The 67306-nt window shown below is 47.0% G+C and overlaps 1 protein-coding gene across 2 annotated transcripts; it reads right to left on the reverse strand.

Moving 5' to 3' along the window:
• Positions 1 to 14538: 14538 nt before the first annotated feature.
• OAT (ornithine aminotransferase) lies at positions 14539 to 53090 on the reverse strand. 2 transcript variants are annotated; one of them, XM_063962146.1, is made up of 10 exons: positions 53014 to 53090; positions 36866 to 37093; positions 34830 to 35054; positions 33060 to 33155; positions 29603 to 29730; positions 21232 to 21354; positions 21024 to 21152; positions 20559 to 20672; positions 20320 to 20464; positions 14539 to 15627 (listed from the first exon to the last, which is right to left on the reverse strand). In XM_063962146.1, exons 2-10 carry the CDS (start codon positions 37062 to 37064, stop codon positions 15467 to 15469), a joined length of 1320 nt encoding a protein of 439 aa, XP_063818216.1. In that variant the 5' UTR covers positions 37065 to 37093; positions 53014 to 53090; the 3' UTR covers positions 14539 to 15466. The 2 variants fall into 2 exon arrangements, with proteins under 2 accessions (XP_063818216.1, XP_063818215.1); XM_063962145.1 differs by lacking the exon at positions 53014 to 53090 and adding an exon at positions 52254 to 52352.
• Positions 53091 to 67306: the final 14216 nt, after the last annotated feature.

The following is a 67306-nucleotide window of genomic DNA, read 5'->3' on the forward strand; positions in this document are numbered from 1 at the left end:
CACCAGTAGCAGCATCTCGCAAACGCCAACTCTTTCCTAGGCAGGCTACGCTTTGTATCACCGGTTTCCAGAATACGCACACAGCTGAAAACCTCTTACGGCAACTGAGGAAGATCATCGCGGAATGGCTTACCCCAATTGGACTCTCCTGTGGATTTGTGGCATCGGACAACGCCAGCAATATTGTGTGTGCATTAAATATGGGCAAATTCCAGCACGTCCCATGTTTTGCACATACCTTGAATTTGGTGGTGCAGAATTTTTTAAAAAACGAGAGGGGCGTGCAAGAGATGCTGTCGGTGGCCAGAAGAATTGCGGGACACTTTCGGCGTACAGGCACCACGTACAGAAGACTGGAGCAACACCAAAAACGCCTGAACCTGCCCTGCCATCATCTGAAGCAAGAAGTGGTAACGAGGTGGAATTCAACCCTATATATGCTTCAGAGGTTGGAGGAGCAGCAAAAGGCCATTCAAGCCTATACAATTCAGCACGATATAGGAGGTGGAATGCACCTGTCTCAAGCGCAGTGGAGAATGATTTCAACATTGTGCAAGGTTCTGCTGCCCTTTGAACTTGCCACACGTGAAGTCAGTTCAGACACTGCCAGCCTGAGTCAGGTCATTCCCCTCATCAGGCTTTTGCAGAAGAAGCTGGAGACATTGAAGGAGGAGCTAACACGGAGCGATTCCGCTAGGCATGTGGGACTTGTGGATGGAGCCCTTAATTCGCTTAACAAGGATTCACGGGTGGTCAATCTGTTGAAATCAGAGCACTACATTTTGGCCACCGTGCTCGATCCTAGATTTAAAACCTACCTTGGATCTCTCTTTCCGGCAGACACAAGTCTGCTGGGGTTCAAAGACCTGCTGGTGAGAAAATTGTCAAGTCAAGCGGAACGCGACCTGTCAACATCTCCTCCTTCACATTCTCCCGCAACTGGGGGTGCGAGGAAAAGGCTCAGAATTCCGAGCCCACCCGCTGGCGGTGATGCAGGGCAGTCTGGAGCGACTACTGATGCTGACATCTGGTCCGGACTGAAGGACCTGACAACGATTACGGACATGTCGTCTACTGTCACTGCATATGATTCTCTCCCCATTGAAAGAATGGTGGAGGATTATATGAGTGACCGCATCCAAGTAGGCACGTCACACAGTCCGTACTTATACTGGCAGGAAAAAGAGGCAATTTGGAGGCCCTTGCACAAACTGGCTTTATTCTACCTAAGTTGCCCTCCCACAAGTGTGTACTCCGAAAGAGTGTTTAGTGCCGCCGCTCACCTTGTCAGCAATCGGCGTACGAGGTTACTTCCAGAAAATGTGGAGAAGATGATGTTCATTAAAATGAATTATAATCAATTCCTCCGTGGAGACATTGACCAGCAGCAATTGCCTCCACAAAGTACACAGGGAGCTGAGATGGTGGATTCCAGTGGGGACGAATTGATAATCTGTGAGGAGGGGGATGTACACGGTGATATATCGGAGGATGATGATGAGGTGGACATCTTGCCTCTGTAGAGCCAGTTTGTGCAAGGAGAGATTAATTGCTTCTTTTTTGGTGGGGGTCCAAACCAACCCGTCATTTCAGTCACAGTCGTGTGGCAGACCCTGTCACTGAAATGATGGGTTGGTTAAAGTGTGCATGTCCTGTTTATACAACATAAGGGTGGGTGGGAGGGCCCAAGGACAATTCCATCTTGCACCTCTTTTTTCTTTAATTTTTCTTTGCGTCATGTGCTGTTTGGGGAGTGTTTTTTGGAAGGGCCATCCTGCGTGACACTGCAGTGCCACTCCTAGATGGGCCCGGTGTTTGTGTCGGCCACTAGGGTCGCTTATCTTACTCACACAGCTACCTCATTGCGCCTCTTTTTTTCTTTGCGTCATGTGCTGTTTGGGGAGTGTTTTTAGGAAGGGCCATCCTGCGTGACACTGCAGTGCCACTCCTAGATGGGCCCGGTGTTTGTGTCGGCCACTAGGGTCGCTTATCTTACTCACACAGCTACCTCATTGCGCCTCTTTTTTTCTTTGCGTCATGTGCTATTTGGGGAGGGTTTTTTGGAAGGGACATCCTGCGTGACACTGCAGTGCCACTCCTAGATGGGCCCGGTGTTTGTGTCGGCCACTAGGGTCGCTTATCTTACTCACACAGCTACCTCATTGCGCCTCTTTTTTTCTTTGCGTCATGTGCTGTTTGGGGAGTGTTTTTTGGAAGGGCCATCCTGCGTGACACTGCAGTGCCACTCCTAGATGGGCCCGGTGTTTGTGTCGGCCACTAGGGTCGCTTATCTTACTCACACAGCTACCTCATTGCGCCTCTTTTTTTCTTTGCGTCATGTGCTGTTTGGGGAGTGTTTTTTGGAAGGGCCATCCTGCGTGACACTACAGTGCCACTCCTAGATGGGCCAGGTGTTTGTGTCGGCCACTAGGGTCGCTTATCTTACTCACACAGCTACCTCATTGCGCCTCTTTTTTTCTTTGCGTCATGTGCTGTTTGGGGAGTGTTTTTTGGAAGGGCCATCCTGCGTGACACTGCAGTGACACTCCTAGATGGGCCCGGTGTTTGTGTCAGCCACTAGGGTCGCTTATCTTACTCACACAGCTACCTCATTGCGCCTCTTTTTTTCTTTGCGTCATGTGCTGTTTGGGGAGTGTTTTTTGGAAGGGCCATCCTGCGTGACACTGCAGTGACACTCCTAGATGGGCCCGGTGTTTGTGTCGGCCACTAGGGTCGCTTAGCTTAGTCATCCAGCGACCTCAGTGGAAATTTTAGGACTAAAAATAATATTGTGAGGTGTGAGGTATTCAGAATAGACTGAAAATGAGTGGAAATTATGGTTTTTGAGGTTAATAATACTTTGGGATCAAAATGACCCCCAAATTCTATGATTTAAGCTGTTTTTTAGTGTTTTTTGAAAAAAACACCCGAATCCAAAACACACCCGAATCCGACAAAAAAAAAAAAACGCGGTCGAACCCAAAACACGGCCGCGGAACCGAACCCAAAACCAAAACCCGAAAAATTTCAAGTGCACATCTCTAGTTTTGATCCCTAAAGGGGGTTTACCGCGGACATTTTCACTGGGTCCTCTTACTCTTGCTGAATCCCCAGCATAAGAATTGGAGTCACTAGTAGTTGCTTCATCCCTGTTGGATCTCTGGAAGGGTCTACGTGCCCTATAGGGTTTGTTCCTTTGACTCTTAGTACCAGACAACCACGGATATACATTGTATTCCGTATAGTCTCTGTTAACTTTCTCAAATTTATTTTTCTTGAAAGTAACCAACTCAGACTTAAATTTGATGACTTGTTGTTCCAATTTCTCCAGCCAATTAGAGGTGACATCCTTCCGAAGATTTTCTATGTGTAGACGTTCAAAGTCACCAATTTTTTCTCTAATGACTTTAAGTTCTCTTGCTGATTCCTCAATGACCAGCGTCATGAGATCAAATGAACAATTATTTAAAACAGCGACCCATCTTCTGCAAAATTCATGATTAAATCTGCCTATCGTCGGCATGTTCTTCACGCGGAATCCTCTTGGAATTTTTTTCTCTCTATAATACTCAGAGAGTGTTACACCATGCATAAGAAATTCTATTTCTTTTTTCTTCATTTTAAATAAAGTATCATATATATCCTCCAACGTTGGAGCTCCCCCCGACTCGACCAATCTCTCTGAGAAAAGGACTGCCATGCTCTCATCTTCAGAGAAGTGTAATCTTTCTCCTGGAGGAATCATTAATCGTCCAAATGGCATGTCATCAGGTAAGCTTCTGGTTTGATCCATTGTAAGCTTTCCGGCGTGATGCAAGTGTTTAATAAAACCATCAGCTGTCTCACCTTATGTCCCCTGCAATTGGGGTATAGAGGCAGCGGTAACAACTTAATTGTATGTAGCCTTGAGAGCGGTATAGAGAGAGATGAATATTATGCAGGGGGGTGCTCACGTCCAACTGATATCCCGGAATCACTCCAAAATACAGTGTATGTACAAGCAAAAGACAGGCACTCCACTTTCCCAAAGTCAACTGCCGCGGGTGCTCTACTCCAGAGAGGATATAGAGAACGAGATGAGAGGCACTCAGCGGTCTTGTATAAACGAAGAAGCAGACACCACAAGTGGTAATGCAACGTTTCGGATTTTACTCCTTTTTCAAGCGACAAACATACAACAAGATATACACAGTGTTCTTACCTAAATACCCTCTGAAGAATCATCTCCACACGTGCATCTGCCGTTCCTGGATCTGGGCCGCCCGCACTTCCGGTGAACGTCACTTCCGGCCAGCGTCTCCGCAAGCGTTTCAGTGACGTCACGCAACGTCCTTCCACTATCCGGCGGCATGTAACTTAGCAACAAAACACCAAACAATGATGGGGCATGTCGCCGCCTACCTTTTCCGGAAAGTGTTGTCCGCTGCTTGTCAGGGCATTGACATGGTAACCAGAACGCACAGGAAGTAGGATGCACTATAGGTGATGAAAAAACAAACTACATATAAGTGTTATATAAAAAACATATAATTGCAGCACAAACCGGAGTCATAAGAAAAAAAGTTAAAAAAATTTAATCTGACTAATACTTCATGGTTATTCAATTTAACTTTCGTTCAGATGACAAATGGAGCTATATGGTATAATAATCTACAGGAAAGAACTGAATGTTAAATGTTCATTAAGACCACTAGGTTTGACAGTGTCCAGTTTAAATATCCACTGTGCTTCAAGACACAACAAGAACTTAAAGTCATTAGAGAAAAAATTGGTGACTTTGAACATCTACACATAGAAAATCTTCGGAAGGATGTCACCTCTAATTGGCTGGAGAAATTGGAACAACAAGTCATCAAATTTAAGTCTGAGTTGGTTACTTTCAAGAAAAATAAATTTGAGAAAGTTAACAGAGACTATACGGAATACAATGTATATCCGTGGTTGTCTGGTACTAAGAGTCAAAGGAACAAACCCTATAGGGCACGTAGACCCTTCCAGAGATCCAACAGGGATGAAGCAACTACTAGTGACTCCAATTCTTCTGCTGGGGATTCAGCAAGAGTAAGAGGACCCAGTGAAAATGTCCGCGGTAAACCCCCTTTAGGGATCAAAACCCGCGCGGGTCGCGGAAAAAGCACAGACCGATCAGAAGGGGTGGACAGTGCTACAGAAAAAGAAAAGAAGAGCCGTGGACGTCCCAAGAAAACAACCTAGTATTCAATCTGACAGAAAAAGTTCTCACAACTTTAGAACTAAAAGTGCTAAATAGGGGTTTGTCATTTGTTCCGACAAATAAATTCAGGGGATTCGAATGGAAACTGGATCAAGCCTATCTCAATAGACAACTCAAACTGAGGGAATTCTTCAAAAATGAACCTAGAAGATTTTCGTTAGAGGATCAAGCAACCAGTAAATTTAAAAATAAATCTAAGTTTGAACCCTTTTCAAATAACATCTCCATCTCTAGCTTCATGAAAGTTCTTGACACCCAAGTCATGAGAGATTCTGAAAAAAATAACATGATTTTCCCAAATTTAGGAAAAGATGAATATACAGCCTTAGAATCTTTGAGAAAGGATGATAACATCATGATCTTGCCGGCTGATAAGGGAGGTGGCATTGTGGTGTGGGGTATTGAAGACTATAAAAAGGAAGTATACACACAACTTTCTAATGAAACGGTATACAAAAAATTATTGCAAGACCCGACTCTTACATATAAAAAAGAACTGGAGTTGGTCATCAAAAAAGCTGTAGACGATAACATCATGACACAGGAGACGGCAGAATTTCTGATTATTCCACAACCACGTGTACCGCTCCTGTATTGTCTCCCCAAGATCCATAAAAATATGGTAAATCCTCCGGGGAGACCGATTATTTCGGCAAAAGAATCCCTATACAGCAATGTATCCAAATACTTGGACTACTATCTGCAGCCTTGTGTAAAAGCGGAGCAATCATATCTACAAGATACGACATCTCTACTCATCAAACTTAGGGACCTGGGAGAAATTCCTTCTAATACATGGCTCTGTTCATTGGACATTTCAAGTCTATATACAAGCATCCCGCATCAAGACGGAATACAGGCCACGATAGATCTGATTCAAGATAATGTCAACTACTCAGGTCCTCCTTTTGAATTATTTGGCAAATTATTGGAACTTACATTAATCAGAAATTTCTTTATCTTTAATGGACGGTTCTATGTACAACTAACGGGTTGTGCTATGGCCCCGGCGTTCGCCAATTCATACATGTTTGCAGTGGAAAGAAAAATGTTTCTGACATCAACTATGGCCTCGAAAATCTCGTTTTATACGAGATATATAGACGACGTGCTCCTGTTTTGGACAGGTGAACAGGAAGAATTCTCTAATTTCATGGAGAATATCAATCTTCAAGACAGCCCTATTAAATTTACGTATGAGATGAGTCAAACATCTATTCACTATCTAGATGTATTAATTTCAGTGCAGAACAACAAATTATCTACTGCTATTTACACGAAACCTACGGACCGCAACACACTTTTGGCCGCCCAGAGTCACCATCCTCCGTCTCTGAAGAGAGGTTTACCCTTTTCACAATTCTTGAGGGTAAAAAGAATCACTAGTGATCCCATAGAATGTGCATTAAAAATGGATCAAATGGAGAAAAAATGTATAGCTAGAGGTTATTCCTCTAATATACTAGCCAAAGCAAGGGATCGTGTAAACACACTAAGTCGAGAAGAAACATTTAGTAGAAAATTTCCAATCAAAAAATAAGATAGACTACACTGGGTTCATACATACTATACGGCTGACAAAAGCATCAAACAAACTTCCAAGTCATTATGGCCTATAATTCAACAAGACAAGGAATTGAAAGTGTTGAAACACACAAGCATCATGTCATGTTACAAAAGAGGTCGTAACATTCGGGATTGGTTAGTACGTACTTACATATCTAAAAGAACCGCCCCTAATGTACAAACAAGACCTAATGGTTGTTATAGATGTGTGGGATGTACAACTTGCAGTTTTATGATTGCTTCCAAATATATTACACATCCACACAATGGACGTAAATTTCTAATCCATCACCCTCTCACATGCCTTAGTACCTATGTCATCTATGTCATAAAATGTCCCTGCGGCCTGTATTACATAGGCAAGACTATTAGAACATTCAGAGAGAGAATTGCCCAGCACCGATCTGCTATCAGGGCCGCTATTTCTGGAAAAGATAATGACCAACCGGTAGCAAGACACTTTGCTCAAGAAAAACACAACTTATCGACATTAAGATATGTGATCATCGATCACGTTCCGGACGATCTCCGTGGTGGAGATAGAGGGAAACGCTTGTTGTGTCTTGAAGCACAGTGGATATTTAAACTGGACACTGTCAAATCTAGTGGTCTTAATGAACATTTAACATTCAGTTCTTTCCTGTAGATTATTATACCATATAGCTCCATTTGTCATCTGAACGAAAGTTAAATTGAATAACCATGAAGTATTAGTCAGATTACATATTTTTTTAACTTGTTTTTTTCTTATGACTCCGGTTTGTGCTGCAATTATATGTTTTTTATATAACACTTATATGTAGTTTGTTTTTTCATCACCTATAGTGCATCCTACTTCCTGTGCGTTCTGGTTACCATGTCAACGCCCTGACAAGCAGCGGACAACACTTTCCGGAAAAGGTAGGCGGCGACATGCCCCATCATTGTTTGGTGTTTTGTTGCTAAGTTACATGCCGCCGGATAGTGGAAGGACGTTGCGTGACGTCACTGAAACGCTTGCGAAGACGCTGGCCGGAAGTGACGTTCACCGGAAGTGCGGGCGGCCCAGATCCAGGAACGGGAGACGCACGTGTGGAGATGATTCTTCAGAGGGTATTTAGGTAAGAATACTGTGTATATCTTGTTGTATGTTTGTCGCTTGAAAAAGGAGTAAAATCCGAAACGTTGCATTACCACTTGTGGTGTCTGCTTCTTCGTTTATACAAGACCGCTGAGTGCCTCTCATCTCGTTCTCTATATCCTCTCTGGAGTAGAGCACCCGCGGCAGTTGACTTTGGGAAAGTGGAGTGCCTGTCTTTTGCTTGTATATATATATATACATATATATATATATATATATATATATAGCCTTAATTCCCACTCACTGCGTCTCCAAAGTGCCCCCCTCCTCTTTTTTACAGCCTGTGAAGCTCAGCAGGGGAGAGATCAGGGAGCCAGCTTTTCCTCATGCAGTTTCTGTGGAGAAAATGGCGCTGGTTAGTGCTGAGGATCAGTGCCGTTTCTAGCGGCGGGCGAGCCATGCAACCGCACGGGGCGCCCGCCGCGGCACTTTGTTACCCGTTATCGCCTCTCCCCAAGCGCTCCTGCTCGGGGGGCGGAGTTTCGCGGAATGTCGCGTTGCGTCGTGACGTCACGACGCAAACGCGTCATTCCGCGAAGCTCCGCCCCCCGAGCAGGAGCACTCGGGGAGAGGCGATAAGGAGAATGCATGGAAGGAGGAGGCGGCCGGCGGCGCGAGGGACGTGAGCCGGCGGGACCGAAGAGTGGGAAGATGTAAGTATTCTCTCTCTCTCCCCCCCTCTCCCCCCCCACTTGAAACCTGCCTGCCGCACTGTGTAAAATGGGGACACCTGCCTATGGGGATACCTGCCTGCCGCACTGTGTAAAATGGGGGGACACCTGCCTATGGGGATACCTGCCTGCCGCACTGTGTAAAATGGGGGCACCTGCCTATGGGGATACCTGCCTGCCGCACTGTGTAAAATGGGAATACCTGCCTGCCGCACTTTGTAAAATGGGGGCACCTGCCTATGGGGATACCTGCCTGCCGCACTGTGTAAAATGGGGGCACCTGCCTATGGGGATACCTGCCTGCCGCACTGTGTAAAATGGGGGCACCTGCCTATGGGGATACCTGCCTGCCGCACTGTGTAAAATGGGAATACCTGCCTGCCGCACTTTGTAAAATGGGGGCACCTGCCTATGGGGATACCTGCCTGCCGCACTGTGTAAAATGGGGGCACCTGCCTATGGGGATACCTGCCTGCCGCACTGTGTTAAATGGGAATACCTGCCTGCCGCACTTTGTAAAATGGGGGCACCTGCCTGCGTACTGTGTAAAATGGGGATATTTGCCTACCGTACTGTGTAAAATGGGGATACCTGCCTGCCGCACTGTGTAAAATGGGGGCACGTGCCTGCCGCGCTGTGTAAAATGGGGATACCTGCCTGACGCACTTTGTAAAATGGGGGCACCTGCCTGCCGCACTGTGTAAAATGGGGACACCTGCCTACCGCACTGTGTAAAATGGGGACACCTGCCTACCGTACATTGTAAAATGGGGATACCTGCCTGCCGCGCTGTGTAAAATGGGGATACCTGCCTGCCGCGCTGTGTAAAATGGGGACACCTGCCTGCCGCGCTGTGTAAAATGGGGACACCTGCCTGCCGCGCTGTGTAAAATGGGGACACCTGCCTGCCGCGCTGTGTAAAATGGGGACACCTGCCTGCCGCGCTGTGTAAAATGGGGACACCTGCCTGCCGCGCTGTGTAAAATGGGGACACCTGCCTGCCGCGCTGTGTAAAATGGGGACACCTGCCTGCCGCGCGGTGTAAAATGGGGACACCTGCCTGCCGCGCGGTGTAAAAAGGGGACTTTATTTTTTTTTCCCCTGTGGTGGGTGTGACGATATCAGACGAGGCCACACCCACTTTAATGAGACCACGCCCTTTTTAATCAGGCCTTACACCCTTGTCGGGGGCGCGCGCATGCTTTTTCTTTTTATGGCTATATGGGGAGGGGGGGGCACGCATTTTTTTTTTTCCAGAGCAATTTGGGGGGGGCGCATTTTGAAATCTCGCACTGGGAGCCAAATTGTCTAGAAACTGCCCTGCTGAGGATCAAGCCCCGCCCACCCAACAGCAGGCTTCAGTCCCAGTAAACTTATATAAAAAATGGCAGGGGATTTGTGGATTTACTGTGCCACAGCCTAATCCTGCTTATATTGCCACAAAATGAGGAATATTGCTGCCCAGGGCGCCCACCAAAGCTTATAATGCAAGTTACTACCACTAGGTGGAGCTATGAAATGCATTTTATTCAAAACAGGTTCTTCCAGCAACCTGATGTAGGAAATTAGCTACAGATGTGTCCCTATACATCTAGAGTCAATACACAATATAGAGCAAGACAACCAGTAGGACCGAGCTGCTCCAAGAGGTGTAGCATACCGTATTTTTCTTTACAGTTTGCATCCTATTCGCATCACAGACACAGCATAACATCACTCAAAGTGTACCAGAGACTCCGGCCTGTGACTTTAACTGCGCAGGAATTAGGGGGAGATATATCAAAGCTTATAGAGAGAGATAAAGTCTAACCAGTCAGCTTCTGTTATTTTACAGACTGTGCTCTCCATTTTTTTTTTATAAATCTGTACCCCAGTTTTAAATGTGTACAAAGTTGTGGATGAAGCGCAGCAGAACTTGGCGTGAGAAAAAACTGCGGCTGCTGCATTGTAGCACGCCGTATACAAATTCAGGCTCAGTCACAGATATATACAAATGTCGCAATAAATTAATCAGTGTAATCTAGCAAAGTAGTTTTGTCGCTCCCAGTTCTATTTATGTGAATAAGATGCACATTTTGAGTGACAAAGTTGCTCTGCGCAGCAGAGTCACCCAGCGCCTGGTACGCTGTGAGGAGCTGTTTTGTGTGACCAGGGCAGCCATCAGGTGGGGGACTGGTGTTCTGGCCCTTACAGATAGGGGGGCCCACCCTTGGCTCCCACCGCAAATACCTGTAGAGCTGCACCAGTCTGTGAAGTTTATTTGACCCTACTTCATTAAGAGCCCCTGCTCCTGGACTTTCTTGCAATTTGTAGTGCCACTCGATCAGATGCTTCTAGTCTGTCCTGTTACCTCTTCAAGATATTTCTCCCTCTTGCTAATACCCAAACCTTACCCCAACATCTTGTAATCTCTGTCTTAGTCTATATCTGCAATCCAACACTGGCCCCTCTTCGTGGAGAATCTATAATGGGTGCAGTGCCACACTGAGGCATGAAGGCAGAGCCGGCCCTAGGCATAGGCAAACTAGGCAAATGCCTAGGGCATTTGGCATGCCTAGGGGCACAAGCAGCTTCTGCTGATTAAAATGATACGCAGCATGCCTATATTCCGTGTGTGACTGTGGCTGTTTCTGCATACAAAATGTTACATTACAGATTGTTCCTGGAAATTACTGTAACGTAGCATTTCCTATGCAGATACAGCCTCAATGTGCGTTTATAAGGACATTAATAATGTATGTCATACTGTATGTGTAAGGGGCATGACTGTGTGGGATTATGTGTATAAATTCATTACTAATGTGTTTCATTATGTCTGTAAGGTGCTCTACTATGTGGCGTAACGTATAGAAAGGGCACTACTGTGTGGTCTAATGTGAATAAAGAGCAATATGGTGTGGTGTTATGTGAATAAAGAGCAATACTGTGTGAAATAATGTGAATAAGGGGCACTACTGTAAGGAGTAACGTATATAAGGTAAAGTTGTACTACTGTGTGATGTAACGTGAATAAGGTACATTATCGCATGATAAAATATGAGTAAAGTTGCACTATTGTGTGGCGTCATTTGAATTGGGGGTACTATTGTGTAGCCATGCCCCTTCCCAGCAAGAACAAGCCCCTTTTTGGGCTGTGCGCCAAATGTGCGCACTGTTCCTATTTAAAATATAGGGGATAGGAGCACCAAAATGAGGACTGCTGTGGATGAGTGGTGATTATGCTGGGAAAGGGTGCAGGGTCAGAGGCAGAACTAGCGGCGGTGCTAGGGGGCATCAGCCAAAATCTTGCCTAGGGCATCATATTGGTTAAGGCCGGCTCTGCATGAAGGGCTCACCAGGGGAATGCAGTTATAGGGGCCCATGTGTAAGGGTGTGGCCAGCCACTACAGAGGTTTGACTAACCATTAAGAGTACATGGTCTGGGCCCCTTCATAAATATACTTCGTAATCATTGCTAGTGCATACATGGTAATGTACCAGATTAATAACAGGAATGCACTGTAGAAAATACACCATAGACTTCTAATATTTTAACATATGTACAGTGGTGCAAGTGGGCAGGTACGGGTGGGTACGGCGTACCCGTAAGAATTTAGCCGTGGGTACGCCGTACCCACACCGACGGGCCGCCGCTCCTCTTCCTTCCCTCCCTCCCCTGCTCCACGCCGCACCGCCGCTGATGTGAGGGCAGGAGAGTGCAGCCTGCGCCTCTCGTTCCCCTCAGTCTCCGGCGGGTGTCTCAGTTTAATTCAGCGCCGATCCGTGAGCCAATCAGAGCTCGCGGGTGCGAGCTCTGATTGTTTACTTCAGCGCCGATCCGTGAGCCAATCAGAGCTCGCACCCGCGAGCTCTGATTGGCTCACGGATCGGCGCTGAATTAAACTGAGACACCCGCCGGAGACTGAGGGGAACGAGAGGCGCAGGCTGCACTCTCCTTCCCTCACATGACAGACAGGACAGCGACGGCAGCGGTGAGTAGGGGAGGGGGGCATGTTTACTTGGCACTGGGGGGGGGGGGGGGGGGCATGTTATACTTGGCACTGGGGGGGCATGTTATACCTGGCACTGGGGGATACCTGGCACTGGGGGCATATCTGGCACAGGGGGGCATGTATACCTGGCACTGGGGGCATATCTGGCACAGGGGGGCATGTTATACCTGGCACTGGGGGGCATGTTATACCTGGCACTGGGGGATATCTGGCACTGTAGGGGCAATGTGCATCTGGCACTGTGGGGCAATGTGCATCTGGCACTGTGGGGCAATGTGCATCTGGCACTGTGGGGCAATGTGCGTATCTGGCACTGTGGGGCAATGTGCGTATCTGGCACTGTGGGGCAATGTGCGTATCTGGCACTGTGGGGCAATGTGCGTATCTGGCACTGTGAGGCAATGTGCGTATCTGGCACTCTGGGGACATTTGTGTATCTGGCACTGTGGGGCAATGTATATCTGGCACTGTGGGGCAATGTATATCTGGCACTGTGGGGCAATGTATATCTGGCACTGTGGGGCAATGTATATCTGGCACTGTGGGGCAATGTATATCTAGCACTGTGGGGCAACGTATATCTAGCACTGTGGGGCAACGTATATCTAGCACTGTGGGGCAACGTATATCTGACACTATTGGGGTCATACGTGTATCTGCCCCTCCCCCATATGTGTATCACACCCCCATTTTCTTTGGCCACGCCCCATGTGGCTTTTGGCCACACCCATTTTTTGCGCGCGCGCACACAGTACCCGTAAGACATTTTTTCTACTTGCACCACTGCATATGTATAATGTATAATGTATAATTCAAGTGCATAGTCTGGAACCTAATCCCTAAAGTAGGAGGTGGGCCCTCATGCAGTGGGGCCTACCGGAGGTGTCCCTAGTACCGCTGTGGGCCAGTCAAACTCTGAATGGGTGCCTGTGCATGGTGCACACTGAACCTTGGTGTAGAGGCCTAGCACTATATAACCGTGCACCCAGAATAGACACCACTTTGTCTCACCCATGTAATCTGCTGTCTACGCCATCTTTTGGGAGAAATATTTGGCAAGATTATGTGGCACACGATAGCAAAGACTCTGGCACTGCTACAGAGCCCTTGTTAAGGGCCATCTTCTCGACACATCTCATCCATATGTCTCTCTCCATCCCACTAGCTCCCCATGTGCGAACATGACCCCTTCCCTCTGGATTTTAGCAGCAGAACACCCTTGTCTCATGTTTCTTACCTCAACCAATTGGCTTCTACGTATGTTTAACCTGAAATTGGTGGCTCACACAAAATGGCTGCCTAAACATCTTGTAAACATCATGGGCCAAATGTAATAGAGTGAGTTTCAGAAAGATTTGGTAAGGGTTTGCAGGGTCTTTTTTTTTTAAAGTGGCAATCATTTACACAGCAAGATCAACCTGGTTTTGCAGTGTAAATGATTGCCACTTTAAAAAAAAAAAACCCTGAAAAACCTTACCAAATCTCTCACTTTCTGAAACTCTCACCATTACATTTGGCCCCAAATGTTTATATGCTGTAAATATATAGTGATCTGTGTTCCAGAAAAGCACTATAAAAAATTTGCTCCTGTTACCTTATACCAGGCATGTCCAAACTGCTGCCCTCCAGCTGTTGTGAAACTACATATCCCAGCATGCCCTAACAGTTTTGCTGTCAGTGAATGCTAAAGCTGTGTCAGGGCATGCTGGGATGTGTAGTTTCTCAACAGTTGGGAGGGCCGCAGTTTGGACATGCCTGCCCTAATCCCTCCATAGTGCCTAACCAAAACCCCCTCTAGTCCCCACCCCCCTAACATAACCGCATTTTGAGAATGCAGACATTCTGAAGAGGACATGGTGCCAATCAATATGTTGAATCAGGTCAACATTATGGGAGGTAGATCCAAGTACTGGGGCAGCCAGCATACGGCGGTGTGAAAGATGAGGACACTCCCAATGTGTTGGAATCCATATATTTGTAACGACAGACAGTTGAAAGGAGACTAGAAGTTGTAATGACTTTCAGAACATGGTTGAATGTTGTTGCAATAAAATAATGCAAAATACACAAAGGAATGTGCAACAGACCATGTTGGATGACACGGTGTAACAGTTTGTGCAGACATTTCTACTTGCTGGACCAGATTTTCAAGGCAAACACAACTGCACAGTAAGATACACAAAAGGACAGTAATTTCAAAATAAATGTCAACACGCATGCAGAATGCGGAATAGATTGTGCACCAACATTACTGCTAATTTACAAGAATGCATAGTAGATTGTGCACCAACATGAATTACTGCTCTGTATAGGCTACTTGCAGGACTATAATAAACCACAGCAAGCTGTACCTTGTTATTTGAGTGTAGAATCAGTCATCATGGGGTAAACACATCAATGAACGAAACAGGGACATATTACTTCAATCACATGTGGAGTGTATGGGTGGCATAGCTATGCCGGAAAATATCCATGAGTTTCATTCCTTCTTGCCAAATGCTGAATACACTACTAACATTCTAAATGGACAGTAACGAACAAGCTATTTTACACACATCTTTATAGGAAGCAGAACGTCTCTAGAAATAGATTATTAAATAATATCTACCACAATACATACAGCACATTATACTGAACACTAAGTACAACGCAAAGAGATTTTAGGTCATTATTCCGGCAAGCTGGATCATTACCCATCACGAAAACCTTCCAGTTCAATTGATAATTACAATATAGGGATGACGATCAGCTTACTGCCCCATCTGTTCATTAGTGACCAAGTCCAGTGGCCCAATTCTAAACACTAACTGCTTAGATAATTCCATGCCCCTGAAAGAACGCCAACATGAAGTGGTGTGCGGAATCCAGGCCTCAGGAGATCCGCTCAAAATGACAGCAGTGTCTTGTGGATGATTTCAACGCACTCTTGCAGCTCAGGCTCATTAATTGTTAGAGGTGGTGCGAACCTGATGATGTCCCCATGCGTGGGTTTGGCTAGAAGTCCATTATCGCGGAGCCTGAGGCACACCTTCCAAGCATCGCATTCTGAAAAGGCAAAGAACAGAGTCAGCTTAGCCTTCTATCAGGAACATCTTGTACGTGCAACATGAGCTTCACTTCTTTGCTAAAGCCCTTTAATTAAAAACCTTAATGGAGCTGGCAGATCTACCCACTGACAAACAGCATTTCAATAATCAATATAGTTATGTTATAGAAGGCTACTAAGATGCAAAAAAATTCTCTCAAATAACTTTCCATTAATAAGGGCACATTCAATTAGTCATGAGTTCCATAGTGTAGTGTGTTCCCGTCGCTGAATATATACATTAAGGGCACTCCCGATACCAGTGCAATCCAATTAGAAATGGCAAGCCGTGGACATCACGGTTATGGGGTCATTAGGTCGACCACTATTGGTCAACATGCAAAAAAGGTCAACATGGGTTTTTTTACTTTTTTGGTGTCATTTTCTTCGTAAAGTGACGGGGAACCCCAATTAGTGCACTGTGTCCCCTCGAATGGCTCGCTTCACTCGCCATGCTTCGGGCAAGGTAACCATTCCCTATCGTAGTCCACGTGGATTGTAAAGTATGAAAAAGCTCCAAAGAAAAAAAGGAAAAAACTCATGTCGACCGATACGATAATGACCGTATCCCGGACATCATAGTATCCTTGTGCGTTAACTCTGCCGTGTACAACCTATGCGATGTACATAAAAAAATATCACCCCTGCACCCCGGAAAATAAGGTAGCAGGATTGTGTAGAGGCCAGAAGCAAAGTATCAGAGGCTATTATATGATGTCAAATTGCTGATATTTCTGCAACCTTTATGTATAATGGAAGAAAGATAGCCACCGAGTGTATTTCAGCAAATAAGTGTTTACAGTATTTTTGGGTAAATTAAAATGTCTCTATCGTGATTTAAGTGTGTATATACAAGTTAATAAAAACGTTGGAAAACACACAACTTCCATCTGCAAGTTTAAAAACTCCAACAGTACAATAACTCAACATAATTGTTCTACATCATATCTATATCGGTTTATTTCTTTTACAGAATAGGACATGAAAAATTATATTTTTATTGGCCATATTTTACCATTTATAAACTTCTGAATATAAATATTCTTCTGTAGGTGTCAGTTTGACATAGGAATAAGGATTCTTCCCTGTATTACTCACTCTAGAGGTGCTAACTTAAAGCAGTATTTACTCCAAATAAAACTCACATTAACAATGCGGATGTCTAAATTAGATAAGGTTACAGCCCTGGCTTGTAACCACAGTAAAGAAAAAAAGAAAAAAAAATAGAAAGGAGTCATGCAACCTACAGATGTGTCCTCAGATCTAGCCTCAACATGCCAAGCAGTGCCAGGTCAGGTGCAACTCTGCTAGAGTCAAGCTAGGCAGAACACTGTACAATTATCTGGCTGGTTGGAATGAAAAGCTGGTAATTGATGAGAGCAAGTTACAATTGACCATTTGCTCCCAGACACTGGAAAACAAACAAAGTGTTCATACAAATTGGTTAAATCACAGATTTAACTAACTCGTCTGAGTATCAGGTTTTGGACATTTTCTGGAATTCCCTACCTCTCCATCAGACTCTCCAGCCCTCCACAAAACTTCAAACGGGCTCTCAAGACCCACTTCTTCACCAAACCCAGCCTTCTCTCATCCTAAGCCTCTGTTCCATGCTCTCTATGTACCCAATCTGTGTCACCCCTGTCTGTCTGTCCCTCCCCTTTAGAATGTAAGCTCTCATGAGCAGGGCCCTCTTCCCTCATGTGCTTTTACGTCTCTTCCTAAACCTATCTTCTTTTCAATACTTCCTTTGATGGCACCAAATCCCTCAGTTTTCTGCCACCCTGATCCTTATTTCAGTGCTGTTTACTGACTCAGCCATGTTTATATACCCTGTACTTGTCCTATATTGTATTGAAGTGTAAGTCACTGTCTTCACGTTTTGCTTATTTGTTTACTCTAATTGGGCGCTGCGGATCCCATGTGGCACCATATAAATATATAAATAGTAATTTGAACACTGAACAGGACCCGCTTAGCCGAGAGGGGGGTTGTATGTTCACACGGATCCTGTTCTGCGGGATGCAGCAGAACAGGATTTCAATGCAACACAGTGCGGGTGTGAACGCATACATCGGAACGTATGTGTTCACATTGAAATCCCATTGTCCTGCCATCCGGCCCAACCACAGCATGCTGCGGTCGGACCCGGCAGCGGGACTGCCTCACATGTGTGGATGCCTGCAGGCGCCCTTGTGCACTCTCCTTCCGACCAAGTAGATCCCGCTAAAAGGGACCCGCTTGGCCGCTATGTGTGGCTGTAGCCTTAGTGCTGTGGAAATGCAATGGAAAAGTGAAGGGAATTTAAAGTGCCATAGAGCCTATTATCTCTCTATCACTGTTGAGAACTCGACAATCAGTCCTACCCCACAAGCTCGCTGCTAAGGTATCATTGACTCTGAACTGTCCTTTGTTCCCAACATTCAATCTCAATCATGTTACATGTATCTAGAGAAAGTTAGTGAGACACCCGCATACAACTGAGGATACCAAATGTGGAATCAATGGAGAATGTCAGACAGACTACAGAGGCAATGTTTGGAGCATGTTCGTTCCTTATGATTGAGGAGTTTCTCTATGGGATGTTCATCTGAGATTAGATGCTAGACCAGTGGTTCTTAAACGTGGTCCTCAAGGCACTCCAACCGTCCAGGTTTTAAGTATAAAAAGCACAGGTGAATTAATTAGAATCTCAGTCATTTTGATTTAGGCATCTGGCTCAGCCATTAGGGTTACCACCTCATCCCTTTAATTCTGGACACATTAATTACACAGGTTCTGTGGGCGATTTAAACCAGGTGAAATGGAGTCTTGAAATCAGCCAGCCACAGAGCCTGTGTAATTAAAATGTGTTCAGAATTAAAGGGATGAGGTGGTAACCCTATCCGTCATGGATATCCTTTAGACCAGGATTGTTGAGATGCCTTAAGGACCACATTTGGGAACCACTGTGCTAGACAGCTAGCGGAGGTGTCAGCACTATGCAAATGAATGTTTAGCTAGTACAGTAGCCACATTCCAGTGGATTAAGTGGGTTCTTTGTATATAGAAATCCTGGAGATAAAAGTTTGGCATTCCATTCATTATTAGGCTACATACAGACGGCATTTCTGTTTGTCACGCACAGCTCTGCTTAGCTCACGGAATGCAACGCATAATGCACGCATAATAGGACAATTGTCTTCTAGAATAATTCCCATAGAACACTGAAGGGTAGTTTGTAAAACTAATTCTTAGACCCGGAACAGATGTCTATTTTGGGTTTAGGAACATACAATAATCTCGGTCTCATTTCTGACCTAATTAAAGAGCGCATTTTAGGAGCACCCCATCACTGATCAGTCGGTACAGATCATGCTACTGTTTAGTATACAGCGACTGGATTGTGGACAGGAATGAAAATTGCTAAACACAATCCAGTCGCTGTATACTAAACAGTAGCATTAAGTTTTATTTAACTGTATTTTAAAATTACTCTGCCATTCCCTAAACATACCAGCATTCCAAATGGATTGCTGCCCACTGTATCCCAATGGCACCTCATCAAATCCCTGCAGTGAAACATGGCGCAAAACATTGCTTTGTTTCAGATTTTATGAACTGTAACAAGGCACATAGGGGTCTATTCATGAAGCAGTGAAAACAGTGGAGAAGTGAGCCAGTGGAGAAGTTGTCCATGGCAACTAATCAGCTGCTCCGTATAATTTTATAGTATGCAAATTATAGATGTTACGTCAATGCTGATTGGTTACCATGGGCAACTTCTCTATTGGCTCACTTCTCCACACTTTTCACTGCTTCATGAATAGACCCCAGAGACACTAAGTCATATCTGCGAATGTTCCTGATTTCAACGAGACAGTCCCGATTTTCAGGCACTGTTGCATCCATGGGCTTTAGCGTCCCGCAGGCGGTCGGGAAGTTGGAGTAGAACATTGTCACCACTGCTGTAGCCGTGCACAGCTGCCGGAGTATTGGGCTTGCCTCCAGCGTGAGGATAAACGTGAGGTGCCATCACAGCCCTAAATTGTCACACACAAGGTGGGATGGCCTTGATGGTACAAGGCCACACCACCAACTGCACAGCATAAGTTGGGAGGTACTAAAGTATTTACTATTAGTGGCATATCCTCTGCAAATTTATTATTCCCTGGATCTATCTGGGAGGACCACAGCAGATATCTTTGTTTTCAATTGGAGTATCAGTCCCGCATTGGCGATCACTCTACTTTAACAGATCGCAGGGACAGGCTCTTATCGCAGCCCCCGTCTGTGTTTCACGGAACATCCCTGCAAAACATAATTCCTTATTGTAGTAATAAGATCATGACTAAATATGCCCCCAAATCAGGAGATCTAGGAACAAACCAGAAACTAGAAGAACAAAGTGACCATTAAACCAGTACAGATTGGCATAGTCTGGGAAAAGGGGTTCTCAACTGCAATCAAGTTCCACAAACAGTTCATGTTTTACGGATTATTTAATAACGTACAGTTTATTTGATCTATTTTGACGGGTCAGTAATTATCCCACCTATCTCCACAGCCAGAAATCCTTAAAAGATGACCTGTTAGATACTTGATTGGAGAGGAGAACCTCTGGTCTGGAGACAAGTGTAGAAGTCAATGCTTTGCATTGTAGAGCAGATTACCTTGTGTTTGATTAATGACGATGGCATTCAGGAGCCCTTTCCCTCTAACAGCAGTAACTATGTCCGAAGGACTCTTCATGAGCTCTGCTCTCAGTAGCTCACCCATCACCATGGCGTTCTCTGCCAAGTTCTCCTCTTCAAGAACCTGGGAACAAGTTACACCAATAAGACATGGATAGATTACACAAGGAACACACTGGATGAATAAGGAACACTGGGTCAAGTAAATGAGATCTCACCTCTAGAGCGGCTATTGCCACGCGGCAGGCCAGGGGATTGCCACCGTATGTGGAGCCATGTTCTCCTGGCTTAATGGTGAGCATCACTTCATCATCACAGAGAACAGCAGAGACCTGGGCAAACATAGCAAATGGTTAGTCCACAATATAATATACTCCATCATATAACCCTGTTGCGGTCTAGAACCACTGATCTATATAAAGAAGCAGCAAAGCCATCTGTGTGCCCCAAGACAACTTAGTGAAAGATAGACCGTTTTGCCTGGTCCCACAATAGCATCTTCAAACTAATGGTCCAACACTGCACTAGGTTTATACTACTATATAGGAAGGATGCCCGTATATTACTTAACCTAGTAAATTCAATGATCATCTATTCTAGATCTACACAACATCTACACCCTCCAGGAAATGTTCTATTCTATAGCACCCTAGTGTAAGTAATAGAATCCCATATGTGCTTACAGGGTAAACGCCTCCGGACAGGGCTTTTCCCAGCACCACAATATCTGGATGAACATTCTCGTAATCTACTGCCAGCATCTTTCCAGTTCTGGCCAATCCAGTCTGCACCTCATCGGCAATGAAAAGCACCTGCAAAGAGACGCATGACCGTTACATTCTCTGGGGTAAGTAGAATGTTCTTCGTGTATAGAATTTAAAGTCAACCTACATTGTGTGCGGTGCACAGTCGCTTCACTTCAGTCAGGTAGCCTTCATCAGGGACAATGACACCAGCCTCACCCTGAATTGGTTCAACCATAAATGCAGCCACGTTGGGGTCTTGCAGTGCTCTCTAATGAGAAAACAAAATAAACGTGAAGTGTTAAAGTGTCTGTTAGACTCACAGAAGAGCAGGACTGGGCCAACAGTATACAGCCATTACAGTTTATCATAAGTGTTTATTTTGCAGTTACATAGGCACACACCAGCGGATGACTAAAATTATGGACAGCCCAGTTACCTAACCAGCAGTGTTGGATTACTGATATATAGCAGATACAGCCGTACTCCCTGTTACATGTACACTGATGGAGTGAAACTTGAGCAGATCGGCGTTTCATATAGCTCACCAGTGAGTGTATGCTGCAAACAGGTAGCTGTATAGGATGCTGTAGGATTTATAGCAGGTATTAACCAAGTCTTTCATAGGAGTGAAGCTGGAGAAAATAAGATTTTAAACCTACCGGTAAATCTTTTTCTCCTAGTCCGTAGAGGATGCTGGGGACTCCGTAAGGACCATGGGGAAAAGACGGGCTCCGCAGGAGACATGGGCACTAAAAAGAACTTTAGATATGGGTGTACACTGGCTCCTCCCTCTATGCCCCTCCTCCAGACCTCAGTTAGAGAAACTGTGCTTAGAGGAGACAGACAGTACAAGGAAAGGATTTTTGTTAATCTAAGGGCAAGATTCATACCAGCCCACACCATCCACACCGTATAACCTGGAATATACGAACCAGTTAACAGCATGAAACAAAACAGCATCAGCCCGAGACTGATCAAAACTGTAACTTAACCCTTAAGTAAGCAAAAACTATATACAAGTCTTGCAGATGTAGTCCGCACTGGGACGGGCGCCCAGCATCCTCTACGGACTAGGAGAAAAAGATTTACCAGTAGGTTTAAAATCGCGAAGCAAATTTTACTTTCTCTTACGTCCTAGAGGATGCTGGGGACTCCGTAAGGACCATGGGGATTATACCAAAGCTCCAAAACGGGCGGGAGAGTGCGGATGACTCTGCAGCACCGACTGAGCAAACATGAGGTCCTCATCAGCCAGGGTATCAAACTTGTAGAACGTCGCAAAGGTGTTTGAACCCAACCAAGTAGCAGCTCGGCAAAGCTGTAATGCCGAGACACCTCGGACAGCCACCCAAGAAGAGCCCACCTTCCTAGTGGAATGGGCCTTTACAGAATTCGGTAACGGCAATCCAGCCGTAGAATGAGCCTGCTGAACAGTGTTACAGATCCAGCGAGCAATAGCCTGCTTCGAAGCAGGAGCGCCAACCTTGTCGGCTGCATACAGGACAAACAGTGCCTCTGTTTTCCTAACCCGAGCCGTTCTGGCCACAAATTTTCAATGCCCTGACCACATCAAGGGACTCTGAATCCTCCAAATCCCATGTAGCCACAGGCACCACAATAGGTTGGTTCATATGAAAAGAAACCACCTTGGGCAAAAATTGACGAGTCCGCAACTCTGCTCTATCCACATGGAAAATCAGATAGGGGCTCTTGTGAGATAAAGCCGCCAACTCCGACACTCGCCTTGCCGATGCCAAGGCCAACAACATGACCACTTTCCAAGTGAGATATTTTAATTCCACCGTTTTAAGTGGTTCAAACCAGTGAGACTTAAGGAACCGCAACACCACGTTAAGGTCCCAGGGTGCCACTGGATGCACAAAAGGAGGCTGGATATGCAGCACTCCCTTCACAAAAGTCTGGACTTCTGGGAGAGAAGCCAATTCCTTCTGAAAGAAAATGGATAGGGCCGAAATCTGAACCTTAATGGAACCTAATTTTAGGCCCAAATTCACTCCAGTCTGTAGGAAGTGAAGGAAACGGCCCAAATGGAATTCTTCCGGAGGAGCATTCCTGGACTCACACCAAGATACATACTTTCGCCATATACGGTGATAATGTTTAGCTGTCATGTCTTTCCTAGCCTTTATCAGAGTTGGAATGACCTTTTCCGCTAGGATCCGGCGTTCAACCGCCATGCCGTCAAATGCAGCCGCGGTAAGTCTTGGAACAGACACGGCCCCTGTTGTAACAGGTCCTCTCTGAGAGGAAGAGGCCACGGATCTTCTGTGAGCATTTCATGCAGATCCGGATACCAGGCCCCTCGCGGCCAATCTGGAACAATGAGAATTGTCTGTACTCCTCTTCGTCTTATGATTCTCAATATCTTTGATGAGCGGAAGAGGAGGGAACCCATAGACCGACTGAAACACCCATGGTGTCACCAGGGCGTCCACCGCCACTGCCTGAGGGTCCCTCGACCTGGCGCAATACTTCGGTAGTTTCTTGTTGAGGCGTGACGCCATCATGTCTATCTGAGGCAGTCCCCACCGACTTGCAATCTCTGCGAAGACTTCCTGATGAAGTCCCCACTCTCCTGGATGTAGATCGTGTCTGCTGAGGAAGTCTGCTTCCCAGTTGTCCACTCCCGGAATGAAGACTGCTGTCATTGCACTTACATGATTTTCCGCCCAGCGAAGAATCTTGGTGGCTTCTGCCATTGCCACTCTGCTCTTTGTTCCGCCTTGGCGGTTTACATGCGCCACTGCGGTGATGTTGTCTAACTGGATCAGAACCGGTAGGTCGCGAAGCAAATTTTCCGCTTGTCGAAGGGCGTTGTATATGGCCCTCAACTCCAGTATGTCGATGTGAAGACAAGCCTCCTGGCTTGACCAGAGACCCTGGAAGTTTCTTCCCTTTGTGATTGCTCCCAACCTCGGAGGCTCGCGTCCGTGGTTACCAGAACCCAGTCCTGAATGCCGAACCTGCGACCCTCCAGAAGGTGAGCACTCTGCAGCCACCACAGGAGAGATACCCTGGCCCTGGGGGACAGGGTGATCATCTGATGAATCTGTAGATGAGACTGACCACTTGTCCAGAAGGTCCCATTGAAAAGTTCTCGCATGGAACCTGCCGAATGGAATGGCCTCGTAAGTCGCCACCATCTTTCCCAGAACTCGAGTGCAGTGATATACTGACACCCTTTTTGGCTTCAATAGGTCCTTGACCAAAGACATGAGTTCTTGGGCCTTTTCCATCGGAAGATAAACCCTTTTCTGGTCTGTATCCAGAATCATGCCTAAGAAAGGCAAACGAGTCGTTGGAACCAACTGTGACTTCAGGATATTGAGAATCCAGCCGTGCTGTTGCAACACCCTCAGGGAGAGATGCGCTGTTCAGTAACTGTTCTCTCAATCTCGCTTTTATTAGGAGATCATCCAAGTATGGGATAATTGTGACACCCTGCTTGCGCAGGAGCACCATCATTTCCGCCATTACCTTGGTGAAAATTCTCGGGGCCGTGGAAAGCCCAAACGGCAACGTCTGAAATTGGTAATGACAATCCTGTACAGCAAACCTCAGGAACGCCTGATGAGGTGGATATATGGGGACATGAAGGTATGCATCCTTTATGTCCAGGGACACCATATAATCCCCCCCTTCCAGGCTGGCGAGGACCGCTCTGAGCGACCCCATCTTGAACTTGAACCTTTTTAAGTATAGATTTAAGGATTTTAAATAAAAAATGGGCCTGACCGAACCGTCCGGTTTCGGAACTACAAACAGGGTTGAGTAATACCCCATCCCCTGCTGCAGCAGGGGGACTTTGACCACCACTTGTTGAAGACAATTTTTGAATTGCATTTAACACTATCTCCCTCTCTGGGGGAGAAGCCGGTAGGGCCGATTTGAAAAACCGGCGAGAAGGCACCTATTCGAATTCCAGCTTGTAACCCTGGGAAACAATTTCTATTGCCCAGGGATCCACCTGTGAGTGAACCCAGACGTGGCTGAAAAGTAGAAGACGTGCCCCCACTGGGGCGGACTCCCTCAGCGGAGCCCCAGCGTCATGCGGTGGATTTTGTAGAGGCCGGGGAGGACTTCTGCTCCTGGGAACTAGCTGTGGTTGGCAGCTTTTTCCCCTTGCCCTTACCTCTGGCAAGAAAGGAAGATCCCCCACTCTCTTGGGTTTATGCGACCGAAAGGACTGCATCTGATAATGTGGTGTTTTCTTAGGCTGTGAGGAAACATAAGGCAAAAAGGTTGATTTACCTGCCGTAGCCGTGGAAACCAGGTCCGTGAGACCTTCCCCAAACAATTCCTCACCCTTGTAAGGTAAAACCTCCATATGCCTATTCGAGTCGGCATCACCCGTCCATTGTCTGGTCCATAGGGCAATCGCCATAGCGTTGGCTCTGGAACCCAGTAGGCCAATGTCTCTCTGAGCATCTCTCATATATAGGACAGCATCTTTAATATGACCCAGGGTCAATAAAATGTTCTCCTTATCCAGCGTATCTATATCAGCAGATAAGGTATCTGTCCACGCTGCTACCGCGCTACAAACCCAAGCCATCGCCGGTCTGAGTAAGGTACCAGTATGTGTGTAAATAGACTTCAAGGTAGTCTCCTGCCTGCGATTAGCAGGATCCTTGAGGGTTGCCGTATCTTGAGATGGCAGCGCTACCTTTTTGGATAAGCGTGTCAACGCTTTTTCCACCCTCGGGGAGGATTCCCACCGTATCCTGTCCTTAGTCGGGAAAGGATACGCCATAAGAATCCTTTTGGGAATCTGCAGTTTGTCTGGAGATTCCCACGCCTTTTCAAATAATTTGTTCAGCTCATGAGATGGGGGAAAGGTTACCTCAGGTTTCTTCTCCTTATACATGCGCACCCTCGTGTCAGGGACCGAGGGTTCATCTGTTTTATGCAACACCTCTTTTATAGCAATAATCATATAATGAATACTTTTAGCCAATTTTGGCTGCAACTTTGCATCATGGTAGTCTACACTGGAGTCAGAATCCGTGTCGGTATCAGTGTCTACTATTTGGGATAGTCGGCGCTTTTGAGACCCAGAAGGTCCCTGTGACATAGTGAAAGGCAGAGCTAAACTTGTACAGTCCCTGGACTCAGCTTTGTCTAACCTTTTGTGCAATAAATTCACATTTGCATTTAAAACATTCCACATATCCAACCAGTCAGGTGTCGGCGTTGCCGACGGAGACACCACACTCATTTGCTCCACCTCCTCCCTAGAAGAGCCTTTCGCTTCAGACATGCCGACACACGCGTACCGACACCACACACTAGGGGAATTCTCTATCTCAGGGGTGGGGAACCTGCGGCCCTCCAGCTGCTGTTGAACTACACATCCCATCATGCCCTGCAACAGTTTTAGCATAGCCAAATAGCAAAACTGTAGCAGGGCATGCTAATATGTGTAGTTCAACAGCTGGAGGGCCAAAGGTTCCCCATGCCTGCTCTATCTGGAGACCGTTACCCCAACAAGGCCCTTTGGAGAGACAGAGAGAGTATGCCAGCACACACCCAGCGCCAATGACCCAGGGGAAAAAAATTACTAATATAAATATAAAATATAAATTATAATATAATATAAATATAAAATTATATATATATATATATATATATATATATATATATATATATATATATATATATATATATATATATATAAATATAATACTGCGCCAAATTATGTGCCACCCCCCCTCACCTTTCTTTCAAACCCTCTGTCACCGTGTTCAGCAGGGAAGAGTCCGGGGAGCCAGCTTCTCAGCGGTGTGCGGTGGAGAAAATAGCGCTGGTGAGTGCTGAGGATCAAGCTCCGCCCCCTCAGCGGCAGGATTCGGTCCCGCTTGATTTCTTTTAAAAACTGGCGGGGGATCTCAAATATACAGTGCAGAGCCCATATATGTCCTGATTTTGCCAGACCAGAGGTTTAAATTGCTGCCCAGGGCGCCCCCCCCTGCGCCCTGCACCCTTACAGTGCCTGCCGTGTGTGTGTTGTACGGGAGCAATGGCGCGCAGCGTTACCGCTGTGCTTTACCTCAGTGAAGATCCGAAGTCTTCTGCCGCCTCTGAAGTCTTCTTTCTTCTCATACACATTTCTATCTTCCGGCTTTGTGAGGAGGACGGCGGCGCGGCTCCGGGATGAACAGCTAGGAGAGACCTGCTTTTCGACTCCCTCTGGAGCTAATGGTGTCCAGTAGCCTAAGAAGCAGAGCCTAGCAGTTAAGTAGGTCTGCTTCTCTCTCCTCAGTCCCTCGATGCAGGGAGCCTGTTGCCAGCAGGCTCCCTAAAAATAAAAAACCTAACAAAATTTCTTTCAGGAAACTCAGGAGAGCTCCCTGTAATGCACCCAGTCTCCTCTGGACACAGTATCAAACTGAGGTCTGGAGGAGGGGCATAGAGTGAGGAGCCAATGCACACCCATATCTAAAGTTCTTTTTAGTGCCCATGTCTCCTGCGGAGCCCGTCTATTCCCCATGGTCCTTACGGAGTCCCCAGCATCCTCTACGACATAAGAGAAATCTTTCTCCCTCCATGTCAGTACCCGCAGTCTTTCAGCTCCAAAAGGACTCCACACATGCTCAGGTATCGGCAGCCATCTTGGGATAGGGCAGGAAGACTAGTCTGCGCAGTAGATAGGACCTAACCAATTGCTAAGTAAGGGCTCTTCATACATAGGTGACAGCTCTGTCGTTTGACAGCAAAAATGATGACCTGTTCTAAGACGCATCATGCGATGAAGAACCACATGTAGTGCTTTGTAACAGGTTTGCATTCTCACCTTGCCACTAGGTGTATGTACAAAATATCCAGGTAGAGCCATAAGGATGACATTTTAGGACCCAATGTACAAAAGTACAGAAATACCTACGGAACCATGTGTCTAGTTTATATGCAATATAACTGAACTACCACTAAAGTGTTACTTTTGCCCGCAAACCTCGGAAGAAACTTAACCACAGGTCTCTTAATGATGAGATATAGATGTTTGCAGTTACTGCTAGAAATCTGATATAGCTGTATAAACTTGGTCAGATCCAGCTGGTGGACATCAGGCAGAACATATCAGAACTCATGGGCTCAATCAGTGCTTGCTGCCAATGGGTGTTTTGGGTTTGTTAGCAACTGGGCAAAACCATGTGCACTGCAGGTGGAGCAGGTGTAACATGTGCAGAGATTTAGATTTGAGTGGGTTATATTGTTTCTGTGCAGGGCAAATACTGACTGCTTTATTTTCACACTGCAATTTAGAATTTAGTTTGAATACCCTCAAAATCTAAATCTCTCTGCACATGTTACATCTGCTCCACCTGCAGTGTAACTTGGTTTTGCACAGTTGCTTGCTTTTTCTGCTTTGCCAACAAACCTGAATAAGGATCTATGACAATACACAGGGCTAGCCACGGACAGATGTTAAGGCAATGAGAAATCCATACTTTCAATCTCAGATTAAATTTGGCCAAAGCTGCAGACTAGAAGAGAAAAGAACGGCGCTGCGTTGTCAGCTGTAAAGAGCAGACCTGTTTCTCTTTAAGAGCAGACCACATTTTAAACAATGATGGACTGTATGGTCCGGTCTGGAAGGCCACAGGCATTGCATTAAACCAGGGGTGGGGAACCTCCGTACCGCAAAGCAGTTTGTTTCCGGCCCACTCGCTAGTTTGGCAGCGAGACATGCCGCCGCTCAGTCCAGCGGTGGCATGTCTCAGCTGTTACTAGCTGCGCTCTCCTCCCTGCCCTATGTCCGGCAGCCGCAGGTAGAATCTCAAACCAGCCGCCGGTTCGTGAGCCAATCAGAGCTCGCGGGCCAGCAGCCAATCAAGATCCGCCACTGCCGGTCTGCGAGCTCTGATTGGCTCATGAACTGGCGGGTGGTTTGAGGTCCTACACGCCGCTCCAGCCTGACATAGCCGCGCTCTCCTCCCTGCCATGACCCGACAGCTGAGACACGCCCCCCGCTGCCGGATGGACCTGCAACGGTGAGCGATCTGGCACATGTGCATCACGTCCCATTTTAATTGGCCACACCTGTACCTCTGAGGGGCATAACTACTGGAGGCATAACTACTGGGGGGCAGGGTAATTTTTAAGTTGATAATTTTTGTATGGCCCCCGAAGGATTTTATACATATCCAAATGGCCGTTGGTAGAAAAAAGGTTCCCCACCCCTGCATTAAACTGAAGCAACCTGGTGTCTGGCGCAGTCGGCTACAGGAATGTTGTTTTGCAGCTAGGAAGCCAGGTAGTGACTAAAGGTAATATTTACCTAATTCACACTAATCCTCCAGTAAAGATAAAAACTGCCCATGAGGACACACATGAATTTGTCAAAGAGATAAACTAAGGTCATCGTGATCCTTAGAGATGATGTAACTAGAGCTCCTGGATACATCTTGCCACATTTACAGCTAATAGATTTGTGATCAAAGTATAGATTTCCTACAAACACATAGGGAAGAACACATTGGTGACAGACGGCTTACCTCCAGAGCTGGGAGGTCATTATAGGGAATTATTTTAAATCCAGGCATAAATGGTCCAAATCCCTCGTAGCTGGAAGGATCTGTGGAGCTGGATATGGCAGACATGGTCCGTCCCCAGAAGTTACCGGCTACGGGAAAGAACAGAAGTCACATGACCGACATGAAAATGAATTGCACACAGTGCGAGAACACGTTAAATACAGCCGCCATCTTTGCAGCTCTCCAATAGTGACCGTAGTCTGAGATTATACAGGGCACATACACAGGCTCTGGGAGCCAGTTCAGGAAAAGGTAATGTGAAAACAATCCTCAAACAATGTAAAAGGCAGCAGCTGTTATACTTCAGTGTAGCCAGCCCACTACTAACACAACTGAGAACAGTACTACTGTCACAGAGACCAAGATTCATTTTATAACATTCAGCAACACCATCATTTCCTACACTATTACATTGGAAACGGCTTCCACAGAATATCAAGGAGGGCGACAACCGGAACTACTTTAGTAGCGGTGGGCTGCCATTGCTATGAATTTAATGTCACAGCCATACGCGTATTCGTCACCTGTGGTTGGTTAGTCACAACGCATCACATGCACTAGAGCACTTATTACATTATGTCAAGGGGCCCACAGGTGTCAGTGACACATTCGTCATGGTCAGGATATACTGTAAGTATAGGAGGCAGCACAGATGCAATCCAATATGTGAACAGTCTTAGAAGGTGCAGTGTCTAATTGCATGCTGCTGCTGGAGTAACGTTACATAGAGCGCCATGCAAAAGCTGGGGACTCTCTAGGGTAGTCATGTAGGCTTCAAGCTTTGACATTACAGCAAGAATTATAGCCGATACATCAGGCCTCAGTCTATGATCACTTCTGTATTATCAATGGATGCTGATCAATGGCATACAATCCGTAACAGTGAATATAAGATCACATAATCGCCATCCTGGACCTCTTGATTTTGTATAGCAATTTGGCAAGTTATCACAGTTTAAGATTATTCCACGTCAATAACACTCATACCAGACTCATTAGCAGCCTACAACACTGCTTCTAGTTCTCACACTGAACAGATAACATATACAAGTCTAATACTGCACCTCCACTGCCCATCAGTAACTTCAGGATTAAAAGGTTTAGTGTGCAGCCGCAGACACTTACTATTTTTCTACAGTTCTTTTTTTTTTTTTGGGGGGGGGGGGGGGGTACAGCTATACCTCCTGAGCCAAAGATCAGGGGTGGGGAATATATATATATATATATATATATATATATATATATATATATATATATATATATAATGCTCACAAAGCTGTTTCTTCCGGCCCACCCGCTTGTGTCAGTGAGACACGCCGCCACTCAGTCCAGCAGCGGCGTGTCTCAGCTGTCAGGGCAGGGAGGAGAGCGCAGCTACTATGTCTGGCTGCAGGTAAGATCTCAAACCACCCGCCGGTTCGTGAGCCACAGAGCTCGTGGACCAGCAGCCAATCAGGAGCCGCCGCTGCCGGTCTGTGAGCTTCGATTGGCTCACGAACCGGCGGCTGGTTTGAGGACCTACACGCCGCCCGACATAGCAGCACTCTCCTCCCTGTCCTGACACCCGAGAGATGCCGCCGGATGGAGCAGCAGCAGTGGTTAGTATCACAGTGGGGTAGGGGGCATTTGTGGATCTGGCACTGTGGGGGCATTTGTGGATCTGGCACTGCACTATTGGGGGCATATGTGTATCACGTCCCATTTTAAATGGCCACACCCATTTTTTGGCGCGCGCACTCAGTACCTCTAAGGGGCAGACCTACTAGGGGGCAGGGTCATTTTTAAGTTAAGAATTTTTGTATGGCTCCCGAAGGATTTTATAAATATCCAAATGGCCCTTGGTAGAAAAAAGGTTTCCCACCCCTGCCATAGATCATGGGCCTTCAACCTGCGGCCCTCCAGCTGCTGTGGAACTACACATCCCAGCATGCCCTGCCACAGTTTTGCTATTTAGGCATGCTAAACTGAGGCAAGGCATACTGGATTGGGTAGCTCGACAGCAGCTTGAGGGCCGCAGGTTGAAGACCCATGCTATAGACTCTCGGTGGCCATTGTTGCATGTATGATAACACTCATAACTCTGCAACATCGTTGAGAAATGTACTGCTGAATAAAGCAAAACACATCACCATAAGATACATCGGGGAAAACCTGGTGACTATTAGGAATGGAGGGGTAATGTCAGCCAGTGGAACATGACAGTGTGTGAAAGTTCAGATAGAAACAAGTACATAAACTCGCATGGTAAATTGTAACTGAAAATAAACTGTAAAAAAGTTTGAAATTCCAGCATAAAATGCATCAGAATCAATTCCAGAACGGGCCTTTCACTTAGACATTTTTTTACACCTCCGTCAATGCTTCACGATAGCCAAAGGTCCAAAGCTATTGCACTGGGTAAATGAGTCATGAAGCTTAATGCATCAGATACTACATCTATTGTGTACGTAGATTAATCGCAAACACATTACAAGGTGACCAATAGAAACATCTAGTCGAATTCTACTGCACAATCTTCCCAGTGACATTAAGCATAAATTAGGTTTTATTTTTACCAACATTGTGAGTTTATTCTTTATCACGCACTAACATATTAGGCAGCGCAGTACATTGATGGGGACAGGAAACTATGACATCAGAAGGTAAAGCTAATCCTGTGCAATAAGCCGACAAACTAATAGGCCCTACACACTGGGCGATATTTAAGTACGATATCATTTAGAAATTAATATATCATTCGTATCGTTTAGTGTGGCGGCAAAGACGACAAACGATGCGCTTCCCTGTGGTCGTTCATCATTGGTTTTTCATTGTTTCAAGCCAATTTGGACGATATCGTTCAAATCGATTAGGGCCTATAAGAGATACACAAGAATAGTGGAACAACTAGCTGCTGGTGGGGAATACTTCAAGGGTAAGGAAGAATCGAGTGGCGTCAGCTCCCCGGTTACAGACATTACCCAAGTAAAATCACATAGGTTAAATAGGATCCAAAATACACATTCAGCTGCAGCATACATTTAAATATTTATTTGCACATAGCAGGCCTCAAGCATACTTTGAACCAGTTTCATCAAAGATCACAGATGTAATCAGCCTTCACTTAAATAAAAAAAACAATGAACAGAACCAACTGGTGCATTTTCTGATACGCCAGCATCTGGCACAAGTCCGACTGCATCCGCAAACATGAAATATTGTTAACCGACATCTGCATCTCCACCATCATTATACAACTCAGGCACAAATGTTTACAGGCTGGATTTTAATCAAAATATAACCTCAGACCAATGACCGCCCCTTCATCTCCAATCACGCAGCGGAACGCATACGCAATGTACGGCAGTTGCAGGATGGAATGGATCCCTGTGGTTAACTTGAGTCTGTGCTAAAGTCAGGCCAGGTATGTGCAACTTACCTGCAAAAATAATCTGTGCCTTGTACTTGGGAACTCCTTTCACAGTGTACGCCCACTTCCGGGCGAGCTTGCATGCAGTTTCTCCGCCTTCCACACCTGAATAGACAGGGAAGTAGTTACACAAACTAGAGGAACCTTACAGTACTCAATGCATGTCCAGGGGACATGTTTCTGAGTTTTCCGCTCCAGCTGCAGACATGGGATGGTCATTTTTGACATAATATGTAGTGATCAAGTCTGCCTCTCCTAGAAACGACCCTGCACCATTAAGTAGCAGTTGCTGTAGGCATGATACCACAGCTTCCGTTGCAATTGTACATTGTTGTACCAAACATTTATGGCCTAACAGGGCAGTAGAGAGCCTGGCTGGGCCCAGGTACTTTTCAGGAGGTGTGGCCTAATCACAGGGGGCGTGGTCATGCACCCTTAGAAAACAATACTGACAAAATGGTATTTTCAGCACCATGGCCACACTGCACTCCAGCACTCAGCAGCATGTGCTAGGCTGAAGAGAAGAGCTGCAGTTGCCAGGTAAGGGAGAGGGGGCCTAGGTCTATCAGACCTGGGCCCGGGTAATTTGTACCCTTCCCCACGCCCTCTCTCGGCACCATTATGTCCTGATCCTGAGTCGGATCTGCGTCTATTGGCGACTATGCAAATAACGCTACAGAGCCCTTCCCTAGTGTCCAGCCGTACGTCCCAACATGCAAGGACTGAGATGCTCACTGTCAGTATCTGTAGTAGCTGAGGAACCAATCTGTGTGTTTATAGACGCATCATCGCAACTTGCACCAGCTCTAGAGCCAGTGCAGTTGCTCCATCAGAGCATGGATTCCTATGTGCGCAGTTCAGCGCCCGTGTATGGCCGCCACTTTCACCAGCACGCCTGCAACCCTCCCATAAAATGGACAACCTCTGTGTGTGCGCTAAGCCACCTGTTACCACCCAGCAATGAATACTACGTTACACATTTTTAAGACCATGTATCTCCCATGCACCTCAAATCGAAACTTTGCCTGAGCACAAGCTGTCTGGACACAAACACAGAAGATAAAGGAAACTGCTCCACTGCATCAGACACCGGTCATGTGTGCGGCTCAGAATGCAGTCTGTAGAGTATATACCATGTATCATGACTGGACGAGGTCTCTGGAGAACTGGGAGGCTGTAGTGCAAACTAGCTATTCTTCTGGCTGTAAATGAATTCCATCTGCTTTACATTATTCCATACAAGCACATGGGCCGGGATGTAATAAAGTCAGAGTGCAGCAGCCGTGCAGTGTGTCAGCCAAACTCGGACATTTTCTTAAAGTGGCAATCATGTACATGCCATAGTTTAGCCTTGTACATAATTGGCAGTTTAAAAAAGTCAGAGTTTGGCTGGAATCCTGCACGCCCACCGAACTCGGACTTCATTACATCCCGGCCCATGGTCGTTTTTAGAGAATCCATAAACTTCTCCCAAGGCCAGCGCCAGCATTAGGCAGTCGCCCCAGGGGGAAGTGAGCGCCTAAAACACTAAATCAGCAACATAATAGGCTGGGAGCGTGTCACTTGGCTATGATGTCAGTCATGCGCCACAATTCCGAAAAAATGGATGCACCTACCTCCACACAACGTAAAAAGTGCAGAGGGAGGGGTGATGTCGCATTGGAAAAGAAGCGGTATGGAGTGGTTAGGGTGTCTGACTTGTGTTGTCCCTTGTACTTTATCTGGATACTGTAGAAAGTGCCCTAGCTTTGCAATGCAGAACTATAGAAGCTTTCTTACCTGTGTTCATAGGCAGTACTTTGTTATAATTGAACAGCTTTGTAATGTACTCCTCGTATTCCCCAAGTACGTCATTGTAGAAAGCCCTGGAGGTGAGAGTCAGCTTGTCGGCCTGACACTTCAAAGCATCGATGATCTTGGGGTGACAATGCCCCTGGTTCACAGCACTGTAAGCACTCAGGAAGTCATAGTATCTCCTGCCTTCCACATCCCACACATAAACACCTAGGAAGGAAAGGTAAATGTAGGCATCTAATGCAATATCGCGGTGGTCAATTCCATCCAATGTCCTTCCTCCTCTAGTACAGTGATGTAGAGGTCATACACAAGTCATTTTATAAAACGATAACACATTTTTCAGAAAAACAGATTCCTACAGACGTCTGACCTCATGTCTTTCTCCCCCCAAGACAAATTACTGTAAAGGGCACAGTAACTCACACAACCACATTCCCTCCCTTCTATTTAAGAGAAGAGATGTCGCCCATAGCAATCAGATTCCAGGTATCATCTTCTAGAAGGTGCTAGACAAATGAGAAGTAGAATCTGATTGGTTGCTATGGGCAACATCCCATCTTAAATCGTCCCATCTTAGTAAATTTACCCCATTGTTACTACAGAATAACACTCCTAGTGTTACCTGCGCCCTACACCATAAATGTTACCCAACATCGTCACAGAGCAGTACTAAGGCTGCACTGTGCCAGCATGGACCATTGGTCAAAACTGAAGTTAAGTAGAACAACTTAAACGTGACTAGGACATGTAGGTAAAAGGTTGGGGATCTGGTCTCTAGGTCGACAATGTTTAGGTCGACAGTGACAGGGTTTCAAGGTCAACAGGGCCTCTAGGTTGACAGGTCAAAAGGTTATCATGAGTTTTTCACAATTAAACTTTGAATTTTTTTCATACTTCACGATCCACGCGGACTACGATTGGGAATAGTAACCTGCCCGAAGCATGGTGAAGCGAGCCATGCGAGGGGACACTGTGCACTAATTGGGGTTCCCTGTCACTTTACGGAGAAAATTACACCAAAAACACATTAAAAACTCATGTCAACCTTTTGACCTGTCGACCTACACCATGTTGACCTAGAGACCCTGTCGACCTAGTTACTGTCAACCAATAGTGGTTGACCCAAACATGGTCGACCTAGGCACCACACCCAAATGGTTGGCAGTAGATCATGTCACTGCACCCAACGCTTCCAGGGTCAGTGTGGCTTTTTAGTCAGGTAGAGTGGGTATGTACAAAGGCTGCATTGTGCGCATGTCCCTCTAACCTAGTGTATATATGTATATATATATATATATATATATATATATATATATATATATATATATATATATATATATATATATATATATATATACATACATATACATATACACACATACATAGTAGTATATAGTCATGTAAATTTCAGACTGCCCTGCAGCAGGACAGCGTAACAGGCCCAAAGGCTGCCTATGTCCTTGGTGCAGTGTTACACCTCGAATAACATCAGCACAGTGGTGAGCATCGTTTCCACAACTACTCCATGTATTTCATGGAACAATGAACTCATTATGCCGGTCAGGGCTTAGTACGTACAGCCGACACATTTTATTCCTATGTTCACGCATGTTTACGGTTGCTCATACTGCAAAACCATACTGGTACAGTACCGGATATCTGAGGAAGTTAAGCCTAGTATCTTTGTGACTTGGGGGGACATTTACTAAGCAGTGGTAAGAGCGCAGAAGTGAGCCAGTGGAGAAATTGCCTCATCAACCAATCAGCAGCTCTGTATCATTATATAGTATGCAAATGATGGGCAACTTCTCCACTGGCTCGCTTCTCCGCTCTCATCACTGCTTAGTAAATGTCCCCCATAATATGTTATGCGTAAGCTCTGCTGGAACACAGACTGACGCAAGTGATTACAACCTTATCTATAGAGTGCGTGTGTAGGCACGCGATACAATAACCCTACTGTTAATGTGCATTGTATTTTGTGGCAGGGGAGAAACTCCATATATTACAAAACTAACCTTTTCCTCTTTCAAGTGCCACGGGAAGTGGGTGGTAGTTATGTGCCCCATATCTGTCCTCTCTCTCAAACACGTATTCTGACGTTAACACTTCTTCCTCCGGTTTCGCTGTGGCGGACGGTCCCGCTGAGCTCATTGAAGCCTTGAGGTTATTGCATAGCACACCCAGGGTGCGTCTCTGGATCAGTTTGGAGAACATTGTAGAAGCTGAGAAGATACTAGACTATCCTGCGAGGAAAGATTCTGCTTACAACTACATCAAAAGGGAGGCACATTAAATATGCAACTACAAGATGTAAAACCCTCTATACGCCTACAGCAGTACCCAATCGTTGACAAGATACCAATGAAATAGCAGACATCGCTTTCTGCTGCCAAATCGCTCTCACCCCCAGTTGCACACGATGACCATGAAAGCACACCCAAGTTTCAGCAAATAAGCTTGCTGAGCGAACAACTTTCAACATCATTTTGGCTCAAACTGGACTTAAAGTTTTCAGGTTTACGTAGTAGCAGCTGGCACTGTAAGCCTGGATTCTGGGTGTCTACCAATTCCAGAGCAAGTGACACCAGGTACCAAAGAATGAAGCACATCACACGGCTGCTGTATGATTCAGCAACAGAAGTATCTTACTATATTTTTAAAAAATATATATCGCATTGGCAGATCAAAGATTACATCGGTTTAAAACCCAGCAGGATGTAAACCTGGACTGGCATTATTGTGCCCTTCCCAATCATTTGCCTGGCTCAGGATAGCCACGTGGTATACATCTAAAGAATATTTTCTTTTTCAACAAGCAACATCAGAAGTTCTCCAATAATTACAAGAAAAAAGTTAGAACTCACCAAAACCCTAAATTAAATTCCATGTAGCACAGAAATTCTGAAAACCTGGACTGTTATGGCAGGCTTGAAGACCAGCAATGGGAAAAACTGGAATCTTCTGAATATATATAGGAGTGGTAAACACCTCTGCCTGATAGCAGGTCGGGGAGGGGGGGGGGGGGGGGTTTGGGCGGGTCTTGGCTCATTAGGCGAGGTTTCATTGGTAGAAACACACCAGCCCCTGACACCGCCTCCCAATATACTAAAGGTCACCTGCGTTAAATGTTTACATTTTAAACTCACCTTCTCAAATATAACTATTTCTTTTAAAACTCTTAGAGCAATCAGTTTGGTGAGGACAGGCACAGCAAAACTATTAAACAGACCCAGTTCTAGCAAGGTTATTGACAGCAGAATTAAAGAACCAGGGTTAAGGCCTGTATCCACGGGCCGATGTGGGAGAGATGTGTGCTGAGCGAACCGCTCAGCACACATCTCTCCCACCACTCAGCACAGCGCGATGTGTGCTGAGCGTGCGAGGGGGAGACGGGGGGGGGGGGGGGGGGTTATGGGAAGGGGCGCTCATCTCACCCAGCGGGTGAAATGAGCGACCTGCTAGATTGGCACCAGCGATAGCGATGCGTGGGACTGCGCATCACTATCGCTGTGGAGGGGTACACACGGAGCAATCATGTTTAAAATCCAAGCAATCTAGTCAGATTGCTTAGATTATCGCTCCGTGAGTACCCCCTTTTAGGTTGCCGTTCCAGCAAGATACAGTTGCAAGGAAATACTAGGAGAATTCCATTTCGGTCTAATAAAAACGTATATGGCAGATTTTCCTTATATAAGCAAGCTGTCAAGTCAGAGTCTTCACTGTTAGCTGAATGTGTTTTACTTTCCGACTGCTGCTCGAGGCAACGTGGAAACTAACTGCATAGCTAATTCTGCAACATGTACCAAGCACTGCCCACGCAGCTATTTAATCAGCCTATTAGTCTGATTCTAACAACGGGTTCACTACGGCTGGCCGGCGGTCGGGCTCCCGGCGACCAGCATCCCGGCGCCGGGAGCCCGACCGCCGGCTTACCGACAGCTTGGCGAGCGCAAATGAGCCCCTTGCGGGCTCGCTGCGCTCGCCACGCTACGGGCACGGTGGCGCGCTACGCGCGCCACACTATTTTATTCTCCCTCTATGGGGGTCGTGGACCCCCACGAGGGAAAATAATTGTCGGTATGCCGGCTGTCGGGCTCCCGGCGCCGGTATACTGAGCGCCGGGAGGCCGACCGCCGGCAAACAGAAGACCACCCCTAACAACTAATTCAGGAACTGCAATAGCCTTAGCTGACCCTGTGCGGTACATAGGGATTATACAGCATCTAGTAGCCCTGTGTAATATTCCATATATTAACCCTGTGTAATAAGAAAGGGTGTAGTATGAGTTGCCGGCGGCCAGCCGGGATCCCGACCGTCGACAGCGGGGCGAGCGCAATTGAGTAGATGTACTAAGCCTTGTAGAATGATAAAGTGGAGAGAGAAACTACTAATAAGACCTGCCATTTTTTCAAACACAGGAGGATATTCAGTCGGCTGCGATGACCTGTTTTCGTGCAAAAACTGGCTTTTATTGCGATCACAAACTATTCAATTATTTGCCAGGATAATCCAAAGGTTTAATCACCAACTGACCCAATTTAAATCACATCAGATACTTTTATTAGGACCGCATTTACACTTCTATACTGTTATCCTATTTTATATTGGCTTTTTTTTTGGGGGGGGGGGGGGGTACAGAAAGATTTCCCCATTTTCCATTGGTTTTACTTTGCAAGAATTATTGCGCAAATCCTGTTTCGCACATTTTCAATTAGGCTGAAAATGGGAGCGCGCACACTGGCTTAAAGCAATAGGTGCGAAGAGTTTAATCGCAGTAACTTACCGCATTTTCATGGCTAACTGAATTTCCCCCACAGTCTAACATGACAGCTAGGAGCGGATTGGCTAGTACTTTATCTCTCTCCACTACCACGCTACAAGTTTTAGCACATCTACCCAACAGTATGAAAAAGAGCAACAGAAGAGGAACACAGACATTACTGGAATTTTGCACCATTATAGAATGGCTATTTACAGTGTTTTTTAGAAGTTTAGATCCCATGTCAACAAATGTTTATACGCTTGGAAAATAAGACTACAGGTTTGTCAAATCTCCAAATTATATAGCAGATAACTAGGTTTTCGCATTTATGAATGGCCTGGTCTTCAGAAATCCATTAATTGCATCGTTTCACAGTTGCATGTACAAAGGGGTCCATACATCTGCAATCGATTAGGGCAATTTGCGATTGCGTCAATAAATCTGCAATGTATGGGGTTCACAGATTTCACCCACAGATCGATTAGGATTGTTAAATCAGGTTTTTCAACATGTTTAATTTTACAGATCAATTGGGACTAGATTGCTAGTGTATTGGCAACAATCTGCAGACCTGTAGACAGTTTCTAGTAATCGGATGAGTCTTTCAAGATTGGCAGGTCTGTTTAACTGAAAACGATCTGCAAATCAGGAAAATTTTCTGTAATGTATGGGGCAAGGTCAGATGCAGGGCCGTCTTTTCGTATGGGCTCTTGCCCAAGGGCCCCAAGTGTATAAGGGCCCTAGCCTGATAGCTGAGGGTCCCCTCTTTCCAGGGGTACCAGATTTATGAAAATCTGGCCCTGGGGAACCGGAGATATCAGACTTGAAAGCAGTGGTTCCCATCCAAGCCTGTTAATTGCTCTTCCCAGCCAGATATCTCAAGTTCTGTCTGATTTAGAGTTTGTCTGAGGGTATACTCCAAAAGCTGTGACTCTCCCCTATCAGTGGACACTGGCAGCTTGTCTATACTATGGCCAGAACCAGAAATATCAGCCTTCAAGTAGCTGGTCCCTGCTCCAGCTCCACACGCCTAATATGCAGTTTTAGATTTCCGGCGGTGGATTGCTTTGGCTCCTGAGCTCTGATCCCCAAGTCCCTAGAACCTTCTGAAAGGTGGGACTCTAGTTTTTTTTTTTTTTTTTTTTTTTTTTTTTTTTATCCATTTCAAAGCTAAGAAATATATCTTCAGGAACTTGAGATATCTGCAGTCAAGCAAGCTGCCCTCCCACTAGAAAATTATAACTATTAAGCCCACTCCACTATCCACCCCTCCCCTACGTATTAAACACCCCCTACCACCCTGGAAGTCATGTACCAGGGCTTCTTCATTCAGCCCAATGTCCCCTTCTACAGTTTAGTCCCATCTGTGCAGTAAAGGAGCAATTATCAGAAATTACTGCTCCAGGTCCTACATGCTGAGCAGAAGATAAAACACCCCCTACCGCCCACGGGACATCAAAGCTGCTGCTGATAGCAACCCCAACCCCTACCGCTGGAGGATGGGTAGGGGGCCCAGTGCATTGCTGTGCCCAGGGGCCTACTCTGTTGTTAAGACGGCCCTGGTCAGATGGATTGTAAAATTAAATATGTGGGAAAAACTTCTGGATCTGTGAAACAATAAACTAACTGCAGATATATGGGCCCCTTAAGGCAATAACCGTTGCGAAAACCTGTTTACCTTGGGATAATGTGCTTAATGTATTGCCTTAAACCAGCAAGTTACTAGTTATGCCATTTACAAAGCTTGTCTCTAAACTCTATGACCTTTTCACACGTTATCAGCATGCAATGACTCCAAGGGACACATTCAGTTCCAGGCATTCTGTTCCAGGGATAAGCTCTTTTGTGGGGCCCTAAACTGAAATACAGGGCAAGGTTCCTTGTCCTGTAGGCATAAACTCTGTGACCAAAGGACTGTCTTGTATTCACCAAATCTCAGGTGAGCTGCACTGTCCAAGCCTCCTGATCGCATGCAGGAATTATACACTGTATAGAACAGAGATTTTCAACCTTTCACAACTCGCGGCACACGAAACAAGATTTAAATATTGCCAAGGCACATTCAAATATAATGGTGATGCGTGGTGCAGTTGCATGTCCTAGGATGTCATGTCACAGCTTCTCCATAGGTAACCCCTGAGCCACATCTGAGAAAGCCAGAAGAGCCCAACACTGCCCGGGTCCAAAATTAGAACTGGCTCTGCAACCACTAAACCCACCAGTATTGATCGTTCCAGGGCCTCAGTAGCGGCAAAACACTGACGGGCCTGGCTCTGCTTCTATGGCAGCACACCTGGAGACTGCTCAGGGCACACTAGTGTGCCACGGCACAGTGGTTGAAAAATAAACGTTATGGTAAGAACTTACCGTTGATAATGTGATTTCTCTTATGTCCACAGGTATCCACAGGATAACATTGGGATATTGTCGAGCGACAGCGAAAATGGCACCAACACGGTCACGAGCTTTCTGGCCTCCCAGGATGCATTGGGGCCTCCACTATACAGTCCCGCCCACTGACTCAGTCAGATCAGTTCTTTCCACAGCGATTATAGGCAGGAACATTAGGTAGAGACCTGTACAGGCGATAAGAACACACATGCACACCCTTCCATACAAGGAGGAAGAGGTTTTTAGTGTTTGTCTAGATCCTCAAATCAGATGCGTCCGGGTGGGATCCCTGTGGATACCTGTGGACATAAGAGAAATCACGTTATCAACGGTAAGTTCTTACCATAACGTTTATTTCTCTGGCTGGGTCCACAGGATTATCCACAGGATAACATTGGGATTCCCAAAGCCATTTTAGTGGTGGGGACGCTCCTGATTGCACAGGAGGACCTTTCGCCCGAAGTCTGCGTCGTGAGAGGCAAAAGTATTCAAGGCATAATGTCTGATGAATGTGTTTATGGAAGACCATGTGGCTGCCTTACATATCTGTTCTGCTGATGCACCCTGTTGTGCTGCCCAAGAAGGACCTACCTTACGTGTAGAGTGTGCAGAGACATTAGCCGGAATAGGGAGATCTGCATGAGAATAAGCTTCAGATATTACCACTCGGAGCCATCTCGCCAGCGTCTGTTTACTAGCAGGCCAACCTCTCCTATGGAATCCGTAGAGGATGAAGAGGGAATCTGTTTTCCTGATGGCACTAGTACGATCTATGTAGATTTTTAAAGACCGGACCACGTCCAGCGACGCTTCTCCCGCAAATAGTCCCGATACCTGAAAGGCTGGGACTACAATCTCTTCATTCAGGTGAAACTTTGACACCACCTTTGGAAGATAACTAGATCTCGTTCTGAGAACTGCTCTGTCTGGAAAAAACTTAGGAAAGGAGACTTACATGATAATGCTCCTAAATCTGACACTCTTCTGGCTGACGCCATTGCCAGTAAAAAAAGAACTTTAATCGTTAACCACTTAAGATCCGCTCTCTCAAGTGGTTCAAACAAAGGACCCTGGAGAAATTTAAGAACTAAATTCAAATCCCAGGGAGCTGCAGGAGGAACAAATGGAGGTTGAATATGTACTACTCCTTGGAAAAACATACGTACATCCTGTAGGTCAGCAATCTTCTGCTGAAACCATACAGTCAACGCTGAGACTTGCACCCTCAAGGAAGCAACCTTCAACCCCTTATCCAATCCTGCCTGCAGAAAATCCAAAATTCTAGCTACTTTAAAGGCTCTTGGATTGTAATTTTTTCCATAACACCAATGAATATAGGCTTGCCATATTCTATGATATACACGGGCGAAGAAGGCTTTCTTGCTCTAAGCATGGTTTGGATTACTTGCTTTGAAAATCCTTTAGCCTCTAAGATAGAGGTTTCAACAGCCACGCCGTCAAAGACAGGCGATCCAGATGACTGTGACAAGGACCCTGCATTAACAGATCTGGACGTTGAGGGAGCAGTATCGGTGCTTCCACGGACATTCTCCACAGATCTGTGTACCAATGCCTTCTTGGCCAAGCTGGAGCTATTAGAATGATTGCTCCTTTTGCCTGTTTTATCTTTCTCACTACTCTGGGTAACAGATATTGGAGGGAACAGATATGCCAGCTGAAACCTCCATTCTACTGACAGTGCATCTACCAGGACTGCTCCTGGGTCCCTTGTTCTTGATCCGTACCTCGGAACTTTGTTGTTTAGACGAGACGCCATAAGGTCTATCTCCGGTAGACCCCATCTGTTCACCAGTGTCTGAAACACTTCTGGGTGTAGTGCCCATTCGGTTTCCTGAATGGTGTGCCGACTGAGAAAATCCGCTTCCCAATTTAGTACCCCCGGGACAAATACTGCTGACAATGCTGGAAGATGGAGTTCTGCCCACTTTAGAATGGGAGTTACTTCCTCCATCAGACTCTTGCTGTGAGTCCCTCCTTGATGATTTAGGTATGCTACTGCCGTCGCATTGTCTGAGCGGATCTGGACTGGTCTTCCTTGTAGATTGTCCTTTGCCTGAACTAGGGCCAAGTAAATGGCTCTTATTTCTAACAGATTTATCGGCAGGCGACTTTCCCTTGCGGTCCATTTTCCCTGGAACCATAGGCTTCCGAGTACCGCCCCCCAACCTTGCAGGCTGGCATCTGTCGTCAGGACTTGCCACTCTTATCCAAAAGGGTCTCCCCTTGTTTAAATGGTCTGTCTGTAGCCACCATGCTAGAGACCTTTTTACATTTACTGGAATCTTTATCATCTGCTTCTTTATTGTTTGATGATTTCCGTTCCATTTTGTCAAAATGAGATGCTGCAATGGTCTGGAGTGGAATTGCGCATATTCCACCATGTCGAACGTTGATACCATCAGACCCAACAGTCGCATTGCTGCATGGACTGACATTGTCTGGGCTTGCAACGCTTCCTGAGCCATGACCTGCACCTTGACTATTTTCTTCTCTGGTAAGAGAACTCTCTGTAGGTCTGAATCCAATATGGCTCCCAAATGAACCATCCGCTGTGATGGATTCAGGGACGACTTCTCCCAATTTATGAGCCACCCGTGTCTCTGTAAACAAACTATCGTCTGTTGGAGATGGCTCAACAGTAAATCTTGCGACTGTGCTAAGATTAATAGGTCGTCTAGGTATGGGAATATCCTTATCCCTTGTTTGGGCAGACAAGCTGCCATAACCACCATGATCTTGGTAAACACCCTGGGTGCTGTAGCTAGCCCGAAGGGCAGAGCTTGGAACTGGAAGTGTTCCTTGAGGATGGCAAACCTGAGATAACACTGATGTGATAGTGCTATAGGCACATGTAGGTAAGCATCCCGCACATCCAGAGATACCATATAGTCTCCCGGTTCTATAGCCAACATTATGGAGCGTAACGTCTCCATGTGGAACTTCGGGATCCATATGTAATTGTTCAACATCTTCAGATTTAGAATTGGTCGATATGACCCATTTGGTTTCTGGATTAGAAACAGATTGGAGTAATACCCCTGTCCCTTTTGTGATGGAGGTACTGGGACAATCACACCTGACTGCAGTAATTTTTGGACTGCTTCTTGCAGGGCATTGGCCTTCGACTCTATACGAGACGGGCTGGTGCAAATAAAATCTTTGAGGAGGCTGCCTCCTGAATGGGAACCCATACCCCTGAGATACTACCTTCTGCACCCAGGTATCTGTTGTTGACTGTTGCCATGTGGGTGCAAATTGCAGGAGTCGGCCCCCAACCCTGGAATCCTCCAGGCGGAGGCCCGTCTCTTCAGGCTGAAGGCTTTTGTTCAGGTTTGGAAGCTGGCTTTTTGCTAGCCCACTGCTTCCTACCCCTGGATTTAAACTGGGGTTGTTTAGGCTCCTCTTTACCTTTCGCTTTGCTTTGCCAGCGAAATGAGCAAAATTTTAAACCCTTGGACTTAGGGTTGTAGGTAGCCGGAAATCTGACCTTCGATTCAGCCTCTGACTCTAGGATATCCGATAAAGGTTTTCCAAATAATATATTACCCACGAAAGGCAATGCTTCCAATTCCTTCTTGGACTCCGCATCTGCCTTCCAGGTCCGTAGCCAGACTGCTCTGCGAGCGACTACTGCCAGGGCTGAAGCTTTAGAAGCAACAGTGCCTACATCAATGGCTGCTTCTTCTAAATACTGGGCAGATTGTCTTAAACGGCAAAGACGATCCTCTTGCTCCCTAGTAGGAGAGGGGATGTCATTCTCTAGTTCCTCTATCCATTCGCCCATTGCCTTTGCTACCCAGGCCGAAGCCATAGCAGGTCTTACCACTGCACCCACAAGAGAAAAAATATTTTTCAATAGGCTCTCTACCCTCCTGTCTGTGACATCATTCAAAGAGGTAGATGACAGTGGCAAAGCAGATTTGTGCACTAGTCGCAGAACATGTGCATCTACTTTTGGAGGAACTTCTCTCTTCGAACAATCTCCAGCAGGAAATGGATAATAAGAATCCCATCTCCTAGGAATCTTATACTTTTTACCGGGCGCTGCCCAAGACTCATCCATCATTTCCGTCAACTCCTCTGACGCTGGAAATTCAGCTTTCACTGACTTTGTTCGTTTGAATACAGGTGCTTTTGCTTTTAACGCTGTCTTGGCTGGTTCTTCCAGAGAAAGCACAGCCTTTACTGCATTAATGAGTTCAGCTGCATCATCTGAACTAAAGCTCTGCGACTGATCATCATACGGAGTTGAATCTATTGTTTCCGCATCATCATCCGATGTATCCTCTTGTGTAGTCTGCCATACAGACGTATCTGTCTTAGTCTTACCTACCCCTTGGTTGCTTGTAAAGGCTACTGGAACCAAACCATAGGAAGGGAGCTGCATGTATGGGTTCATAGTGTAACCTAACCCTTGAGGTGGTACTACTGGAGCTAACCTGTCCGCTATTGAAGACAGAGTCTTTGCGAACATATTCCATGGTGGCTCTACTGGAGGTTGAACTAACTCCTGTTTTTTACTTCGCTGAAAAGCTAAACCGTTTGCACACAAACCCTCATAAGTGACCAATTGAATCATATCAATTACCCCTGACTTACAAGATAAGCATGTTAGGGCTGTAGGAGTGCTTGACAAATTCTCCTCATCACTTTTGCCGCTCACAGACATTTTTTCTGATATTGACTACACAATTTTGTGACTGAACCACACCCTATAATCAGTATATAGAGGTGAAATCAATCTGACCACAGTGCACCTGATTTGAGGGTCAGAACAGGACTGATATTACACAGAAAAGTCAGCACACATACTAGCAGTCAGTCACATGTTAAAGCATTAGACATTGTCATATGAGAATACAACCTCCATAATAACTTATACATAAGTAGGAAAATTGTACTTCTGTTTAACTGGTTCTTTTTCAACATAACATGCAGAAAACACAGTAATATACAGGTCTCATATGCAATAGGTACTAAAAATTAACAGTGCACACTAAGAAGTAGAAGGAATTTTTAGTACTGTATACCCTGCCTCCAGGGAGCGGGATACAGGGAGACTCACCACACTTCCATATCCAAGCAAAGACGCTCGAAAGACGCTGAGTGGATTCAGACGCTACTGGTGTACACTGCCGCTCTTGGTAACTGATAACGGACACGGACGCTCACCAACGGACACGGACGCTGAGCGACTCCACGTGCATGCAGACACTAAAGGCCTGCGACTCGGTCTGGGCGGGTTTATATCCAGTGTACACAACCGCAGCGTCTAAGCTGCGACCGAGTACCCTCGTGGTAGCGTCTGAGCCGGAAGTGAGGTCATTCAGTTCATGAAACGAGAGACCCGCGGGAACTGGCCATGAACTCGGAGGAGGGACGGCCAGGAGAGCGTCTGAAACCCCCTGTTGACTTAAACTCCCAGGATCGCGGCCTCACCTAGTCCTGGCGCCTATGATTCCCGGAGCGTAGCGCTGTCACACTCGAGATGTTCGGCGCATCAACACGCTGTTTGTAGTCTCCACCAAATCAGCGTAGCTGTGTCCTGACCCCTCTAGTAAGAGGAAGTCCATATACTCACTGTCTCCCCATGCTCCGGCCACAGCCTGGTAACGTCTGCTGGACCTGCTAGAACATCCGACACAGACGCCCGTCGAGACAGCACTGTACCGCGAAGGTAAGCGTTGTTGCGACCTGGTGGGGAGTTGTTGGAGCGACTCTTTCTAATACACGTTTAAGACGCTGTTAAGAGAAGTCGCTCAAACCAAAACAGTAAGTCTATAAAAATAAAGTAATGAAAACTTGAGGCTGCTTTTACAGCAGCCCTGTGACCATGCGGCTTCCTGCCGCACCAAGCAAAAAACTGATCTGACTGAGTCAGTGGGCGGGACTATATAGTGGAGGCCCCAATGCATCCTGGGAGGCCAGAAAGCTCGTGACCGTGTTGGTGCCATTTTCGCTGTCGCTCGACAATATCCCAATGTTATCCTGTGGATAATCCTGTGGACCCAGCCAGAGAAACACTGGTATAGGGGAATTCAGGATTGCTGTAACGAGGACAGCGCAGGTGACTGAATCATCCTATATAATAAAAGGCTGCTCTGCATCTCTATAGGGGGAATTCAAGTGTTTTGCAAGCCAGCGGCTACTAGTTGACACCTGATTGAGCAATTCAAGTGTTGCTCCATTCAGGCGCGCACAGCCGCTGGCAATGACATTTCTGTCATGCTGTTCCATCATTTTGATGGGCTGGTAACTAGTTACCTTCTAAATTGGGACCTGGGTCACATTACATGATGGGTATACTAATCCCCCATCTGTGAAAATGGTTAACGAACATGAAAATATCAGTCAGGATTTGCCAGTGCTGTGTATCCACCCACAGATAAATTTGCATTAATTTGCCTCAGCTTGTTTACAAAGACAGTAGTGCCATCTAATACTGTGATGTATAGGTTATATTGCACACATGGATCACAAGATTTCTTTGTAAACAATAATTGCAGTTTTTCCTTCAGGGATTAACACAAAAAGATGCTTACGGCCACTAACTTGTGAGCAAGCCACGTAAAACTGCCAATGGGCGAAGTAGCTGGTCCTAAGATCTGCAGCACTGAGAATTTGCCCCTGTGACTTGTTGATCGTCATAGTGAAGCAAACACTTATAGGAAACTGCTGGCGTTTGAACTGAATGGGAGAATTGTTGTGAATAAGGCATATACGTGGTATAAACAGTCTCACCTGTGCCACATCCCGGTAGAATCTCTGCCTCAATTAGGGTACTCTGCAGAGCAATCACTAAAAGTCAGGTTCTGTTGCAGAACTTGGCCAGAGTCAAGTTCCTGCAGAAGCGTGATCACAACACCAACTTTTAGTGCGCTGAGTGTCAAGTGTCTGTTTTTTTCCCTTTACTGGTCCTCTCCCTGATGTCTCATCGAGATCATACATACCTCAGTTTCTATTTTATGTCACTAAGTAAACTATACAATAGTGAAAACAGGAACCAAATTCTTCCAGCAGTTTTTGAGTGATGCCGGAATGAACAGACATTCCCAAACACAAACGGTCTCCATAGTTCATAAACAGTCCCTAGAAGTGTATTTCTTTAAAAAACTTGCTATGAACAGACAACCCTTAAGGGGAGTACTCACGGAGCGATATTCTAAGCAATCTGACTAGATTGCTTAGAATTTGAGAATTATTGCTCCGTGTGTACCCCCTACAGCGATAGCGATGCGCAGCCCCGCGCATCGCTGGTGCTAGATTGACCTGTATGCAGGCCAATCTAGCGGGTCGCTCACTTCACCCGCTGGGTGAAATGAGCACCCCCCCACTCAGCACAGATCGCACTGTGCTGTGCGGCGGGAGAGAGGTGTGCTGAGCGGTTCACTCAGCACACATCTCTCCAGCATCGGCCCATCTATATGGGCCTTTACAGTTTTATTATATGTATAGATTTAAAAAAAAAAAAAATGATAAGCTTCATGACTAGACAGAGCAATATACTGCACATAGATATCAGTAAGATTAAGTCACATGCATCACTGGACAAGCAGTCACTTTACACCAACATCCTGATAAACAAGATTAACCCTTCAAATGTCAGTGTCCAGGGCCACAGAAGCCACCTATCATCCATAACTGGGATGCTGGGGAAAAGCAAGAAAATAAAACATTTCAGCAATCACCCCCTTCTATATGCCAGGGTCACACATTTAGCAGATCTTATATCCCCTGCTAATAAAACCTCCAGTTTCCCTAATCCTACTTCACTCACTCCCTCTCCTCCCCCCCCAAATAAAGAGGGCGAGTGTTAAAGTGACAGTTGGCTGTGCTCACACTGACGTAGTTACATCTCGGATTGCATCAGCGAGGAAACATCTGAGTGACAATAGGGAAATGCCTACGTGTAGCTTCCAGCTGACTAATAACAGGCCTCTGTAACACTCCTCCACTCCGCAGCCAGTGGTTACTCAGACATCCGCACACCCACCTAACACCAGGTTACCTTGAACTGGCCAAATGGAAATACATTATCTCCTGCAGTTCAACGGCCGCTTGCCATTATTCCAGAAGCGGTACGCTAGCCAAACCAATCAGAACCATGCTTGCCACGTATTACACAGAAGCTAGACGTCAGTAAGCAGTATAGAATGTTAAAGAGGGCAACAAAACTTGTGGGCACTGGCACTTGTAAATAAGCCAAGCTGCATTTAATTTCCATTAACACATCCAGGTTCAGACAGTAGATTATTCAACGCGATTCATCAGCTGGGAATTATAGAAACATTACACCTCAATCCATCCATTTCACAACTTCCTGGGCCCCCCTGCCCCCTTGGAGGGGGTGTGACCACAGAATGCTGGGGGCATAGCCACACCTCTTTGGGGGCGTGTCTAGCACATGAGAAGCACCCACTCTCAGAAGCATGGCATTACTCCCAGCCAGGGCAGTAGAGAGCCTGGCTGGGCCCAGGTACTTTTCATGGGGCAAGGCCTAATCACAGCAGGAGGCATGGACCTGGGCCCCTCCATCAGACCTGGGCCCAGGTAATTTGTACCCTCTCCCCCCCTCCTCTTGGCACCACTGAACATGACTATACAACAGACATAGGGGGAGATGTATCAAACCTTAGAGAGATAAAGTGGTCTATTTACTAAGCCCCGGAGAAAAAGGATGGAGATCAAGTACCAGCCAATCAGCTTCTGTCATTTTTCAATCACAGGGCGGGAATATATTATTCCCGCACTTATTGTGTGGATATAATGATATAAATATTTCGGACGCCAAAGCCATGGGAGTTTAACTCCATCCTCCGGTGATTGCTGCCAGTGTCCACAGAGCATCAGCCTAGTGCTGACGCTCTGCGTCTCTCCCCCAACCAGGTCCAGGGCGCATGCACGAGATCTTACATGCAGCCTGGAGCCAGCACCCGCCACAACCAGCTGTGGTGCAAGGACAGTGACACCTGCAGCTGTTCAGATCGATAGCTGCTGGTGTTGAAACGGTCAGTGCAACAGACAGTTCATACATTGCCCTGCATATCGGCGTAGTATCTTGTGTTTAGCAGTGCCCCGGTCATTCAGTCCACTCCGCCACCATTACATAACGTGCGCTGATACCACTTCTCCCCCATAATGATGATTGATACATTTACCCCAGACTGTAACATGGCAGTTAGGAGCTGATTGGCTGGTAATTGAGCTCTGTCCACTTTCTCTCTCTCCAAGGCTCAGTACATAAACCCCAAGTACTAACCTATCAACTTCTGACATTTTTTCAAACAGCCTGCAACATGAATGTAAGACGCTGATTGGCTGATATTTTCACTCCACTGCTCGATACATTTCCGCCATAGTTAAAATAGTCACGAAAGCAAAAGCTTGCAACATATTATCCAGTAAAAAATAAATCTGGGCCTACATATAAGCCAATATAATCATGGACACAAACATAACTTGCCCGAACTCATCACAGGCATGTCTAGGGAAGCTGGGAAGGAGATAATTGACATTTGCGGTCTTAAATGACAAGTTAGTGACTGTACATTGACGGGGGAAGGGGGATGTAGTTATGTGACTGACGGTCACAATAACTACCCCTGCATCCCAAACCCTCTAAATACCGACAGCCGGCATGCCAACTAGAAGGGACTATTACCACTCTGTAGAACCTGTAGCGAGCGCAGCAATCCCGCAAAGGGGCTTCATTGCGCTCGCCGCTACCAATGCCGTCATTCTGTGGCCAGGACCCTGGGGGGGAAAAAGGGGGCATTCAAGACCTCCAACTACAGCTGGCAAGTTACAACATTGCTGTAAGCCACTTTACAGGAACTTCTCCACTTGCTGTTCAGCAGTCCAGGCCAGCCTGCATCCTCCTGATCCCAGCTGCAGGGACACCCAAACAGGCACAAATATCATTACACTGAGCTCTGCAGCATGAGACAAGGTGGGAGGAATCTCTCCTGCGCTGCCATGAGCAGTACAGCTGTACACAGTGTCACTAAAAGGTGCTTGAGTTGAGCAAGCAGGGAATGCTGCGCCTTGTAGTCCCACAACAGCTGCAGAGCAACAGCCTCCCTGTAATGTAAACCAACGCACAGTGACCGCTCAGTCACGTGTCTCGCACGGATTGGAAGGAGTGACCCCGACTGACCTCAGCTACCCTCCCCCCCCCCCTCGGAAGCCCTGGGCTGCCCGGTTACCCACTGACCCTGAGAGACACGCACCTGCCGCCGTCTTCTTCCAGCTGAGAGCGAAACCACGCCCCCTTCCGGCCTTTTATCCGCGATAGAGGCCGCGTGACGTACAGGCAGAGGTGACCGGTGATTGGTCACACCGCTTACAGTCCCACCAATCAGCTGCCTATCCTGAGCCATCGCCCTTCACCGGCCCTCATGATGTCAGCGCGAGGGGGAGTGGGCGGGGCCTCAGGAGAATTTGCTGAGCCGGGCGGTCTGATACGATCTCACTGTCCTATTATCCTACATACATTACCCACCCTTATTACCCCTGTATAATGTATAGGAGGAGGATGTGTGGTAAGATGAGTGAGTGTGTGTGCGTGTCCAGTCATACTGTTATATACCAGAAGACAGAGCTGAGAGCAGTCTCAGACTGGGGCATAAAGGGCCCACAGGGGAATACAATGGTACGGGCCCTTTACATACTGTAGTCAGTGACTGACTGGGCCTCCATTTCGGCTCTGGCACTCGTGAACGCACATCACGGGGGTGTGACGTCACGTACTGGGACATGCCGCGAGTCCACACCCCCATTACCATGGCGACGCTTCCTGAGGGCAGGGGGCGCCGCGAGTCTGGGGGCGTGCACGTTCGGCACGCCCCCATTTCCATAGAGACCGGTGGGGGCGGCCCAACCAGAGAGCCGGAGGCCCACCTGCCCATTGGCCCTTCTGGCATATGCCAGATGGCCAGTCCACCCCTGACTGTAGTGCTAAAGTTACGTGGCCAGCCAGAGCGTACATACCAGGGCCGGCTCCAGGCATGTTGGAATAGAGCAGCCGTGCAGGGCGCCACCCTTAATGGGCGCAGCGCGCTGGCACCGCCATATACGATCCTGGAGCCGGCCCTGTGCAGCTTGAACTCTTGTGTGCCAGTGCGCGCTGAGCGGCGCCGGTGTCTAACGTCAGACGCCAGCAGCGCGCATAGGGCACACAACCGCTTTGGAGGCCGCCCGCCTGCGCCCGCAGACAGCAGCACTCCTCCCCCTCTCAGTGCCGCAGGTATTGGGGGGGGGGGGGGGGGCATTTATGGATGGCACTTTGTGGGGTCATATCTGCACTGTGGGGGCATTGCACTGTGTGGGGTCATATCTGCACTGTGGGGGCATGGCACTGTGTGGGGTTATATCTGCACTGTGGTGGCATATCTGCACTGTGGGGGCATTTATCTGGCACTGTGGGGGCATTTATGTATCTGGCACTGGGGGCATTTATGTATCTGGCACTGTGGGGGCATATCTGGCACTGTGGGGGCATTTATGTATCAGGCACTGTCTTTGGCGCACACTGTCCATGCTTTGCCATGTAGGTAGATGACCCCCAAGCATTACAGTATGTACATCATTTTGCCCTCCTAACTTAAAAATGTGCCCTCCCTGTGATCAGCACCCTGCCCTAAAAAGTGAACACTATCATGTGTAGCTGGCACTGCTGGGGGGCATATTGTGTGTAGCTGGCACTGCTGGGGGGCATGTCATGTGTAGCTGGCACTGCTGCGGGACATGTCATGTGTAGCTGGCACTGCTGCGGGGCATGTCATGTGTAGCTGGCACCGCTGAGGGGCATATTGTGTGTAGCTGGCACTGCTGGGGGGCATGTCATGTGTAGCTGGCACGGCTGCGGGGCATGTCATGTGTAGCTGGCACTGCTGGGGGGCATATCATGTCTATTTGGCACTGCACATTATGTGTATCTGGCACTATACTGGAGACATTATGTGTATCTGGCACTATACTGGAGACATTATGTGTATCTGACACTATACTGGAGACATTGTGTGTAAGGAACACTACTGTGGCTGTTATGTGTAAGGCTGCTAATTGTGTGCGTAGAGGGGGTGTGAAAATATATTTATAGTCTAATAATATGAAGTTATGAGGCCACGCCCGCTTTTTCAGAGGCCACGCCCACTTTCCTGGAGCTGGGTGGGGGGCGCTTTTACATTTTCTCGCTCAGGGTACTAGTAGACCTGGAGCCGGCCCTGGTACATACTGTAGGGCCTAATTCAGCATGGATCAGTGGCAAACGCAGGATTTCTAGAGGGGGGTTTCCAAATGCAGTACACAATCTCCCACTCTGCAGAACGTTGGAGCAATTATGGGAGTCTGGGGGAGCGGTAGAAGAACCTAGTAAAGACCCTGGACATTAATGTATACTGTATGGAATACAGTATTAATATTTAACACTATCGATGGTCTATAGTATAGGCTGTATCACACATTTAAATAATATAAATAAGTGGTCAGGAAAAAGATTAAACATACCATAATAAATATTACAAACATAATAGAACCAGTCCTGCACTTTTTAAGCACACATTCTCCCACCTCATGGTAAGGCTCCTGTCTTTTCTTCCTGGTAGCTACTCTCTTGTCCAGTGTACAGATCGAGGATTCACACAGCAAACTTGGTAGAAGAAGATTCTACCACTGGGCATGTGCAGCAGCTCTGCTCTGTCCCTTAAACTGCATTATGTGGTGGTAGCTCTAGTTATCGTATTATATATCATTGCTATTGTTTTCATAATTTGAGCCACTTGCCAAGAGGAGGGGGGTCTCCGGGCAACTGGAAACCCCCCTGCGTTTGCTTATGTGGATCGCTATTCTGAGAAATTGCAGTTGTCTGCGAGTAGAAAGGCGCCGCCCCGACAGGAAGAAAAAACGCCCTGTGCAAATTTGCGAATGCATCGCAGATCACTATCCACTCGCAGATGCATACGCAATTCCTGGAACATTGAAGAAACTTTGCCGTCTGAGCAAATGTGAGTAAGTCTGAGGCTGCCACTAATCTGTGACTGAGACGGGCTGGAAGGGGCTGGCGCTGACGTCAGAGACCCTCCCCAAAAACACCTGGACACGCCTGTGTTGTTTCTTACACACCCAGAAAATGGCAGGTTTCCACCCAGAAACGCCGGCTTCCTGTCAGTCAAACAGCGGCTACATTGCGTTTACAATCTGTATGCATTTTCTGTCACTATTACTTCTCACGCACGCGCAGTCATTCGATAATCACTCTATTAACGATTTGAGGGCATCCCCAGAGCTCTGGACGTGCCCCCAGTCCCAATCTCCACTGAATAGACACTGTGCACACAGCAGTGTGCATACAATCAAATCTTGTAACAGGTATTTTTACCCTATGACAAAGGTTAGTAACCTGCTACCAAAATGGGAGTGGCGGGTGGGGGACCAAATTATTGCCTTGCCCCGGGTGACCAAAATCCAAGTTTCAGCCCTGTGCACTTCATAGGCAAACGAAGGTGGGAGGTTACCCCCCCTTCCCCACAGCTGAAAATCATGTGACACTCCCAGACCCCTGAAAAGGTAGGCAATTATCCCGGAGTAGGTCTCACCCCACGCAGACTCCCCTCCAGCCGTCCTTGAAAGTGGGTGGTCCAAGGAAGCCATTGACGTGATTCACGCTGAATTGCGTCATCAAGTCCCACCCCATGCTATATAATGCCAGTAATCTGGGCATAGAATAGTGGGGGCGGGGCCACAATGACGCATTTGTGTGCCCACTCCCCATTCCACCCACCCATGATGAGGCCACATGACCTGGCTGCCGGAATTTCGGTAAGTGTGGTATGTAGACAGGGCCGGTTCCGGGGCCTCTTGCGCCCCGGGCGGCATTAGGGGGCGTGGCTTCATACAGGGGTCGTGGTCAGTTACGCCCCCTGTACTGTAGTAGGATGTGCGGTGCGCGATGACGTCATCGCGCACCGCACAGCAAAGGTCCTCTCCACGAAGGAAAACTAGACGCTAAGCGTCTAGTTCCCTTTGTGGAGAGGACCTTTGCTGTGCGGTGCGAGATGACGTCAACGCGCACCGCAAATCGTTACAGTTAAGGTCCTCTCCAGGAAAGGAAACTAGACGCGTAGCGTCTAGTTTCCCTTCACAGGGCAGCGGGGGGCACCACAGCAGCAGCGGATCTTGCCATGGTGCAGCGCCCTCCGGATGGCGCCGGCGCCCTCCGGAAGGCGGCGCCCCGGGCAAAAGTCCTGCTTGCCCGTGGCAAGATCCGCTACTGTATGTAGGTGCCAGTGAGGTGCGGTGAGGTCAATGGCTGGTGAGGCACTGCCTAGCATCAGAGTCAGATTTACACACACATATATGATTTGGTGGTGAGTTTTGACTATAACAATGATCAGAATAAGATCAGTGGCGTAACTACTGCCCCCGCAGTCCTCGCGGTGGCTTGGGGGCGAGGGGCTGCGGGGGCACCACTGATTTAGAACAGATTGACATGCGGACGAGCGTCCGCATGTCAATCTGCGGTCTCCTCTCCCTCCTTGCTGCGGTGCCTGCTCCCCCGGCCCCCCCCTATGTGTTGGAGGGACACGAGCGCATCGCGCGTCTCTCCTGTGTCCCTCCTGGCTCTCCCCCGGCTGGTCTAAGGAAGCATGTGCCGTTCGTGAGCTCTGATTGGCTCACGAACGGCACTTCCTTTATTAGACCAGCCGGGGGAAAGCCAGGAGGGACACAGGAGAGACGCGCGATGCGCTCGTGTCCCTCCAACACATAGGGGGGGGCCGGTGGAGCAGGCACTGGGGCATATACCCGGCACTGGGGACATATACCTGGCACTGGGGACGCAGATCTGGCACTGGGGACATATACCTGGCACTGGGGGGGCATATACCCGGCACTGGGGGCATGTACCTGGCACTGGGGGCATATACCCGGCACTGGGGGGGCTTATACCTGGCACTGGGGGGCATATACCCGACACTGGAGGCATATACCTGGCACTGGGGGGAAGCAGGCACTGGGGGGAAATATCTGGCACTGGGGGCATGTACCTGGCACTGGGGGCATATACCCGGCACTGGGGGGACATATACCCGGCACTGGGGACATATACCTGGCACTGGGGGGGCAGATCTGGCACTGGGGACATATACCTGGCACTGGGGGGGCATATACCTGGCACTGGGGGCATGTACCTGGCACTGGGGGCATATACCCGGCACTGGGGGGGCTTATACCTGGCACTGGGGGGGGGGGCATATACCCGACACTGGAGGCATATACCTGGCACTGGGGGGAAGCAGGCACTGGGGGGAAATATCTGGCACTGGGGGCATGTACCTGGCACTGGGGGCATATACCCGGCACTGGGGGGACATATACCTGGCACTGGGGGCATATACCTGGCACTGGGGGGGCAGATACCCGGCACTGGGGGCATATACCTGGCACTGGGGGAAAGCAGGCACTGGGGGGGAATATCTGGCACTGGGGGCATATACCTGGCACTGGGGGCATATAACTGGCACTGGGGGGGCATGTACCTGGCACTGGGGGCATATACCTGGCACTGGGGGCATATACCTGGCACTGGGAGCATATACCTGGCACTGGGGGGGAATATCTGGCACTGTGGGAGAATATCTGGCACTGGGGGGGCATATACCTGGCACTGGGGGCATATAGCTGGCACTGGGGGGGCATATACCTGGCACTGGGGGAATATACCTGGCACTGGGGGGGCATATACCCGGCACTGGGGGCATATACCCGGGACTGGGGGGGCATATACCTGGCACTGGGGGGGGGAAGCAGGCACTGTGGGGGAATATCTGGCACTGGGTGCGTATACCTGGCACTGTGGGGGAATATCTGGCACTGGGTGCATATACCTGGCACTGTGGGGGAATATCTGGCACTGGGAGCATATGTGGCACTGGGAGCACGGCCCTAGCAACAAGCACTACCCCCTAGCAACGAGCATGACACCCAGTGCATGAAACCCCTGGCAACGAGCATGACATCCTGGCACCGTGCATGGAACCAAGAGCATGAAACCCCTGGCAACGAGCAGGTAATTTAAAAGTAATTAGAAGCCTTACTGTAGAACTTAATGTGTAATGGGCATTACGGTGTGTGGCATAATGTATCACGGACATTGCAGTGTGTGTCATAATGTATCTGGCATTACGGTGTGTTGTATACTATGTCACGGGCATTGTGGTATGTGGTATAATGTCTCAGGATCATTGTGGTGTGTGTCATACTGTGTCACAGACATTGTATGTGCTATAATGTATCAGGGGCATTGCAGTGTGTAGCATAATGTATAACGGGCATTGCGATTCCTGTCATAATGTGTCACAGGCATTACGGTGTGTGGCATAATGTGTCGGGGGCATTACGGTGTGTGGCATAATGTGTAGGGGGCATTACGGTGTGTGCATATTGCGTCATGTGCATTACTGTCAGTGATCGCAAAAACGCGCTATGGCGCGGATTTTACCCAGAAACAGCCGCCCGAGACTCACATTTAGAAGATGAGCGGGTCCCACAGGACGCGCTCATCTGAATATGTGTTTGCATGTGTTAAGCCTGTCAGCGGAATGCAGGAGGTGACTGGCTGTTTCCTCGGCCAATCACCTCCTGTAGTCTCCATCCAATTACAGCCTGCAGCATCTCCCGCTTTGAATCCTGCTCCCCGCCAGCACATGAATCTGTGCTGCAGGGCTGACAGACTGGCCCCGCTCATCCGGCTCTGCCGCCAGCACCCTCCTCTGCGACTGGGAGTACAGCTCCGGATCTGCCCGCCGCCACCCCCCTACCCGGGACCCGCTCAACGCCCCACCGAGACCCGACAACTACCTTCCAGCAGGAGCTGGCCGGGCTGCACAGCTCCCGCTGTAGGTAAGCAGTAGACAGTGCTGCATCGCCCCGCTTCACCTGGAGTAGCTGGTGCAGATGCGGGATGTCCGGGGGCTGCAAGCTCCGTGTGTGCAATGTGAGGCCGCTCAGAGTGTCAGGGCCTCACTGACACCATTTTTCTGACAGCACAGTGCAGTGAGTGCACTGGCACAAGTAGCCAGCCGGCGCAGCAGCATGAAGGAGCTATCTGTGAAATCGCAAGCAGAGGCTGGCAAGAAGGAGCTCCTCCGATCGCTTCCCCTGACGGGCTGGCCACTGCTAAATATACCAGTAATCAGTACAACTGTGCAGTGACACTGACTTTCCCATTGCACCTGGGGCTCCACTACTTTGACACAGTTGGAACTGATTATTGGTATATTTAGCAGTGGCCAGCCCGTCAGGGGAAGCGATTGGACGAGCTCCTTCTTGCCAGAGAACAGCCTCTGCTTGCGATTTCACATAGAGCTCCTCCAGGCTGCGGCTACTACAGGCGCAGGCTGGCTACTTGTGCCAGTGCACTCACTGCACTGTGCTGTCAGAAAAAATGGTGAGTGTCAGTGAGTTGCTGCTGGGGGCGGAACCACTTGTGTCAAACGGCCCCTTCGTGCAACTGGAGGTGATAAGTGAGTGGTTACTGCAATGTGCCTCAGTGCTCTACCAGACGCATTGTGTATAATAACGTGCTCTACCAGGCGCATTGTGTATAATAACGTGTTCTACCTGGCGCAATGTGTATAATAACGTGTTCTACCTGGCGCAATGTGTATGATAACGTGCTCTACCTGGCGCAATGTGTATGATAACGTGTTCTACCTGGCGCAATGTGTATGATAACGTGTTCTACCTGGCGCAATGTGTATGATAACGTGCTCTACCTGGTGCAATGTGTATAATAACGTGCTCTACCAGGCGCAATGTGTATGATAACGTGCTCTACCTAGTGCAATGTGTATAATAACGTGCTCTACCAGGCGCATTGTGTATAATAACGTGTTCTACCTGTCGCAATGTGTATGATAACTTGCTCTACCTAGCGGCAATGTGCATGATAACTTGCTCTACCTAGCGGCAATGTGTATGATAACATGCTCTACCTGATGCAATGTGTATGATAACTTGCTCTACCTAGCGGCAATGTGTATGATAACATGCTCTACCTGGCGCAATGTGTATGATAACGTGCTCTACCTGGCGCAGTGTGTATAACGTGTTCTACCTGGCGCACTGTGTATGATAACGTGCTCTACCTAGCGGCAATGTGTATGATAACGTGCTCTACCTGGTGCAAAGTGTATGACGTGCTGTACCTGGTGCAAAGTGTATGACGTGCTGTACCTGGTGCAAAGTGTATGACGTGCTGTACCTGGTGCAAAGTGTATGACGTGCTGTACCTGGAGCAAAGTGTATGACGTGATCTACCTGGATCAGTGTGCATAGGAGGTTCTACCTGGTGCAATGTGTATAAGCGCCACTACTGTGTGGTGTAATGTGAATTGACACTATTATGTGGTCACGCCCCTTCCCTATGAAGCCACGCCCCTAAAATTTTGCGGCGCGCACTACCTGTTCTTTATGGTCTAAGTGGTCTAACACCAATTCACTTTCTGCCTAAGGGCACCAAAATGTCTAGTTACAGCTCTGGTGCAGGGTGTCCTGCATGCTACACAGCCCAGCAGCATTGTCACCCCATCCCCCCCATCTTGCAACACTTTTGTAGTGTCCAAACAAGATTAAAATGAATAAGAACCTTCATTCCGATGGGACCCAGAAAAAGACCGGTAGGACCCCAATTTTTAAAAGTGAAGGGTCCCTGGGACCCACTTTTTTTTGGCTCAGCGCGATCACTGATTGTGTGTGGAATAATGTCTAAGGGCCATTGCAGTATGTGGAATAATGTATACTGGGCATTACTATAAGGAGGAAAAATGACAAATAATGTAAGGGGCATGAATCAGGATTATTTTTCTTTCCTGTGGTGGCCAACGTCTGGGCGTGCAGGTTGCAAAACTGGGGTATACGGTAGTCTTTTCCTGCAATGCCACGCCCTCCACGCAATGCCACGCCCATTCCGACAAAGCCACACACCCTTTTTGCCAGCGCGCGCCTGCGGCGCGCGCATTTTTCTACCTTTGCTAGTGCCAATTACGGGGTGTATGGGGGGGGGGGGGGGGGGGGCGCCGAAGGATTTTTTGGCTTGGGGGAGAAAAATTTCTAGTTACGCCACTGAATAAGATGATATGAATAATAAAAATATGATATAAATTATAATTATCTTCTTTGTATTATTCTAATCATTCTTAGGGGGAGATATTCTAAGCCTTGAAAAGTGATGCATTTCACGGTGATAAAGTAGCAGCCAATCAGCTCCTAACTGCCATGTTACAGGTTGGGTTTGAAAAATTACAGGAGCTGATTGGCTGGTGCTTTATCACTGTGAAATTACAACATTACATACAGCACCCAGCTCCTGTCACAGTATAGTAGCCAGGAACTGCAGGAAGAAGAGTTCCTGGGGGCAGACTGCATTTTTGGGTCCTCCGTAGTGCCAAAAAACGGGGATCAGAACTAGAGATGAGCGGGTTCGGTTCCTCGGAATCCGAACCCGCCCGAACTTCAGGGTTTTTTACATGGGGCCGAGCAGGCTCGGATCCTCCCGCCTTGCTCGGTTAACCCGAGCGCGCCCGAACGTCATCATCACGCTGTCGGATTCTCGCGAGGCTCGGATTCTATATAAGGAGCCGCGCGTCGCCGCCATTTTTCACACGTGCATTGAGATTCATAGGGAGAGGACGTGGCTGGCGTCCTCTCCGTTTATAGAGATTCGAGAAGAGAGTGAGACAGTCTCACTAGAGAGAGACACAGTAGTAATTTTGGGGAGCATTAGGAGGAGTACTACTACTACTAGTACTTGCTGAAGTGAAGTGATAGATAGTGTGACTGTATTGTATTATCTGACTTGTGGGGGAGACACTGACAGTGGGGAGCAGTTAGAGTCTGAGAGCAGGACTCAGGACTCAGGAGTACATACTACATATAACATACAGTGCACACTTTTGCTGCCAGAGTGCCACACCAGTATAATATATATTGTGATTGTATGCTTAGGAGTACTACTTGCAAGTTGCTGATAGTGTGACCAGTGACCTGACCACCAGTTTAATAATCACCACCAGTTTAATTAATATATATATATATATATAATTGTATATAATTAATATATATATAATATTATAATTGTATACCACCTACCCGTGTTTTTTTTTTTTTTTCTTCTTTATACATACTACTATAGTAGCTTACTGTAGCAGTCTGCGGTGCTGCTGAGCTGACAGTGTCCAGCAGGTCCGTCATCAGTCATTACATAATAAATATATATACCTGTCCGGCTGCAGTACTAGTGATATTATATATACATATATATATTGATTTCATATCATTATCATCCAGTCTATATTAGCAGCAGACACAGTACGTTAGTCCACGGCTGTAGCTACCTCTGTGTCGGCACTCGGCAGTCCATCCATAATTGTATACCACCTACCCGTGGTTTTATTTTTTTTCTTTCTTCTTGATACATACTACTATAGTAGCTTACTGTAGCAGTCTGCGGTGCTGCTGAGCTGACAGTGTCCACCAGGTCCGTCATCAGTCATCATTACCTAATAAATATATATCTACCTGTCCGGCTGCAGTACTAGTGATATTATATATACATATATATATTGATTTCATATCATTATCATCCAGTCTATATTAGCAGCAGACACAGTACGTTAGTCCACGGCTGTAGCTACCTCTGTGTCGGCACTCGGCAGTCCATCCATAATTGTATACCACCTACCCGTGGTTTTTTTTTTTTCTTTCTTCTTGATACATACTACTATAGTAGCTTACTGTAGCAGTCTGCGGTGCTGCTGAGCTGACAGTGTCCAGCAGGTCCGTCATCAGTCATCATTACCTAATAAATATATATCTACCTGTCCGGCTGCAGTACTAGTGATATTATATATACATATATATATTGATTTCATATCATTATCATCCAGTCTATATTAGCAGCAGACACAGTACGTTAGTCCACGGCTGTAGCTACCTCTGTGTCGGCACTCGGCAGTCCATCCATAATTGTATACCACCTACCCGTGGTTTTTTTCTTTTCTTTCTTCTTTATACATACTACTATAGTAGCTTACTGTAGCAGTCTGCGGTGCTGCTGAGCTGACAGTGTCCAGCAGGTCCGTCATCAGTCATTACATAGTAAATATATATACCTGTCCGGCTGCAGTACTAGTGATATTATATATACATATATATATTGATTTCATATCATTATCATCCAGTCTATATTAGCAGCAGACACAGTACGTTAGTCCACGGCTGTAGCTACCTCTGTGTCGGCACTCGGCAGTCCATCCATAATTGTATACCACCTACCCGTGGTTTTTTTTTTTCTTCTTGATACATACTACTATAGTAGCTTACTGTAGCAGTCTGCGGTGCTGCTGAGCTGACAGTGTCCAGCAGGTCCGTCATCAGTCATCATTACCTAATAAATATATATCTACCTGTCCGGCTGCAGTACTAGTGATATTATATATACATATATATATTGATTTCATATCATTATCATCCAGTCTATATTAGCAGCAGACACAGTACGTTAGTCCATGGCTGTAGCTACCTCTGTGTCGGCACTCGGCAGTCCATCCATAATTGTATACCACCTACCCGTGGTTTTTTTTTTTCTTTCTTCTTGATACATACTACTATAGTAGCTTACTGTAGCAGTCTGCGGTGCTGCTGAGCTGACAGTGTCCAGCAGGTCCGTCATCAGTCATCATTACCTAATAAATATATATCTACCTGTCCGGCTGCAGTACTAGTGATATTATATATACATATATATATTGATTTCATATCATTATCATCCAGTCTATATTAGCAGCAGACACAGTACATTAGTCCACGGCTGTAGCTACCTCTGTGTCGGCACTCGGCAGTCCATCCATAATTGTATACCACCTACCCGTGGTTTTTTTTTTTTCTTTCTTCTTGATACATACTACTATAGTAGCTTACTGTAGCAGTCTGCGGTGCTGCTGAGCTGACAGTGTCCAGCAGGTCCGTCATCAGTCATCATTACCTAATAAATATATATCTACCTGTCCGGCTGCAGTACTAGTGATATTATATATACATATATATATTGATTTCATATCATTATCATCCAGTCTATATTAGCAGCAGACACAGTACGTTAGTCCACGGCTGTAGCTACCTCTGTGTCGGCACTCGGCAGTCCATCCATAATTGTATACCACCTACCCGTGGTTTTTTTTTTTTTCTTTCTTCTTGATACATACTACTATAGTAGCTTACTGTAGCAGTCTGCGGTGCTGCTGAGCTGACAGTGTCCAGCAGGTCCGTCATCAGTCATCATTACCTAATAAATATATATCTACCTGTCCGGCTGCAGTACTAGTGATATTAGATATACATATATATATTGATTTCATATCATTATCATCCAGTCTATATTAGCAGCAGACACAGTACGGTAGTCCACGGCTGTAGCTACCTCTGTGTCGGCACTCGGCAGTCCATCCATAATTGTATACCACCTACCCGTGGTTTTTTTTTTTTTCTTTCTTCTTGATACATACTACTATAGTAGCTTACTGTAGCAGTCTGCGGTGCTGCTGAGCTGACAGTGTCCAGCAGGTCCGTCATCAGTCATCATTACCTAATAAATATATATCTACCTGTCCGGCTGCAGTACTAGTGATATTATATATACATATATATATTGATTTCATATCATTATCATCCAGTCTATATTAGCAGCAGACACAGTACGGTAGTCCACGGCTGTAGCTACCTCTGTGTCGGCACTCGGCAGTCCATCCATAAGTATACTAGTATCCATCCATCTCCATTGTTTACCTGAGGTGCCTTTTAGTTGTGCCTATTAAAATATGGAGAACAAAAATGTTGAGGTTCCAAAATTAGGGAAAGATCAAGATCCACTTCCACCTCGTGCTGAAGCTGCTGCCACTAGTCATGGCCGAGACGATGAAATGCCAGCAACGTCGTCTGCCAAGGCCGATGCCCAATGTCATAGTACAGAGCATGTCAAATCCAAAACACCAAATATCAGTAAAAAAAGGACTCCAAAACCTAAAATAAAATTGTCGGAGGAGAAGCGTAAACTTGCCAATATGCCATTTACCACACGGAGTGGCAAGGAACGGCTGAGGCCCTGGCCTATGTTCATGGCTAGTGGTTCAGCTTCACATGAGGATGGAAGCACTCAGCCTCTCGCTAGAAAAATGAAAAGACTCAAGCTGGCAAGAGCAGTAGCACCGCAAAGAACTGTGCGTTCTTCGAAATCCCAAATCCACAAGGAGAGTCCGACTCCAATTGTGTCAGTTGCGATGCCTGACCTTCCCAACACTGGACGTGAAGAGCATGCGCCTTCCACCATTTGCACGCCCCCTGCAAGTGCTGGAAGGAGCACCCGCAGTCCAGTTCCTGATAGTCAGATTGAAGATGTCAGTGTTGAAGTACACCAGGATGAGGAGGATATGGGTGTTGCTGGCGCTGGGGAGAAAATTGACCAGGAGGATTCTGATGGTGAGGTGGTTTGTTTAAGTCAGGCACCCGGGGAGACACCTGTTGTCCGTGGGAGGAATATGGCCACTGACACGCCTGGTGAAAATACCAAAAAAATCAGCTCTTCGGTGTGGAAGTATTTCAACAGAAATGCGGACAACAGGTGTCAAGCCGTGTGTTGTCTTTGTCAAGCTGTAATAAGTAGGGGTAAGGACGTTAACCACCTCGGAACATCCTCCCTTATACGTCACCTGCAGCGCATTCATAATAAGTCAGTGACAAGTTCAAAAACTTTGGGTGACAGCGGAAGCAGTCCACTGACCAGTAAATACCTTCCTCTTGTAACCAAGCTCACGCAAACCACCCCACCAACTCCCTCAGTGTCAATTTCCTCCTTCCCCAGGAATGCCAATAGTCCTGCAGGCCATGTCACTGGCAATTCTGACGATTCCTCTCCTGCCTGGGATTCCTCCGATGCATCCTTGCGTGTAACGCCTACTGCTGCTGGCGCTGCTGTTGTTGCTGCTGGGAGTCGATGGTCATCCCAGAGGGGAAGTCGTAAGACCACTTTTACTACTTCCACCAAGCAATTGACTGTCCAACAGTCCTTTGCGAGGAAGATGAAATATCACAGCAGTCATCCTACTGCAAAGCGGATAACTGAGGCCTTGGCATCCTGGGTGGTGAGAAACGTGGTTCCGGTATCCATCATTACTGCAGAGCCAACTAGAGACTTGTTGGAGGTACTGTGTCCCCGGTACCAAATACCATCTAGGTTCCATTTCTCTAGGCAGGCGATACCGAAAATGTACACAGACCTCAGAAAAAGAGTCACCAGTGTCCTAAAAAATGCAGCTGTACCCAATGTCCACTTAACCACGGACATGTGGACAAGTGGAGCAGGGCAGGGTCAGGACTATATGACTGTGACAGCCCACTGGGTAGATGTATGGACTCCCGCCGCAAGAACAGCAGCGGCGGCACCAGTAGCAGCATCTCGCAAATGCCAACTCTTTCCTAGGCAGGCTACGCTTTGTATCACCGGTTTCCAGAATACGCACACAGCTGAAAACCTCTTACGGCAACTGAGGAAGATCATCGCGGAATGGCTTACCCCAATTGGACTCTCCTGTGGATTTGTGGCATCGGACAACGCCAGCAATATTGTGTGTGCATTAAATATGGGCAAATTCCAGCACGTCCCATGTTTTGCACATACCTTGAATTTGGTGGTGCAGAATTTTTTAAAAAACGACAGGGGCGTGCAAGAGATGCTGTCGGTGGCCAGAAGAATTGCGGGACACTTTCGGCGTACAGGCACCACGTACAGAAGACTGGAGCACCACCAAAAACAACTGAACCTGCCCTGCCATCATCTGAAGCAAGAAGTGGTAACGAGGTGGAATTCAACCCTCTATATGCTTCAGAGGTTGGAGGAGCAGCAAAAGGCCATTCAAGCCTATACAATTCAGCACGATATAGGAGGTGGAATGCACCTGTCTCAAGCGCAGTGGAGAATGATTTCAACGTTGTGCAAGGTTCTGCTGTCCTTTGAACTTGCCACACGTGAAGTCAGTTCAGACACTGCCAGCCTGAGTCAGGTCATTCCCCTTATCAGGCTTTTGCAGAAGAAGCTGGAGACATTGAAGGAGGAGCTAACACGGAGCGATTCCGCTAGGCATGTGGGACTTGTGGATGGAGCCCTTAATTCGCTTAACAAGGATTCACGGGTGGTCAATCTGTTGAAATCAGAGCACTACATTTTGGCCAC

Source organism: Pseudophryne corroboree, chromosome 3, assembly GCF_028390025.1.
Source record: "Pseudophryne corroboree isolate aPseCor3 chromosome 3, aPseCor3.hap2, whole genome shotgun sequence".
NCBI classification, from domain to species: domain Eukaryota; kingdom Metazoa; phylum Chordata; class Amphibia; order Anura; family Myobatrachidae; genus Pseudophryne; species Pseudophryne corroboree.

Excerpts from the sequence above, each read along its gene's own strand:
- OAT (XM_063962146.1), bottom strand. The coding sequence starts at position 37,064 with ATGTTCTCCAAACTGATCCAGAGACGCACCCTGGGTGTGCTATGCAAT. Across the intron at positions 20,673-21,023 it reads TGTCCGGAGGCGTTTACCCT|GTCTCTGCTGTTCTCTGTGA; the intron begins GTAAGCACATAT and ends ATGTTTGCCCAG. Across the intron at positions 15,628-20,319 it reads CGTCATTAATCAAACACAAG|AATGCGATGCTTGGAAGGTG; the intron begins GTAATCTGCTCT and ends TTGCCTTTTCAG.